The sequence below is a fragment of the Cyprinus carpio genome, chromosome A20, assembly GCF_018340385.1.
Source record: "Cyprinus carpio isolate SPL01 chromosome A20, ASM1834038v1, whole genome shotgun sequence".
Taxonomy (NCBI): Eukaryota; Metazoa; Chordata; class Actinopteri; order Cypriniformes; family Cyprinidae; genus Cyprinus; species Cyprinus carpio.
Genome location: NC_056591.1, coordinates 21,816,539 through 21,888,627, shown reverse-complemented (window position 1 = coordinate 21,888,627; position 72,089 = coordinate 21,816,539). Strand labels below are relative to the sequence as shown.

Below are 72,089 nucleotides of genomic sequence, written 5' to 3'. Positions count from 1 at the left end.
AACGTGTTTTATTAAACATTTTTTTTAACAGTTTTTCTAAAAATTGTCCAAAGTTTTAAACATCTATTAAAAAAATAAAAAAAATCAATAAATTTTTCTAAAAATTGTCCAAAGTTTTAAACATTTTTGTTTCCAAGAAAAAAGGTCAATATTTTAGCACTATTAAAAATATATTTTTAATTTAGAAAAAAAAGTACAATTTGGTAAAAAAATATTGACAGAAGTGTATTACTGTTAGTATTGGAATTAAAAATTGATTGCTGGACTATCTTATATGTCTAACACAACCCGAAAATAATGGTTTTCAAAGTTTCTTTTTTAAATCAATTTGTGTGTTTAAAAAAAATGCTTTTTTTAAACCAATTTTATTTTTTCAAATAAAAAAACATTTTTTATTTTGGGTAAAAATTTCTTAATATTTATTATTAATTTACAATAAAGTTACAAAAATTTAAAACATTTTTTTACTTGTGTATTTATTAGTAAGTTACAATAAGGTTGTATATTTTTAAACCCTTTTTATGTTGAAGTTGAATCAATATTAAGATTATTTAAATATATATCACAAAAACACAAACAAGATGTTTACATTTACTGTATTAGTCATATTTTCAGGAAAATAATATCGTAACTCAAAAAAAGATTAAAAAAGGTGCTAAAAACAACCTTCAATTTATTGTGTGTCCTAAAAACACACAATAATTAAATGCATTTAAAAATAAATAAATATGTGAAATAAATGAAAGAATTAAATCATCCTTCAGTCTTAAAGTGAAATGTATTTCTTGTTTTCTGGATACAGAGAGTGTTTCTGATAGAGCAAGCTTTATTTCAGGATCCCGTCATGTTAATAATACAACTATAAATCCAAAACTTAACAATAAACAATAAAAACAAAACAACAAAAAAAAAAAAACTGGAAAGAATACAAAAACAAAATGAAAGCAATACAAAAAGGGAATGTGGCATGGCGAGAGGTTTCCGGAAGCTTTACAGACCGGCCTGGAATGAACAGGAACTGCGACGTGGTCGAAGAATCAAGAAATCTTTTTACAGAGCTACAAACATGACCCGCTCAGTCGACCTCCTCCATGCGAGACGCGTCCTCGTCTCCCTCCAGCGGGGGCATGTCCTCGATGGGGGCCGAGCTGGGCTCTTCTGTGGACACGTCGTCCTCGTCGATGCCTGAAACGGTCACAGATCTGGTTAAAATGCTTGTTTGTGAAATCGTAAGCGCATGCGGTCTCTTGCATGTCAGTTCTCTGACCCACCTAGCCCCAGTTTGATCATCCTGTAGATGCGGTTGGAGTGCGTCTGCGGGTCGTCCAGCGTGAAGCCCGAGGAGAGCAGCGCCGTCTCGAACAGCAGGATCACCAGATCCTTCACTGATTTGTCATTCTTGTCGGCTTCTGCTTTCTGGCGGAGCGTCTCGACGATGGGATGATCAGAGTTGATCTCCAGGTGCTTCTTGGCTGCCATGTAGCCCATGGTGGAGTTGTCCCTCAAGGCCTGGGCCTTCATGATCCTCTCCATGTTGGCTCCCGCGTAGGTGCTTGTGACGATGCAGCAGGGCGAAGACACCAGACGGTTTGAGACCGTGACCTGACGCAGGGAGAAACAGAGCGGTTAGCAAGTGATTTGATCAGGGGTGTAAAAGATTAAGCTATTTACTTTCTGAATAATATTTTACATGCATTTACAATATTCATTTCTCACAGTGTAAATAAAATATATAGCTGCCATTTAAATTTTAGGGATACATGATTTAAATATAAAATCAGATTAAAATACTGACAAGTTACGTTGAATAAATATAAGTAAGATTAAAATTAATACATAAAAATAGATAAAAACCTTTTACATTCTATTAAAATATAGCAACAAAAATAAAAAAAAAAAAAAATTAAAATAAACAAAAAAAAAAATAAAAACAAATAAAATAATATGAAACAAAAAAAAAAAATAAAAAAAAATAAAAAAAAAAAAAAATAATTAACAAAATATAAGATTAAACTAAATAGATAAATTTGATGCAATTAAATAAAATAAACAAAAAAAAAATCAAACCCTTTGTAATAAAATAAAGATAAATAAAGAATATAAAATAAAAAAAAAAAAAAAAAAAAATAATTTAAAATTAATTGATGCAATTTTTTTTAAAATAATACAACAAATAAAATAAAATAGATTAAAATTAATTAAAAAACAAAAATAAAACACTTTTTTTACATTTTAGGACTAAAAAAAAAAAAATAAAATAAAAGAATAAAATAAAAATAAAAATTATAAAAAAAAAAAATACAAATACAAAAACAAAAATAATAATAAAGAAAAATAGATCAAAACATTTTACATTTTAGGAACATAGTGCATTTTTTTTTTATAAATAATTACCAAAATATAAGATTAAACTAAATAGATACATTTGCTTAAAAAAAAAAAAAAATTATGAAAATATATACAAAATAAATAAAATACAGATTAAAATGAATTAATAAATAGATAAAAACCATAAAAAAAAAATTTAAATAAATAATTAACAAAATATAAGATTAAACTTAATAGACAAATTTGATTTAAAAAAATTGATAAAAAATAAAAATAAAATAGAGATTAAAATTAATAAATAAAAATAGATAAAAAAAACTTTTCCTTTATAGGAACATAGAGCAAAAGATTTAATAAATAATTAAAATATAAGATTAAACTAAATAGATAAATTTGATTTTAAAACATTAGACAAAAATACATCAAATAAATAAAACAGGTAAATAACACACCAGTACAGTACTATAGAGAGTAGAAATAAAATGAAATCAAATGTAAATGTAATAGAAACTAAATATTTTCAAAATAACATAAATGATTGAAATAAAAATGATAAAAAATACAGCCAACAGTACAGTACTATAAAGAGTAGAAAAAGAGCAAATGTAATCGAATGTAAATATAGCATCAAGTAAATACTCTCCGAATAATGTTGTATGTTTCTAATATGAACTGTGTGTAAGTGTAAGTCGTGTGAAAACTACACATAGCCACCTTTTATATTTCAGTAAGTTAGGAGTCTGACTGGTTTACCTTCTCCACTTTCTTCTCCAGGATGTCTTTCATGATCTTGCACAGGTTCTCAAACTTGGCCTTCTTCTCCTCCTGCTTCTTCTTCTCCTCCTCGTCCTCGGGCAGCTCCAGACCCTCTTTGGTCACCGACACCAGGTTCTTGCCCTCGAACTCCTTCAGCTGCTGGACGCAGTACTCATCGATGGGCTCGATCATGTAGATCACCTCCAGACCGGCTTTACGCAGGCGCTCCACGAAAGCAGAGTTGGCCACCTGATCTTTGGTCTCACCCAGAGAAGAATGAGTTTGTATGAGTTCTTGCATGTGTAGGTTAACATAATATTTCCATTCATTAACCAGCTGCTAACCAGTGATGTAGTAGATGTGCTTCTGGCTGTCCTTCATGCGAGACACGTAGTCTTTGAGGGACACCATCTCGTCTCCAGAAGCTGATGTGTAATAGCGGAGCAGCTCGGAGAGTTTCTTCCTGTTCTGAGAGTCTTCGTGGATGCCCAGCTGTGTGACGGAAAATAATCCTCCATTTATGTTCACTGACTCTTCATTTAAAAGACCATTAATATTCAATAATGTTATCAGTTTGACTGCACTCACACTATCGGATGAGAACAAAACTAAAAATGAATTCAGCTGAATTATCATACTGTTGTGTTTCAGACACATTTGTGTTTATACAAAGATTCTGATGTTTTTGCTTTTTTGTAGCAATTTGTAATAAGGTTGTATTTTTATTTTCTTTAGAAATAAATAAAAATAGCTCAAATACAGCTCACAGAAGTGATTTAATACAAACTAAATATTTTCAAAATAATGATTTTTCACAGTATTGGGACTTTAAACATAAAAATTAAAAATTAAAGGGGACACAGTGTAAAAAAAATAAAAAATAATAATTAAAAAAAATTCTAAGATTAAACTTAATAGATAGCAAATTAGATATAACTGAAAAATAGATTAAAATAATAAAATAATAAAAATATAAAATATAACTAACAAAATTGGTATTTGAGCTGATTGATACTATTGTGTTTTAAACATTTGTTTATAAATGTTTCGAAACCTTTAACGTTTCTCTTTTTAGTTTCTATTCCCAATAAAATTGTTAACTTTTGAAACATTTATGTTTTAACTTAATGAGTGGATCAATATTTCAGGACTATTAAAAATCTACGTTTGTGAAATACAGTGCAATATTTAATCACCTTTATGCTTTATTAAGTTTATCATTTATAATGACTCTGTAGCTGAAATAGAATTAGTTTAATACGGTATAAGTGATGGATTTTGTGACATTAAAGCTGTTATGTTCCTGTTTATCTCTGTGAATCCATCTATCGTAGAAACAGCTCTGAGCGCTGCAAGCGTCTGTCGGTTCACCTTGATGTTCTTGGAGAACTGCTCGTAGTATTTCTTGTAGTTGTCTTTGTCCTCGGAGAGCTCGGTGAAGAGATCCAGACACTTCTTGACCAGGTTCTTGCGGATGACTTTCAGGATCTTGCTCTGTTGAAGCATCTCTCTGGAGATGTTGAGCGGCAGATCCTCAGAGTCCACCACACCCTTAATGAAGTCTGGGAGGAAAGAGAGATCGTGTTCAGCTCTGAGGCTGAGGTTACGGGGAATAAATCACCCTGGATGCGCTTGTGCTGGATTCGGAGACTTACTGAGGTACTCTGGGATGAGCTCGTCACAGTTGTCCATGATGAACACCCCTGCGCCACATTACAGCTTGATGTTATTCTTCTTCTTCTAGTTCTCGAACAGATCGAACGGAGCTCTGCGGGGCACGAAGAGCAGCGCGCGGAACTCCAGCTGACCCTCCACAGAGAAGTGCTGCGAGGAGAGAACACACACACACACACACACAGTTCAGGAGAACAATACACTGTATGGGTCACAATTATACATTTCTCTTTTATGCCAAAAATCATTAGGATATTAAGTAAAGATCATGTTCCGTGAAGATATTTAATAAATTTCCTACCGTAAATATATCAAAACTTAATTTTTGATTAGTAATATACATTGCTAAGAACTTCATTTGAACAACTTTAACCCTTTAACTGTCACCCCCCATTTTTTAAAATAGGCATTAAAGTGCAAACTTAAATTGTTGTAATTTATGAACACTTTGGAATATAGACCTAAGGTTGGTCTCTTTTTAAAGAATTAAAGTATCAAAAAGTTACAGAAGTTTAAATGTACTGTAAATAAAATGCACTATATTAATTTTATTTTACTTATTATAAATATTTTACATAACCGGTTTTACTCTAAAATTGGTATAAAATTAAAGCCTTGTGTCTAAATAAGTTATGTTCCAAATTTGAAGTTGATATGAAAAAAAAAAAAAACGAGGTTTTCAGGTTCCTGTGAGATTTTATTTAGGGCGTCATACCACAAACAGCCACTGGGAGCCATCAAAACTCCTTTGAATTTTAAATTATTTTTTCTCTTGATTTCTCTGTCAATCTCAAAATAAACACCAAATATGGAATCCTGAGACTCAGAGCTTTCCAATGATATGTTTGTTGCCAAGATTCTAAAAAGTTTTGATTCTAAAATTCCGTTTTGCATTTTGTAATATGACACTTGACTCCGCCCACTAAGGGGGAGGAGACCGCCATAAGATTTTAAAGTACCATTTCCATGGTAACACAATGTCTGATTTGAAAATGGTTTGAATCCTGGGCTTCTACGCTTTCATATGAAATATAATTTATGATGATTACTAAAAGATTTTATAGAGAAAAAGGACAAAAAAAAGAGCGTTAAGCGTCCCGCAGATGGGACAGTGACAGTTAAAGGGTTAAAGGTGATTTTCTCAATATTTAGATTTTTTTGCTCCCTCAGATTCCAGATTTTTTTATATAGTTGTATCTCAGACAAATATTGTCCTCCTCACAGACCACACATCAGTGGAAAGCTATTCACTGTGTAAATCTCGACTGGTCACCTTGACGGCCAGGTGATCCTCCCAGTCGTTGGTCAGGCTCTTGTAGAACTCGCCGTACTCCTCGTTAGTGATGTCATCAGGGTTACGGGTCCACAGGGGCTTGGTCTTGTTGAGCTCCTCCTGGTCGATGTACTTCTCCTTGATCTTCTTCTTCTTCTTCTTCTTGTCGGAGCTCTTGTCGTCGTGGTCCTCGTCGTCAGAGCCCACGTCTTCGATCTCGGGCTTGTCCTCGTCCTTCTCCTCTTTCTCCTTCTCCTCCTCTGCCTCCGCCTCGTCGTCGCTCACCTCCTTGTCGCGCTCCTTCTCCACCTGAAACCAACAAGATGGTTTGATCATTACAACGAAAGGATAAAGCACTGCTTGAATTACTGTACATTAAGTTTTTAGATTTGTAATGAGTTTATCTGCACAGAACTTCAGATTTTCTTCTAGATAAATGTCTTTAAGCATCGTGCCATCGAGAGCTAAATGTTGGGATATAATTCTACATTTAGAAACTACATTCAGGATGCTTAGTGAATATTTGCTGCTGATGTTTTCATGTATTTTTGAGGACAATATTTAAAAAATAAATATTTAATTATTTTATAATCAACATTTAAGAAGCATAAACATTGGAATGTGTTAATAAATCACTGAAATATTACCTTTGATTTAACTATGTTTTTTTAATTTATACAAATTTTTTATTGAATACTTTTTTAAATTTAAAAAACAAAACATTATAAATTTAATAAATATTTTAAAAATTAAAAAAGGATATTGCAAATATTTAATTAGCATATTTAAAATAAAAAAATAAAAATATTTAGATCATGTAACCTTTTACCGGCATCAAAAGAAACCATAAACGTGAATGTGTTGCTAAATTATTCAAATGTTAATTAAATTAATGAAGTTAATATAACAATTCAACTATAATTGTTTTTAATATATACATTTGAATTTTATATAAAAAAAATTAAATATAAAAAACTAATCTATAAGTATATTTAAGAAATATAAAAAATATTTAATTTGTCAGATGCATGTCATGTGACCACAAGCAAATGTGTTGTGAAATTACTTAAATATTACATTAGAAGTTAATTTATTAGCTACTTAATTTTTAATTATACAAACTTTACTTTTAAAATATTTAATGTTTTAAAAATTAAAAAAGGATATATTACAAATATTTATTTAGTATGTCTAAGAAATATTTTAAAAATAAATATTTAATTTGTTTATCTGCATGTCATTAATTAACATTAAAGAAGCATAAACAGGGGAATGTGTTATTAAATTATTGAAATATCACCTTTAAAGTTCATTTAACTTTGTTAATTAACTACAATTTTTTTATTTATATACATATTCAACTTATTTTTTTTTAATGTAAAAAATATAAAAACATTAGAAATTTAAAAAAATATTTAAAAATATACATATTACAAATATTTAAATAGTATCCTTTCGAAATATTAAAAAATGAATGTAATTTGTTTAGAAGCGTGTCATTTATCAACAACAAAGAAACATAAACACATGAATGTGTTGCTAAATTACTGAAACATCACATTTAAAGTTAATTTAACTGTTAATTAACTATTTTTTTTATTTATACAAATTTTGAATAAATACTTATTTTTTTAAATGTAAAAAAAAAACATTTTAAAAATTAAAAAAAAAAATGATTTATTACAAATATTTAATTAGTATCATTAAGAAATATTTAAAAAATAAATGTAATCTGTTTAGATGCGTGTCATTTATCAACAACAAAGAAACAAACACATGAATGTGTTGCTAAATTACTGAAACATCACCTTTAAAGTTAATTTAACTTAATTATTTTATTTATTTATACAAATTCTGAATAAATACTTAATTTTTTTAAATGTAAAAAAAAAAATTTAAATAAAAAAATTATATATTTCAAATATTAAATTAGTATCCTTAAGAAATATAAAAAAAAATAAATGTAATTTGTTTAGATGCGTGTCATTTATAAACAACAGAGTAGCATAAACACGCGAATGTGTTGCTAAATTATTGAAATATTATCTCCAGGGAGACTTCAAGTGATTATTTTTTGACTGACCAAAAAAAAAAAAAGTTTGTGAAAGCCTTATTTTCACATGACCGATCTGTAGAATGACCCAAAAGCCGCTTACAAAGAGTGTGATGGGGTAGCCGATGAACTGCGAGTGCTTCTTGACGATCTCTTTGATCCGGCGCTCTTCGATGTACTCCGTCTGATCCTCCTTCAGATGCAGGATCACTTTTGTTCCTCGACCGATCGGCTCGGCTGGACAGAGAGAAACATCTCCGTTAACCTTCAGCTCAGTCTGTCAGATCATTCACAAGATCAAACTCTGCTTACAGTTGTCCACTTTGACGGTGAAGGATCCTCCTGCGGACGACTCCCAGGCGTACTGCTCGTCGTCGTTGTGTTTGGTGATGACCGTGACTTTCTCGGCCACTAGGTAGGCGGAGTAGAAGCCCACTCCGAACTGACCGATCACGGAGATGTCCGCTCCGGCATGCAGAGCCTCCATGAAGGCCTTGGTGCCGGATTTGGCGATGGTGCCCAGGTTGTTGATGAGGTCAGCTTTGGTCATGCATGCCGATGACGTGGTGTCGATGAGGGTCAGCGTGCGCTCCTGTTTGTTGGGAATGATTTCGATTTTGAGGTCTTTCCCTGAGTCCAGCTTGCTCGGGTCTGTGAGACTCTCATAGCGGATTTTGTCCAGAGCCTGATGGAAAGAAAGAACATTATTTAGTTCCACTGTTCCTTTAGATCATTTAAGCAGCTTTAATAAGACAGAGAATGTAATGTGCATCTTTGTATTTTTTTTATTCTATTAAAGACTGTTTACATGAAAAAGTTGAAAGCTACATGCTATTTTTTTTTTAATATATGATTTAATTATTATTATTATTTTGCATTAAAATTTTAAAAACCACTGTTATATTTCTTGTAATGTGGTTCAGATTTTTTATTTTATTACTGATTAATTAGTCAGTAATAAAAATAACAATAATCAGTATTTTTCATTAAGTGAATCTGATTAAATGAAGACATGTTTACTTCATAAAAAAAAGTTGAAGGCTGCATGCTATTTTTTTTAAATATATGATTTAATTATAATTATTATTTTGCATTTATTTTTTAAAAAGCACTGTTATATTTCTTGTAATGTGCTTCTTTGTTTTTATTTTATTACTGATTAATTAGTCAGTAATAAATATATCAATAATCAATTTAAGTATTTTTCATTAAGTAAAACTGATTAAATGAAGACACATTTACTGAAACAATGTTTACTTCATAAAAAAAGTTGAAGGCTGCATGCTATTTTTTGTAAATATATGATTTAATTATAATTATTATTTTGCATTTATTTTTTAAAAATCACATTTCATATAACTTGCAACGTGCTTCTTAATTCTAAATTCTATCACTGACTGTTTACGTGAAAAAGCTGAAGGCTACATGTTATTTTTTTAAATATGATTTAATTATCATTATTTTCTGCATTCAAATTCTTATATTATATTTTATTTTATATTATATTTCTTGCAATGTTCTTCTTAATTTTTATTTTTTTTACTGATTAATCAGTCAGTAATAAAAACAACTATCAATTAAAAATAAAAGTATTTTTCAGCAAGTAAAATTCTTTGTTTTTATAATTTTATTACCATCTGTTTACACGTCTTTACTGAAGTAATGTTTACTGAAAAACAAGGCTATGTGCTATTTTTTATACAGAATTAATTATAATTATTCATTTCTATTACTAGTTTAAAACACTGTTATATTGCTTCTAAACAATCAGTAATTGTAATAAACACTTTGAAAAATGCCACGTAGCCTTCGATTATTTTTATGTAAATGTTTCTTCTGATTTTCTAAAATTGTTGAAACCTACATGTCATTTTTTTTTAAATATTCTGTTTTATAAATATTTATTTGTAGTATTATTTTTAAAAACACCTTCTGTTAAATTGCTTGTAATGTGCTTTTTTTATTACTGATTAATTAGTAAGTAATAAAAATGACAATAATCAATTAAAAAAAGTTTACTGAAGCAATGTTATTTTTTATTAATTTATTAGACTAAACAATCATTAATAACAATAATAATCACAATGTAGCTTTGAAGTAAAAATTGTTTCAGAAAAAAAAAAAAACGTTTTTACTTTTAATTTTGTTGTGATTTTGTTTTATTTAACCTTAATTCATTAGCTATAATTTTTTTAATAATTATTACAAATGTTTTAAAAATAAAGAGGATATATTACAAATATTTAATTTATTTATCTGCATGTCATAAATCAACATTAAAGAAGCATAAACATGCGAATTACTGAAATATTACCTTAAATATTATAACTTTTTATTCACTTATTTTTTATTAATTTATTACTGACTAAACCTAGTCTAGTTTCCGAAAAAAAATATGCATTAAAAAAATAATTGTTACGATTTATGTATAATTATTAATAAACATACAATATAAATAGTTAAAAGATGTTTAATTTGATTTTTTTGTAGTGTTACAATAAATACTAGTATGCACATTTTGAACGTTGTTATGGTTATTACTACGTTACTCACGAGTCACTATACTATTACTCAGTCTTTCAGAGCACACATGCGTACATCTGAAGAGTTGGAGATGAGCTCCCTGAGGAAGATCTCTTTGTTGGAGTAGAAGGTGTTGATGATGAGAGACATCAGCTGAGCGATCTCAGCCTGGAAGGCGAAGGTCTCCGCTTCCTCCTCCATCATCGGCTGATCGTGTGCCTCTGGCATCTGCAACACAAACACCGTTTCTGACGAGGATGCAGGACACGTCGCTGTTATTATGCTTTTGTGTTCCAGGGTCGATAACTCTCACGCTTCTGGCCTGCTTGTGATGTGAGCCTCAGCTTCGTTTTAACACGAATAAATATAGTTTCGGTGCACTTAATAAACATTTTATAAGCTTGTTTGTTTTTGTATCTCACCGCTTTAATGTCAAGGTGTTTTTTAATTAAGAATAACAATGAATGCAACTTTTGTTTTTGTCTTAAAAAGTGATAGGTGTGTAGATGTATGTCAGCAAAACAGACAATTATCTTTTCTTATAAAACGTGACAAGAAGATCGCGAATGTTTACTTCGTAAAAATGCATGAAAGATCAATGCAATTGTTTAAAAAATATGATTTAATTATACTAATTAATTTGCATTCATTTATAAAGCATTGTTGTGTTGCTTCTTACATGCCTTTTTAAAATTAATTAATTAAATAAACTAACAGTAATAATATTTATTTAATATTTCGAGGAGATCATTTGGTGCTAAATACTATTTGTGCAATAATTAAAGTGCATTAATGACCACTTAAAATATTTTTTTTTTCTAAATTAATCGATCAGTAATAAATAAAATAATCAGTGTTAAAAAGATGTTCTCAGTTTTAGTTCAATAATGTTTATCTACTATTTTAAGAAGATCGTTTGGTGCTAAATACTATTTTGTAATAATTGTGCTCTATTAATGGACACTTAAAATATTAAAACACCTATACTATACTGTATAATCTTCCTTAGCCATTTAAGGAAACATAACATGATTTAATTCAAATTCAAAAGAGTATTGCATTAACTCTATTGATATATCGTTCGCGGGAGCGCGCCCCCTATCGGTCAGAGCCGCTCATTACAAGCTTCTAGAAGCTACTAAACTCTTAACATGCGGCACAAATATGAGAATAAGACACAATTCAGTCATAAAGCTTTAATAACAGCAACATCGTCTATAAAATCGCATATGATGCAGTCCGTGCATGTGTAATAGTTCCTCGGATGCGTTCATGAGCGCGTTTATCTTAAAGTTACAGGAGCCTGGTTTATTCTAACGTTACTAGAAATCCTCTGAGGCAACTTAACAACTCCAGATGGTCTGAGGACTCCGATAAGCCGATTTAAACACGCTGACTGATGTTAAAACACTTTTGAAATTGAGATTGGGAATTAAAAATAGCGCGGCAGCTGTTTAAAAGAGTGTTGACGAAGGGATGAAGCGCAAATAAACGTCGAATACGCAGCGAAAAGAGTCAGGTGATGGCGAGTTGAGATGCTATTCAGATTCTTACCTTCAGTGGTTTATTAGGATGAGTTAGATTCAGCGGTTCTTCTTCTTAAAGCTTGTAGAGTTTTCTCCTCAGCTGTCACTGACTGAGCTCCGGGAGATCCGCTTATATACGTGAAGACGGGAGCGCGGACGCTCCAGAAATCTCTCGAATCTTCTCAACGCTTTCTAACAGACGCAGGGGGCGGGGCTTGACTGTCAATCACCCCCGCGCGCCTCCGTTTACAACAGTTAAAGGGGCGGGGCCAAAACTGATGAAAATTCTAGATCGCTTGTAGCGAAATAAAAAGTGACTCCGAGATCAAATCCATCAGTCATTTATTAAAAACTTTCAACTTCGGTTTACAAAAAAAAAAAAAAAAAAAAAAAACCCGCTTATATTAGAAAAAGTCAGAAAATTCAATTTTCTGGTACAGTAGCTACACAAAAAAGCATTACAATGAATTAAATTGGCTTGTTAATGTTCTACATTGGATTGTTACAAAACAATACATTAACAATTTAATGCTATTTACACTAAAACTCTTCAGTCAACTTCCTCCATTCTAGAACTGTCTTCATCACCTTCTAGAACTGGCATGTCTTCTTCAGCGGGTTGAGCAATGTCTTCTACAGCAGAGTCATCGTCATCAATGCCTGAAAGAGAAGAGATTAAATAGAATTAAGTCTTTTTTTTTCAATGAACTCTCATTTATGACTACACCCTTAAAAATAAAGGCTATAGGAGAACTGTTTTTGGTTCTCCAAAGAACCTTCCATTGGACAGTTCTTAAAACAACCATTTTTTATTAGTGTGAAGAACATTTTAATGTTCGAAACAACCTATTTTTCCATTAAGAAGAAGATTTAGTGCGATGGAAAGGTTTCATGGATGTAAAAGGTTCTTTAATGAACCATCAAAGCCAATAAAGAACCTTTATTTTTAAGAGTCTAATGGTGGAACGATATGTTTTAGTGGATAATTCTTAAAAGTACCATTTTTACTAGTGTGAAGAACATTTTAATCATCTTAAGAAACTTTTTTCCCACTATGCATTGGAAAGATTCCATTGATGTTAAAGGTTCTTTAATGAACCATCAAAGCTAATAAAGAAACTTTATTTTTAAGAGTCTAATGGTGGACCGATATGTTTTAGTGGATAATTCTTAAAGGAACCATTGTTTGTTTTTTCCCACTATGCATTGGGAAGGTTCCATTGAGGTTAAAGGTTCTAGATGCCAATTATTGAGAGTGTAGTGGTGGACTGACTTTTTACCAATAACTATTAATGCATTAATAATGATGATAAACTCTAGGCTGGTGTGTTTAAATGTTTGATTTTTGTAGTCATGCATCTTACCAAGACCAAGTTTGATCATCCTGTAGATGCGGTTGGCGTGTGTTTGTGGGTCTTCCAGAGTGAATCCAGAGGAAAGCAGGGCGGTTTCGAACAGCAGGATCACCAAGTCTTTCACGGCCTTGTCGTTCTTGTCAGCTTCTGCTTTCTCTCGGAGCGTCTCGACGATGGGATGGACGGGGTTGATCTCTAGGTGCTTTTTAGCGGTCATGTAGCCCATGGTGGAGTTGTCCCTCAAGGCCTGAGACTTCATGATCCTCTCCATGTTGGCCGTCCATCCGTAGGTGCTTGTGACGATGCAGCAGGGCGAAGCCACCAGGACGGTTTGAGACCGTGACCTGTTTGGACACACTACCATTTAATGGCTCTGAAGAGTGTGCACTTCAAAATCAAAGTCTAGTATGCTAACGACTCATACCTTCTCAATCTTTTTGTCCAGAATGTCTTTCATGATCTTGCATAAGTTCTCATATTTGGCCTTCAGATCTTCCAGCTTCTTCTTCTCCTCCTCGTCCTCGGGCAGCTCCAGACCCTCTTTGGTCACCGACACCAGGTTCTTGCCATCGTATTCCTTCAGCTGCTGGACGCAGTACTCATCGATGGGCTCGATCATGTAGATCACCTCCAGACCGGCTTTACGCAGCCGCTCCACGAAAGCAGAGTTGGCCACCTGATCTTTGGTCTCACCCGGAGAAGAATGAGTTTGTATGAGTTCTTGCATGTGTAGGTTAACATAATATTTCCATTCATTAACCAGCTGCTAACCTGTGATGTAGTAGATGTGCTTCTGGCTGTCCTTCATGCGAGACACGTAGTCTTTGAGGGACACCATCTCGTCTCCAGAAGATGATGTGTAATAGCGGAGCAGCTCGGAGAGTTTCTTCCTGTTCTGAGAGTCTTCGTGGATGCCCAGCTGTGTGACGGAAAATATCCTTCATTTATGTTCACTGACTCTTCATTTAAAAGACCATTAATATTCAATAATGTTATCAGTTTGACTGCACTCACACTATCGGATGAGAACAAAACTAAAAATGAACTAAAAAGAAAAGATTCTGATGTTTTTGCTTTTTTGTAGCAATTTGTAATAAGGTTGTATTTTTTTATTTTCTTTAGAAATAAATAAAAATAGCTCAAATACAGCTCACAGAAGTGATTTAATACAAACTAAATCTTTTCCAAATAATGATTTTTCACAGTATAAATTGGCACTTTAAACATGACACTGTAAAAATAAATAAATAAATAATTAAATCTAAGATTAAATTAATTATTTAAGCTAAAGTTAAATAATAAAAAGATAAATATAACTAAAAAAATTGGTATTTGAGATGATTGATACTATTGTGTTATAAACATTTTATAAATATGTTTCATAACATTTAACATTTTTCTTTTTAGTTTCTATTCACAATAAAATTGTCAACTTTTGAAACATTTATGTTTTTAAGTGAATGAGTGGATCAATATTTCAGGACTATTAAAAATCTACGTTTGTGAAATACAGTGCAGTATTTAATCACCTTTATGCTTTATTAAGTTTATCATTTATAATGACTCTGTAGCTGAAATAGAATTAGTTTAATACGGTATAAGTGATGGATTTTGTGACATTAAAGCTGTTATGTTCCTGTTTATCTCTGTGAATCCATCTATCGTAGAAACAGCTCTGAGCGCTGCAAGCGTCTGTCGGTTCACCTTGATGTTCTTGGAGAACTGCTCGTAGTATTTCTTGTAGTTGTCTTTGTCCTCGGAGAGCTCGGTGAAGAGATCCAGACACTTCTTGACCAGGTTCTTGCGGATGACTTTCAGGATCTTGCTCTGTTGAAGCATCTCTCTGGAGATGTTGAGCGGCAGATCCTCCGAGTCCACCACACCCTTGATGAAGTCTGGGAGGAAAGTTGAACTTGTTAACATTTAAACTCTCTGATATATCATTTCTAGGAATGAACTCTTGAGAGACTTACTGAGGTATTCGGGGATGAGCTCCTCGCAGTTGTCCATGATGAACACCCGGCGTACGTATAATTTAATGTTGTTTCTCTTCTTCTTGTTCTCGAAAAGGTCAAAAGAGGCTCTTCTGGGTACGAACAATAGAGCGCGGAACTCCAGTTGGCCCTCGACTGAGAAGTGCTGCAACAAGAAGAACATCAGTGGTTTTATCATCCATTCTTCATCAAGTCCGGCCATTTCTGACTGGATATTCCTACCAACCTTAACAGCCAGGTGATCCTCCCAGTCGTTGGTCAGACTCTTGTAGAACTCGCCGTACTCCTCGTTAGTGATGTCATCAGGGTTACGCGTCCACAGGGGCTTGGTCTTGTTCAGTTCTTGAGCGTCGATGTACTTTTCCTTGACCTTCTTCTTCCTCTTGTTCTGACCATCTTTGGTGTCTTCATCTTCATCGGCGCCCAAGTCCTCAATCTTGGGTTTGTCTTTCTCATCGCCGGCCGCCACCTCCTCCTCCTTTTCTCCTTCTTCAAGGTCAACCTCTTTCTCTCTCTGTTTCTCAACCTGCGAGATGAAAATCAATGCTTTATTTGTTCAAGTTGAAAGGAAGCAAGGTTTGCAGTTCTTGTACCAAAGTACAAGCACTTACGAAGAGCGTAATGGGGTAACCGATGAACTGAGAGTGTTTCTTCACAACTTCCTTGATGCGCTTCTCCTCAACATATTCGGATTGATCCTCTTTAAGGTGGAGAATGACTTTGGTGCCACGTCCAATGGATGGACCTGTAATTCCAAAGCAAATGCATATGTCAAGTTCCAGTCCTTTTATAGACCAATAAAACACTTATGAGAGCTCATACCGTTGTCTGGCTTCACTGTGAAGGAGCCACCAGCTGCAGATTCCCAGATGTACTGCTCATCATCGTTGTGTTTGGTGATGACCGTGACTTTCTCGGCAACTAGGTAGGCGGAGTAGAAGCCCACTCCGAACTGACCGATCATGGAGATGTCCGCTCCGGCCTGCAGAGCCTCCATGAAGGCCTTGGTGCCGGATTTGGCGATGGTGCCCAGGTTGTTGATGAGGTCAGCTTTGGTCATGCCGATGCCGGTGTCGATGACTGTAAGCGTGCGCTCTTTCTGATCCGGTATGAGTTCGATCTTCAGGTCCTTGCATGAGTCGAGTTTGCTTGGGTCTGTCAAGCTCTCGTATCTGATCTTGTCCAGTGCCTGTTTTGAAGATATGCATTGTATTTTTGGAACGAACATTGGTACACAAACGGAGAACGCACTGATTGACTCACGTCTGAAGAGTTGGAGATGAGCTCCCTGAGGAAGATCTCTTTGTTGGAGTAGAAGGTGTTGATGATGAGAGACATCAGCTGAGCGATCTCAGCCTGGAAGGCGAAGGTCTCCGCTTCCTCCTCCATCATCGGCTGTGTGGCGTTCTCAGGCATCTGCGTAAAAGATATATAATCAGGATTATAAATAAGGATTCTGGAATAACAAGTCTTCATATAATTGGAAAATAACAAACAGATGTATTCCATTTAAACCGATTTCTGAGCATTGTGTGTCCTGTAATCATTTAGTGCTGGAATGAATCCTGTTCATTTAAGAATGAACTTATTCTTATTCTAAAACAAACTAAATAATTTTTATACTAAAATGTTTTGTGATACAATACTCTATTAATGTTTTCTGTACTTTCATCACTTAAATTCTTATTAATTAAAAACACAGATTATTCATAACTGAAATGTTGAATTAGATTTTATTTTTATGTTTTCTGCTGTCATGTTAATTTAACTTAAAGGTTTAGTTATTTTGTTGTGTTTATATATATATATATATAATATATATATAATATATTATATAATATATATATTTATATATATATATATATATATTATATATATATATATATATATAATATATACTAAATGAAAATTAAAAAATGAAATGTTGCTTCGGAAAACTAGCTGAAATAAAATAAGTTATTTATTTTTTTTATTTAATTTAGTAACAAAATTATTTAATTTTATTTTATTGATTTAGTTTAAATTTTAGTTAACCATAATAACCCTCCCCAAAATACAGATATTATATTATTTATTCTTACTAAACATAAATGTTGTTATATATATATATATATATATATATATATATATATATATATATATATAAAATTATTAAAATATATATATATCTTAATTTATTTTATTTTGTCTGTAATATTTCTCTGAAAGTTTACAAATATCTCATACTATAAATATTCTGTGGCACAATGCTTTTGTTACTTTCATAACTACATCCTAAAATTCCTACGAATTAAAACAGGAGATTATTAAACTCAAAAGGTTAAAAATAAAAAAGATTATTAATTATCGTCAATTTTTCAAAATACAAGTATATTGCTTTTATCTCTGGCCAACAGCCTTTAAACTTTAAATGAATGCTAATGAAGCAACAGCTGATCCAAGTGCTCTATAGCCGTCGAATCCACAGCATGTTCAACACCTGTCTCTGTGAATCTCAAAGGAGTGTCACGTGTCACAGAAGCAGCAGGCAAATGTTGCAAATGTGTCCTGAAGTATCTTTTTACCCCATTTTGGGGGGTTTTACTAATGCAATACGACCTATTCTCATTTTAGGATAATGTTTTGAGTTACTCTGGTTTAACAAATTGTCTGAAAAGCCACAGCTGTCACGAGGCTTCTCCCAGAGCCGGCATGCTTGCAGACATGTGCTCTTAGCTTCTGAATGCAACCCATTAAAGTTGCTCATGTTTTTTAGCTTTAATTCTTAATGTGAGGGACATGTTGTAAAAATGAGAAAAGGCAAATAAATACAGTTATGATCATTCAGATGATCCTACGTTCTGGTCAAACTGTAACATTAAACATTTAATTCTAAAAATGTAGCATATTGAATTACCTTGATGATTGTCTTCTGTATAAAACGTCTGTGTAAAAATCCTCTTGGCGTATGGAGATCTGCTCCACTTGTTGAGCTGTGCTCTCTGGCGTTGACTTCTCGTCGCTGCTTTCGCTGTATCTGCCGAGCATCAGGCCTTCTTCACTCTTTATATACTTGTGAGCAAAGTTTCTCGAACCCCCCATTGAGAAAGTTCCAGAAGGCATGTCCAGTAGAGTAAGGAGGGGTGATAGAGAGCTAAAGTAAGAGCAGGCCAGGCGGGAGCGGGGCGTACACTTATACCCCTTTTGTCCTTTTTGGGGCAGCGAGTCACAAGAGGTGTCTGTCAATCAAGGCCAGAACGCTCCGGGGGCCACATGGACCTTCAGCGAGGTGCAAGCAAAGTCTCGAATGCTCATTGGCTGTGTCAGTTAAACACTGCAAAATATCACAGGGCTTTGCCGGAATTCACTATAAAGACACAAATCACTTGTGAGATAAAGCTTCCCATCCGGCTGCATTCTAAATGATGCTCTGAATGATGCAGGTCTTTCTTAAACTGCTGCCGCTTGTGTTGCGGGTCAGTGTCCCCCAATGGTTTCCATGCAACTTGGCAAAAAATAACCTTAATCCAAAAAAATGAAAGTGGTTCTAAACTTGTATGAGTTTTTTCCTCTGTTGAACACAAAAGAATGTATTCTGCAATATGTTGGTAAGTTCCTTCCTGTTATGGGTCAGTATGACCTGTTTAGCTTCATTCTAGCTTCACTCGAAAAAAATGCTGTTGCAACTTTGGGTCTAATATGGACTAACTCAACTCCAATTCAATTTAAAAATGTAACTTAATGCTTGGGTTAATCCATTTTTTGACCCAAAGTTGGGTTGAAATAACCCAGCATCTATTAGAGTGTACACAGACCCAAAATAAAGAGATTTCTGGATGTTTATTTATTTATTTTATTTTTGGTTAATGACAATTATTTAGTGACTATTCACATACTGATTTCCCAATTAGGGGGGTCATGATCAGGACCGATGTTAATTAAAAATGCATGTTAGTGAAAGCAGGAAAATGTATTCAAATATAATATTTTCATGACGAAATAAAAATGAAGCTGGTTCTGAGAAAAACTCAGAGATGTGATCTAATGCATGGGACTTGAGTGTATATTTCGTAGTTTGTTTGTTTGGGGCCCAGTATTTTGTTCTGGATCACGCTGCACTGTTTTCCAGCACTTTCTCTTACATAAGACAAGTTCAGTATGTTTGACAGGCTTTTCCAGAAGCACACACACACAGAGAAACTCTTGTATTACTAATGAAATTAGAGAAGTATCATTTAAGATCTGATTTATCTTGTAAAACAAGTGATTGCAGAGTACATTTGGTAAAGACATGGAGGAAAATGAAAGTATTGTTCATTTATTTTATGACTGTATTTATACTAAACTATTTTGGTGTGAATTGCGAGTTTTCTTTTTCTTGTTAAAAAAGTGCTAAGATTGAATTGCAACTATTTTGTTTTATGAGTAGCATATACTGTTGACTTCAAGATTTTGTATATTGTGAATTTACTCATTATATATGGAAAATTCTTTATCCATAGTGAATTCTTTATTTTATTCATTTTAAAATAGGTCACTTCCTGCACACATTAAAAGAAACAATAACAAAGCGAAAATATTTTAAAGTCTTAAATCTATTCTTTGAATAATTTGTAACTATTTGTAATTGTTTATGGACGTGATTATCTTATAGATTTTTTTTTTTTTTAGTATTGCTTTTGTTTATTATTGCCCTTGTATGTTCATTGTTCTCAAGATTGCAATAAAACAGACACCTATAAACTCGGGCATTTTACAACCACGATTTGACTCTCACCTGACTCGCGTGAACGCGCAGCGCTGTCGGTCTCGCGCAGAGGAGCAGGAGGGCGCGCGCATGCTCGTGCACGAGGCGGAATGAACGCTAATGTGGAAGATGGCGGCGGAGGGAGGTGGGAAGGAGTCGAACGAAATTAAAACTCAGTTCAGCACACGGGAGGGCGTCTATAAACTCCTGCCGAACTCCGAGTACAGCCGGCCGAACCGCGTGCCCTTCAACTCGCAGGGCTCGAGCCCGGTGAAAGTCTCGTTCGTGAACGTGAACGACCAATCCGGTAACGGCGAGAGAATCTGTTTCAGTGTGGGCCGGGAGCTTTACTTTTACATTTATAAAGGCGTCAGGAAGGTAACGGCATGATGACAGCTGCTGGGACGCTTTCGTCCGCTTTAAATTAGTTTATGCCAATAAAACCGAGACATGCATGTGCCAAAATCAATGTGCATTGGCCAAGAAAAGGGTTAGACTGTGCAGTCTGTGTAAGGAATGTTTACAACCGAAGTTCCATGTAAATGCAATCCAAAACAGTCCGTGGATTCGCTGATTCCGAGCAGATCGAGACTTGTGCGCGCGGTTAAAGTGGAAACCTGTTGCATGATGTTATAACTTAGTGTTTGCAATACAGAACATAGTTTGTAGTCATTGTTTTGGAGCAGATCTAGAGTCATGTGTGCTGTTTGAGGCTTGCATTGTGTTGCAAAGGCTGATAGTTATTGTGCTTACAATTAAAATCCAACTAAATTCCTGTTCGTTCACTGATTTCGGTCAGATCTAGGGTTATGCATGTGGCAATTTGCTGATGCATCTTAGAAATTTTGCTGATTTTTGCACAGATCCAGAGTGAAGCATGAAGTTTTGGGTGGGTAACCTGTTGCATCATGTTGCAAAGGATAGGCTATAATTCAATCACTTATGTAAATGCAACCCAAGATATACTGTGCATTATAGCAGGTCACGGTTTATGCGTAATGGCTAGGTGGGTAACATTTGCATTATGTTGTAACCTTATATAAATACTGCTTAAAGCACAGTTTATATGCTAATGCATCCTAGAATGTAACGTATTTTCAGATTTTATTAAGTTATGCATGAGGTTTCGGATGTGTAACCTGTTGCATTATGTTAAAAAAGGCTGTTGAGTGTAAACTTTTGTGCTGACATGTATGTGCATCCGAAGTATCCTATGCATTCAGTAATTTTAGGCAAATCTTGATGTATGCATGAAGTTTGGGGTGGTAACCTGTTGCATTATAAATGACATAATTCAATAAATTATGTTTACAGCATCGTTTACATATAATTTCTGTAAATGCAACTTAAAATGCATTAACTGCATTGGGCCCGGTCTAGGTTTATGCGTAAAGTTTAGGTGGTTTACATGCATACATTGCATTATATGTTATCTTTATGTAAACACGTTTCAAAGCTCAGTTTATATGCTAATGCATGTTAGAATATAGTATTCACTGATTTTTGAACAGATTTACATTTACTGGGGTTCCTCAGGGCTCAGTGCTTGGACCGCTTCTCTTCTCCATGTCCACCAGCAGCGAGCCCACATGAGTACTTTGTGTTAATAATTGACAGAACCTCTCATATATCGTTTTCATTTAATGGAACACAAAATGCATTAATATTTCAAACATTGATTGACATTGAAGTGGTGTTCATTTGCCAAAACTGATACAAATATTTATATATACATGGGTGTATTAATTGGTCAATCAGATTGCACAGCATGCTCTCTTTAGCCTAAGATCATGTATATGAATATGATGTTAAATTGCTGCTTATTTCTTATTTCACCAGGCCGCTGACTTGAGCAAACCCGTAGACAAGAGGATATATAAGGGAATCCTTCCCACGTGTCACGACTCCAACGTGCTGACCGCCACAGCGGAGAGCGTCTCACTGCTGGTGGGCTTTTCTGCAGGGCAAGTACAGCTCATTGACCCCATCAAAAAGGAAACCAGCAAACTTTTTAATGAAGATGTGAGTCCTGATCTCTATTCCAGGAACTTCTTTGTTTGTTTATGATTCCTAAACAGATTTAACCTAGTTGTGAAGTCAGTGATCTGGACTTGGTGTAGTCTTTAGGTTTCTGACTGAAAAATTTCATAAAATTTAAATTAAGTGATTTAAGGTTTTTATGTTAAAGAAGATAAGCTTTATTGTCTTTCTAATTAAATTAACTAAAAAAAAATGTTTTAAATAAATAAATAAATAAATTATATTTACATTAAGAAAATGAAATCAGTATTTAGGACCATAAAAAAAACCCCATATATATTTATATATAGGCTATATTGATCTGAACTATACATAAGAGTGTTAAAAAAGAAAGCTTTTATCTTAATTTGCTAAACTGTAATATTTTTGCATACATTTTAATAATATATTGTAAAAAAAAAAATTGAAATTAAATAAAAATAAAATATATTATATACATAACGGTAAAAAAAACTAATTATGTGATTTAGGGCTTTTATTTTAAAGATGCTAAATTTCATTGCCTTTGTTATATATATATATATATATATATATATATATATATATATATATATAAATTTTCAAAATTAAACAAAAACGAATAAATAATATTTTATATTATGAAAATGAAACCCATTTTAGGACCATTAAGATTTATTTGTATTTTTTTATATAGTTTGCAACAACATTTAAATGTATTTTTGGACCGTTGTTGTGTATTTTGCATCTTTTGTAATTCCGTCTCTCTCTTTTTTGTTTCTGTTCTAACAGAGAGTAATTGATAAGTCCCCGGTGACGTGTTTAAAGTGGGTGCCGGGTTCAGAGCACCTGTTCCTGGTGGCTCACAGCAGCGGATGTTTGTACCTGTACAATGTGGAGCACACCTGTGGAACGACTCCGCCGCATTACCAGCTCCTGAAGCAGGGCGAGAGCTACGCCGTTCACACCAACAAGAGCAAATCGGCCCGCAATCCTTTCCTCCGCTGGACGGTGGGCGAAGGCGCGGTCAACGAGTTTGCGTTCTCGCCCGACGGGAAGTTTCTGGCCTGCGCCGGTCAGGACGGCTTCCTGCGGGTCTTTTGCTTCGACTCGGCAGAACTGCAAGGCAGCATGAAGAGCTACTTCGGCGGGCTCCTGTGCGTTTGCTGGAGCCCCGACGGACGGTACGTAGTGACCGGCGGGGAAGACGACCTCGTCACGGTCTGGTCGTTTTCGGACTCCCGGGTTATCGCTCGCGGACGAGGGCACAAGTCGTGGGTGAGCGTCGTGGCGTTCGATCATTGCATCACTAGCGTTCAAGACTGCGAAGCGCCGGCGGAGTTCAGCGCGAGCGACGAAGACTTCCAAGACCAAGTGCAATTCAATGGAAGTCGCGAACGCGCAAATAGCGCGCAATCTAGACTATCAAATAGGAACTCTACGGATGGACGCGGCGTTAGCGTGACGTACCGGTTTGGCTCGGTCGGTCAGGACACCCAGTTATGCTTATGGGACCTTACAGAAGACATCCTGTTTCCATTATCCAGAACCAGGACTCATACGAACGCAATGAGTGCAGAAACCAGTTCTAACGGAAACAATAGCACGAATTCTCCACTACCGCGCTCGAATAGTTTGCCACACTCGTCAGGCAGCAGCCCGAACAGCCAGAAACCCGCCAGCAGCATCGTAGACAGCGTCAGCAAGTTCGCCACGCTAGCTTTGCACGAAGCGCGTAAGGAGCCGCCTCAGGAAAAGGAGCACAAACGCAATCACAGCATGAGCTACATCAGCAACAAGAGCAGCGACAAGCTCAACCAGATCATCGGTGCGCGAGCGGCTAAATCGCACGCCGCTAAGACGCTGGGAACGAGCTCGTGTCCGCGCATGGAGGAAATCCCGCTGCTGGAGCCGCTGGTTTGTAAGAAAATCGCCCACGAGAGACTCACCGTGCTGATCTTCCTTGAGGACTGTCTGGTCACTGCCTGTCAGGAGGGCTTCGTTTGCACGTGGGCACGGCCCGGAAAAGTGGTGAGTAAAGATGTGCTCACCCTCAGGCCATCCGAGATGTGGATGAGTTTGTTTCTTCATCAGATTTGGAGAAATCTAGCATTGCATCACTTGCTCACCAATGGAAGAGAAATAGATCCGTCAGAATGAGAGACCAAACACCATAAAATAACATCACAATAATACACAAGAAAAAACACACACTCCAGTCCATCAGTGAACATCTGGAGAAGACAGAAGATGAAACACATCCAGCATTAAGATGATTTTAACTCAAATACATAGAGTCTATAATCCATAATAACACTTCCTCCAGTGAAAAAGTGTTCTGGTGTGAATCAGGAGAGAAATCTGCACAGATCAAGCAGCGTTTAAACAGCTCTTAACAAATATGTGTCTGGATTTTGATGTGAGAGACAACAGGAGATGCACTTTTTCACTGGAGGAAGTGTTATTATGGATTATAAACTCTATGTATTTGAGTTAAAAACGTCTTAATGCTGGATTTGTTTCATCTTTTGTCTTCTCCAGATGTGAACTGATGGACTGGAGTGCTGTGGATTACTTGTGGATTATTGTGATATTTTTATCAGCTGTTTGGACTCTCATTCTGACGGCACCCATTCACTTCCATTGGTGAGCAAGTGATGCAATTTCTCCAAATCTGATGAAGAAACAAACTCCTCTACATCTCGGATGAACTGAGGATTAGCACATTTGCAGTCCATCAGTGCCAAAGACTGATGCTTTTTGTCATATGCTTCAGTTTACAGCAAAATCACTTGGTAGAAAATCACTTTTTAGTGTGCATTTGTGTTATATTAGAGTTATGAAAATTGTGGTCATGATGCCAAGTTTTGTGCTTGCCAAATGAACATGTGATCACTGAACCGAAGTGTTTGGGACTGATTAACAGTTATGAAAGACAATTATTTTATTGCTAGTGCTGATGCTCTTGTACGAAGTTGACAGTCTCTTCTGCTCCTCAGGGCTGCATTTATTTGATCAAAAATACAGTAAAAATTGTGAAATAGTTTTTTAACGTAAAATATCTGTTTTCTATGTGAATATCTGTTAAACTGTAATTTATTTCTGTGATGCGCAGCTGTATTTTCAGCATCATTACTCCAGTCTTCAGTGTCACATGATCTTCAGAAATCATTCTAATATGATGATCTGCTGCTCAAGAAACATTTCTGATTATCATCAGTGTTGAAAACATTAATATTTTTGTAGAAAGTGTGATGCATTTTATTTTTCAGGATTCACAGATGAATAGAAAATTCAAAAGAACAGCATTTATTTGAAATAGAAATCTTTTGCATCATTATAAATGTCTTTACTGTCACTTTTGATCAATTTAATGCATCCTTGACTCATTTTTCCTTTTTTTTTCTCTTTAGGGTCTGTTGTTGTCCCAAAACCCAGCCAACTCTCCCAGCGGGACGGTCGTATAACCGGACCTTCAGACGCATTATATCTTTACTGTTCACACTGAAGCCTGTCGAGATCATATTTCACTTTAAAATCAACAAAGAAAATATATTTTGCATAAACAAAATGAAGCCATTTAAATTGTATGCATTATTTTCATGACAATTAAACACGTCTTCAGCCAAACTCTAATTACTGTGTGAAGTACAACCGAGTTTAATTAAAAGCAAAATAATTGGATGGTTTTCACTACTGTATTATGATTCTTTTTTTCACGTTACAATAAGCTACTGTGTGCAATTGTCTTGAATACAATAAAAACGAATGTTCATTTGGGGGGAAATATGATTTATGAAATATGGCAGGTTTTGAGAGTCAATGGAGTGAAAAATCATTTGCACTAAATAATTAGAAGAAAATGGCTTAACAAATGTTTGGAGTCGTAAAGGACTCCCTGGAAATGCTGTAAACGTATAAAGAGAACTTGTGAGCATTTATTTTAATATTGTTTCAAATGAAACGGGTTATTGTACAACGTGTAAATATTGTTAATTACGGATTTATGATGGAATGAAATAATTACACGAAATAGAAAACAGCTGTATTTCTAATGCAAAGGTGTTTATATATATATATATATACAATTAAAATGATCTTAAATAAACCTATGTTTGGCTCGTGTTTCATTATCAGAGGGTTTGAAAATAACGACTTTGTGCTGTGCCCAAAATTCATCCTTTATCTAATTTTGGTGTTAAAGATCGCTTGTTAATGTCTCAAAACTTGGATACAATCCTTGCTTTCTTTTAATCAGCACAGGTTTTGTGGAAGTTGATTGTAGGTCTCAGTGATTATTGTCAAAATTGTCAATTTTTCACTCAAAAACAGGTGCGTGAGCTCAGATCAGTGAGGCCTACGATCAAACAGCTCCAAAAAGAAATGCAAAACCTGCACTAATTGACTAAAAACAAGCTGATTAAAAGATCGAATCCAAGATTTGGTGAAAATACAGTTCTCCTGATTTTTGTATTTTTTTTTAACAAAATGAGATTTAAGACAAATTATAAAAGAAAATGTGTCCTTTATTATTTTTCATGCAAATTGCTGCAATTGCACATTTCTTTGTGATGTGTCAAATAAATTGAAAACAAACCCCAAATAACACAAATTAAACAAATCTCTATATTATACACACAAACTGTCTTGGCCCTGTGCTCTTTCCATTTATGCTGCATTTTAAAGAAGCAGGTTTTTATTTAAATTAGATTGTATAATTTCAGATTTTTAAGCAAAAACAGAACGGTCCGACTTTAACTTTGTGAAATTATGCCACAAAAGAAAAAAAAAATTAATATGCATGATGCAAAATTAAAAGAAAATACCATCTAAACTTCAGTTCCCTTCAGAGATGCGTTCATATAAACTCTCAACTCTAATTATATTGCACTTAGCATCTCAACCGACTTGAATCCTTACATATTTTTATTTTATTTCTAACGGGACAATCTACATAAATCAACATTCATAAATGTACATGTACCCAAATTAGTCCAAAGGCTAGTTTTCATTGCTTTGCCAGATGGCCTAAAAACTAGAGAAAATAAAATAGAAATACAATAACAACAAAATATAGCCAAAAACTCTATAAAATACAATTAACACATTATATGAAGAAAAAAAATGTATATATATTATGGGTAAAAAATACTAAAAATTAATAAAAAAATTTAATAGTAATAATGGATAAAGCAACATTAATGTTTATTATGAAGAAGCCATTTCTTAAAAATAAACTTAAATGAATTAAACGATATGCATTCTTTAATCAATCGACGCTCTGTTTTCAATAGATTTAAATTGAATAAAATCCGCCAGATAATTTTTTTTCCGACGGTGTTACATCCCAAGGTTACAAAGTTATAGCATTATTTAAATCTACAGCTTTTTGAGTTTCTGGGCCAACATTTAACCACACATCCGTTTTATCCTCCGTTTGAGTTTGCGATCTTCATTCATCTGATGTGCCAGACTCTGGTTCTTATAATTGGGGAATTAACTCAGAGAGACGGGCCGGTCTTGGCATGAACACCAGAAATACTCTCAGGACTGATGGACATAGTTTGGTGCACATTTATGTTTTGTGCAATTCAAGACCAACCTCATAATTAGGTTTTGAACATTTCGTTCCAGTAAAAATGCACTGCACATTTTTCATTCATCTCTGCAGCACAAGTTGTAATAATAATACTGATGTTTGCATTCACATCTTCATATCTGGTCCCGCCTGTCATATGCATTCTGATTAAATACTGATTATACTAAATGGCATTTCTATACATTAGCATTTTGATAAGCATTTTGCACAAGTTTATAAAAATGATTAAATACGATATTTAGTGATCATATAAAAGGCCAGTCATTTTTGACCAGAAAACCCAAATTAGGTAAAGGATTTCAGCACAACACAGCAGGCCTAAATAAAAAACAACCAGATGAGTCAATGGTCGTCATGAATTGAGAGTATTGGGAGAATTATAGAGTATTGACCATTAAAATCAATGATGATTTGATCCTGAGAGAATTTGATGAGAATGTTTGAGATCTCTGACTTCTTATACACACATATTCAGTTTCATCTGGCTATTAGTTGAGTTAGAAGCAGAAAAGATTTAAGTAAGAACCCAAGGATGTGCTTTAAGAGACTTCAAATAACGTGCTGATTGGACATGTTCACCTGAGGGATGATTTAATGGTTGATAAACACGATGAAGGAGTAACCGAGTCTTATCTACAGACCAGAAGATCACAGAGACCCGAGGATGCAGGACACTTTTCCACATGAATCTGCATAGCAATGCAAGTATCTTCAATGCACTGAAGTATCTTTAACTACTGGAAAACATCCCAAATACAACATTTTACCAGTCTGTGAGTTTTCTTTTAACGAATTAAGACATTCAGGGGTGTGTTTCCCAAAAGCATCGTTATTTCTATTGAACTTTATTGGAAACAACAGAACTTGCGACCATGCATTTTGCTTTTGGAAAATGCACTCCTAGCAGATATATTTCCCTCTGAAAGTGCTTGAAATACTCTTGTGGAAGCCTATAATCAGGATCAGAGGGAACCTATTGAGTGTTATTGCATTTTCTGAACTGAAAATCTGCGGAACTGATTCAAACGTGGTAAAAGTGTTAAATGGAGCTGTTCAAATTATTAAATTAAATCAAAATATTTAAAACAAAACATGCGAAAGGGAGGAGGTGTAAAACATGGACACCGTTTCACTCTTTAGTTAAAGGGATAGTACACAAAATAAGATATTTTGAAGAATGTTTCAGCCGTTTTTGTCCGTTCAGTTACAGCCAATGGGGTCCAAATCTACCGGCACCCATTGACTTTTACTGTATAGAAGAAGAAAAAATCACTAAGGCAAATTTATTAATTTTTTTTCACTTAAGAAAGAAATGTTTTTAGACGGTGGTTCTCATGGTGCATGGACGCAAAACACACTGAGAATAAATTTTTTTAAGTATCATTGATATACTATTTTGAATTAGATTTTATAATTTAGTTTTGTCGTCATTTTTATTAGTTTTTTAATACTTAAAAAAACCCTTCAAATTAAAATAAAATGATATATATAAACTTAAAAAAATAATATATTAATGATTTTAAATTTACAATAAAATAAGGTTTTCAATAATAACCCTGATTACATTCACTATTTTATTGTTGTCACAAACTACAGCTCCAAAGGCTTTATTTTCTCACTTTCTTAAATCTATGAAAATCGGAGCCAGAGATCTGAATGCTTGTGTAATTAGGACAACGCGTCTATAAGGGGCTAACGAGGACTGCGAGATAGTCAATGCAATTTTAATGTCTTGCAAAAGCTTCAAAACCATTCTAATACTGTAACACGTTCGATATGAAGCACAACCTTACACCTCGAAACCGGTCAGTTACATTCAAGCAAATAGAAAACAGTTCATCTGCATATCAAAAATAGCTCATCGTTTTAGCATAACCGTAAACAGAAGGTGGAATTATGATCAAAAGTACATTGTTTGAAGAGCTGTATACACACACACACACACACACACACACACACACACATACATAATTATAAGAAAGTTCATGCTTTCGCAGATCATTAAAATCATACATACAAACGTCGTCTTCGAAGTGGCACAAAAATGCTATTTAATAATAGATATATGACAACAATAACACTTTTTTTCAGGGATAATACTTCAATGATGCTCATAATCACCAAATTCAAACGTCACATACTTTTTTATTTGGGATATCTCAATAAAACAGGCAATAGCAAGAAATAGTCCGTATAGAACTCTTAAAGGCTTTCATTAGAGGATGCAAAAACAATACAAAGTCACTGCAATCGAAGGTAGCTCTTGCAGAGTTCGTGGTCCCTGATGTCTCCCCAACCTCCGTTTTTGACGTGCGGAGCCACTCCTTTGGCTCCAGAAGCTGGGAGTCTCTTTGTAATGAGCAGCTGTTTGGGGAATAACTGGTTCCTGCTGCTCTGGAGAATGTTCTCGATCTTCGTCTTCTGGCTGGATGGCATGCACGACGACTTCTTGTGGTGCATGCCGCAGTCTCCGGCGTGGAAGATGCGCGGCGACTCGCTGACCATGACCTTCAGGAACGTGGGCAGACAGGTCACGGTAAGGTGCTGCAGCGACCAATCCCAGTTATAGTCGCCTTGTAGGTGCAGAAGGCATCGGTGCACCTGAGGAGTTTCTGGTAGGTGTCTCTGCTCAGCGCCATTCCCATGTTGTGCTCGGTGGACTTCCATGCTTTCACCTCCACTTTATTGGCTTTGCTGGAGTAGCTGACGTGTCCGTAGCTTCCCAGAGACAAGATGTCGCAGTCGGGACACTGCTCTTTCTTGAGGGACACCATGTGTTTGAGTAGATGGTAGAAGTCTGGGACGAGGTAGTGGTCCTCCTCGATGAGCAATAAGAGTCCTCGGTGCTCTTTCAAGACTTGGACTCGATCCCAAACGAAGTGGAGCTTCCACCACCAATGGTGTTTTGGTCTGCGAGAAACTTGGCTTCCCGATAGTGTCCGAAGGAGTCCGGGTACTCTGCGTTTAAGCAGCCTAGGGTTAAGGCATCTTTCTTGGGAATGTCTCGAGGGCAGTCTCTGGGGTCGTTCCCGGGGAACTCTTGAGGATAGAGCTGGATGCTGAAGGGGAAGAATATCTGGAGGACCAAGCAGAAGTCGACGGACGCGACTATCCGGTTGATTTCCGGCGACCAGAAGTCGTGGCTGAATATCAGCAAGACGTTCTCGATTCCTTCCGCTTTCCTTAAGCTGTCCACCAAGAGGCGTAGGTATTCGGGACGGTTGTGAACTTGGACGACGACGACTAGGTCGTCCTTCTGGCGCACGGAACGAAACTTCTCCTCGTTTCTAAGCGTCTGGTCGAAGTTGAGTTGAAAGACGATCCCTCTGTACACCAGAGTTGTGTTGTCCGCTTCAGATTTGGGAACTGCCTGTTGTTGTAATTGTTGTTTTTCCGGAAGAGTTTCGTTGATAGTTTTACGTGTTACTGGGATCGTGACATGTATTTGTTCTTGACCACCAACGCTACTCCGTTTACCCGTTTCCGCCTCTTTGGGAAACACGGCGGCGCTCGCCTTCTTCGGTTTCCCGTTATTCCAGACGGCGAAGCCGCAGATGACCACCACTAGAGTCAGTATTACCACCTTTCGCTTGTAAATTCGGAATCTCATGATAGACAGGCGCCTCGCGGGACGGTCGGAGACACGATTCGGGAGACGAGGACGGCAGGTTTGCGATGCAAATAAGGTCTGCGCCAGCAGATTGGGTACAAAACGTTATCATAGAAAATGCAGCTTATTCTTGGTCCTCTAATTCTGGAATGTAATCGAATGACGGTGTTTCCCATAAGAGTCGCCTGTTAAAACCTAAAGAAAAAAAGTTGATAGAATGATTTTAATTAGCATGCTTTTTTTTGCAAACTACATTTTAGAAATTCTCTTTAATATCTCTAAATGCACCTTACAAAGCACATTAATATTCACTGTAAGCAATGGAATTTTAGTAACTACACCCAAAAAAATATTTAGGCCTACATTTGGATTACACAGTTTTAAACAAATAAACTTAACGTCATGCATATTTGTCAATCAATTTTTAACATTTTGCATCTGTTTGATTGTATTTTTTAAAATGTGTTTAATTCAAATTGCTTAGAATCAGCATAAATTTGTTCACTGTAAAAACTATGACATTTATTTAGTTAAAATATATGAACATTGTTGAAATATGGTTAGCTGTGGAACAAACAATATTCGGTTTTTTGATTATATTCAGATTTACTGATTGTAATATATACATAACTATATAATATATACTGTACAAATCTGGTTATTGTGTATTTAAAACACATAGTTACATAAATCTGACCTGTTTCATTTATGTATGACTAACAAATATGCATCGCATTAAGTTTATTAGTTTGTTTATGGTAAAACTGTGTAATCCAAATGGATGGAAATTATATATGCATCTTAAATTTAAGCCTAAATATATATATGTGCATATATATATTAAATGCATATATAAGTGCATTTAAAAGGAATCCATATCATTTACATAAAATGACAAAGTACAGAAAAATAAATACAACTCTGCACTTGAAACTTTCAAGAAAGGATTATTTGCTGAAAAGGCAAGTCCTCTTAATGTGGCCTATTGTTAGAAGCTGCTATTTTTATGGCTGACCAAACACAAAATGCATGGATGATTGTATTTCTAATGCACAACACACTCTGTGATCTACTGCACTGTGCACATTAAATCTTTCTTTACCAAGTGCCCTAAGAAACATGAGATTAATAGCACAGTATTAATATAAAAATGTGGCCCTGGATTCAACTAAAGTATAAACTCACAGGAGTCCAGACCTAATTACTAGTCTCAGTGGATTTAACCTGAAGAGCCACTAATTAGAAGACAGTGACATTGCAGCACAGATAATAAAATACAAAAATAATGTTCCCAGTACAAAGAAACTGTTCACAAAATTTTGTTAATGTAAAAAGCTTCAACACAATTTTTTTTTTAAAGTTTAAAATATTTTTAACTTGACGAACAAATAGAACACTCATGGCGTGAGATGCTAAAGAAACAGCGCGATGCAACAGTGGCCAGGGATCTAATGCATGCATCTCAAAGCTGGTGTGTTTGTTTACATTGTTTACATATTTAAAAATATGCCAAGGATGCTTCTAAAAGCAGCATCTAAAAACTGGCCTCTACTCAATAACTAGATATTTGTAAATGATAAATTGCATGGCGCATGCAAGGTACTTCTGAATCCGGTTGTGAAAGTAATAATAATAATACATTTTATTTATAATGCTAAAAAAAAAAAAAAAAACACAGAAAAAAGTAATCAAATTTAATGGCGAGTACTCTTCCAATAAACTGATTATTTAATATCTGTACCTATTTCAATCAGATCATATATAAAAAAATACATTATTTTAAACATCTCAAATGGGAAAATCAAACATTCATGCTTTAATGAAAGTACAAATATGTGCAATCTAATGGAAAGTTGATTTATTGAGGCATATCATGAATGCTGCTTGCAACATAACAGTCTTCTGATTAAATAAATGCATTACTGTACAGATTATCTCATCATCTAATAATACTAAAGTAGTACTGCATTTATACCGCAATCTGCAGTGAATCGCCAGTACAAACAACCCCCAATTCCTACAGGTCTGTCGTGATCTGTGTGCTTTTAGCAGGTCAATGCATTGGTATTTTTAGGACCAAAGCAGGGCTATGAATACACCTGCGGGAAATACATGCACGCGCATAAACACAATATGGGGGAAACGCGACCATGTTTACACCATATTTGCATGTCTGTCGACTAATGCAACTCTAGAGCTTCATAGAAGTGAGAAAGAGTTCGACTGCACAAATATGCACAGGCTAAAGTTTAAAAAATAAGGAAGCATGAAGCCAGCACGCAAGCGTTTATTGCAGCTGCATGCTAAAGCGAGCAGCGGCGCGAGCCAGAAAAAGCATTAAAGCCAAAAACATGCCATTGCATTCGTCACAAACTGTATTGTTTTTTTGATATTACTCGTTTTGGATGATAATTAATCGATGCATGCGTATGCACACCGATGTGTGTATTTTGGTGATGCACTGGTCACTGGTTAGCTTTGCTGCTACCGATTCTTATTAAAGCGGAATATCGAAGAGCTGCCGCAGTCGGATCCATACGAAACACAGAATCGCAAAGAGAATCAAAGCCTCACCGCAGATGCAGGCATGTATGGCGGCTGTCATGTCCACATAAAAGCGCACTTTATCTGAAAGCGCGTGTCATGCTGCTCGATCGGGCTCCGCGCGGAACCAAAGGCTCCCACAGTTTCATCAGATCTCTGGGGGCTTCGGCGGTGAACACACGCGTGATGTCACGTATCCCACACCATTCGCGTTTTAGGGTTAAAGAAAGACTGGAAAAGTCAAAGTAATGCATGAAACAAAGCTCATTTTGAGATCATAATGATTGTTCCCAGATAGCACACACACGTCTGCCAGATGTCTGTTAAAGATCTGGAAAGCGTCTGATAGCACATCACGGAGAACTTGACGTCTGCATTTACATCTGCAAGACATATTTTTTTTGAGTGTTTGCTCTACGTTTCCTATCAGAAGTCAAATAGATGTTTAGAAGGTGTCTTTAAAAAGATACGCCACCCCAAAATGAAAATTTAGTCATTAATCACTTACCCCCGTGTCGTTCCAAACCCGTAAAAGCTTTGTTCGTCTTCAAAACACAATTTATATATTCTGGATGAAAACCGGGAGGCTTGTGAATAATGACAACATTTTCATTTCAGGTTGAGTATCCCTTTAAGATGTTTATGATTTAGAATGTATGTAAAACTGACATCTTAAAGACGTCTATCAGATGTTTGTACACAGCTGATGCTCTCCAGATGAAGCGATCTTTAACAGACATACGTGTGCTATCTGGGCACAAACATCTGATAGATGTCTTTAAGATGTCAGTTTTACATCATAAACATCTGTCTGTTTGGCTGAATAAACTGTTTTTTTTTACGCCAAATCAATTAAATTGTTACGAAAACGTGACGCCTTTTTGCGCAGTTCACCATCTCAACCTATAGGTTTGGTTTTGATTGGGTTATGTTTAAAATACTAGCTTAAAATAAATATTAACAGAATGTTATAGTGAACCTAAAGGGAATGACCTATTTCCATAAGGCAAAAAAAAAAAAAAAATATAATATATATATATATATATATATATATATATATATATATATATATACTTATGTTATAAACAATGAAGCCCAATGAAATATATTTTTTGAAATTGAAAATATATAAAGTTTCAACCCTCCTATACCAAAATGTATTTCAGCGACAAGAAAATACATTTTCAGTTTTACAGTAAAGCCTACATTTAGGCTTTATTCATGATTTATTTTTATTAAAATCTGCTATATGTCTATACCTACATGTTATAAGACAACAAATAAACTTTTCTTTAAATGTGACCAGTGTAAATGTGTTTTCTTGGATGTATTTTTAAATGCTTTAAATATACTTTTTCAAAATATATGTTTTTAGGAAATATTTTTTGAAAGAAAAAATATTTTTTTTTTTTAATAATTAAAAAAAAAATTGTAAAAAAAAAAAAAAAAAAGTTTAATATATTTTTGGCCATATGGGTTTTCATGAAAAAAAAAATCTGTACCCTATTAAAGATAAAAAAGGGGAACAAAAACACTTTGTCTAATAATTATGAATGAACTTAAAATAAAAGAATAGACTAAATAAATAAGAAAAAAAGTCACCTTCAAAATACATTCAGAAGGGAAACCATAATTTTCTTCAGCAATAAAGTGGTTTAAATTGCCTTCTTGTTAAATTATAAGCATAAAAATACTAAACAAATCCCTAAATTTGTGTTTTAATTCAGCAACTTTACATGTGTGTAGAAGAAACTGACCACAGAGTGTTTTATCATATCATTAATCCCGTCTAACCCTCACAGCGAAACGTATTTTCAGTCATTTATCCATAAGAATATTTCTAACTATTCATTTAAAATAATTTATTACAATGTTTTTATCTTTATGTAAGCTACGCACCACTCCACCGCTAAAGGGCGCGTCGTCCGTGGTGACGCAGGAAGCGCCGCGTTCCGTAGAAGGAGAGCGTCTTTTTTGCGCCTGCGCACAAACCCGACTTCCTTTTCGACATCCCGATCGAGAGAGACGAGATGGGCCATCAGCAGCTCTACTGGAGTCACCCGAGAAAATACGGCCAGGGATCCCGATCCTGGTCAGTTCTGCTTCTGTCGCGGGGTTGATGTGAAGGGGGTATGAATGCGCGCGCGTGCGGCGTCGCGTGTCTGTTAAATGCGTCTGAATGTGAAGCACATGGAGCGCGGAAACATGGCGGCGGCGCGCAGCTCTCAGCTCTCGCTGTTGTTCTGCGCTCGCGAGCATATTTAACTCTTCTAGTTACAATCGGACGACTTTTATGACAATGTTCGACTTTAACGAATGCAGAATATCGTCTACTAATGACTTCCGTGTGTTTAAAGGAGTAGTTCACTCCCAGAATAGAAATGTAGTGATAATTTACTCACCACGGTGTCTTTCATGTCTTCAGTCGCGAAGGAAAAAAGTTTTTTTTTTTTTTTTTTGAGGAAAAGATTCCGGGATTTTTCACCATATAATGGTCTTAATTGCAGCTTTAAAAAACAACTTCACGATCCCAAGCGGGGAATAAGGCTCTTATCAAGCGAAACGATCGCTTAGAGAATAAAAAAGTATGTGGTTATTAACCGCAAATGCTCATCTTGCGCTAGATGGACTTCACGCATGACGTAATGACGTTGGAAGTGTCACGCGCGACGTAGAGCGAACGCGCAAAGAAAAAGTACAAAACAAAGGTAAACAGCGAGTTGGAGGAGAACATGAGATCGGCTTCTGGGAGATGACGTCATGCGTGCAGTCCAGCGAGCGCAAGATGAGCATTTGCAGTTAAAAACTACATTATTTTTTTTTTAAATTATTTTAAGCCAATGAGTGATGGTTTCTCTAGATGAGACTCTTATTCCTCGGCTGGGATCCTGTAGAGCTGTTTGAAGCTGCACTGAAACTGATTTAAACCTTCACCCAGTCACTGAAGTCCATTATACAGAGAAACATCCTGGAATCCTCAAAAACCTTCATTTCTTTGTGACTGAATACAGAAGCACTCGAACACCTTTGATGACCTGCAGGTGAGTGAATTACCCGGAGATTTGTGTTCTGGAAGAGAACTGATTGAAAGTCGTTGTTTTTGCCTTTCTTCCATTGAACATAAAAAGATATTTTGAAGAAGTCGCTGGTCTCCATTCACCTTCATAATGTGAGGAAAAAATACTCTGGGGACTAGAAAGTAAAGTAAATGTTAACAGAATTTTCATTTTTGGGTGAACTATCCCTTTAAATATTATTTTTAATAATATAATCGTGACAACTTCTCCAAACATCTTAAATTACAGTTTGAAGTTGAGTTGCATATAAACAATTGATAAAGTAATTTCACAAAATTGGCATTCGTTAATGCATTTCAGTATTAACCGCAAGACTTATAAGAGGTGCAAATTAAAGAAGTTAATCAGATCATCATTTTTATGTTTTGGCTGTTTTGTGTCATCTTTGAAAGTCTTTAAGTGCTTTTAATCTCACTTGGATTAGCGTGCGTCTCTAACCTGTTCTCTGGTTTTGTTCAGCCGGGTTTGCTCAAACAGACACGGTCTGATCCGCAAGTACGGACTGAACATGTGCCGTCAGTGCTTCAGACAGTACGCTAAAGACATCGGCTTTGTCAAGGCAAGTGTGCATGCATTTTAAGTGTGTTTGAGTCGCAGTAAATTTAGATGCATCCTAAAATTTAACTCTTCTTTCACTTTATTTTCCAGCTGGACTAAACTCAGCTGAACTTCCGTGATGAGGAGTTGTAGACAAGCACCAACCTGACGTCATGAAGTTACTCTGGAACATTCAATAAACACGTTTTTGTTTCTGTTCAGAGGTTGCACTGTGTCTTTCTTCATCATCGGAAGGGTTGAGAGACGTTTGAGCTCAATAAACTGATGGATTATAGATGCTCGTCTGTTGTTGAAATAAAGATGAGTGATCTTTTTGGCTGTAATCATTTTAATAAATTGAAATCCTAAACCTGGTAAAGTTATGTGAACCAATTATATCTACAGTTAAAAACTCAACTTAAGCAAAGCTTGAGATGTGGAACAAGACAAGCGTAAAAATTAGTGCTTTTGGTTTGCACCTGTAATTACATCAGAACAGTAGTAAAGAAGAAGATAATAACTCAACTAATGAGTTATAATACAGACGTACATCAGCAAGACTCCAGTACTGAGACAATAACATGTTTGCTTAATTTATGTGCCGTATAGGTGGTTTTAATATGTGATAGTAATGTCAATGTGTGTTAATAGTATATTACAGTGTACTATGCAGTGTTTTTTTTATATATATATATTTTTTTTTTTTTTGATACACTGCTGTTCAAAAGTTTTTTTTAAAGAAGTCTCTTATGCTCATCAAGGTTACATTTATTTGATCAGAAATACAGAAAAAAACTAATATTAATACAATTTAAAATACTAGTTTTCTATTTTAATATACTTTAAAATATAATTTATTTCTGTTATGCAAAACCGATTTTTTTCAGCATCATTACTTCAGTCTTCAGTGTCACATGATCTTCAGAAATCAGTATAATATGCTGATTTATTACAGTTTTGCTGCTTAATATATATTTTTTGGAACCTGTGATACTTTTTTTTCCAGGATTCTTTGAAGAATAAAACTTTAAAAAGCACAGCATTTTGTTCAAAAGTTTGGGGTCAGAAATTTTTCTTACTTTTTATTTTTTTAAAGAAAAAATTCTATTAATCAACAATGATTAAAAAAAATAAAAAAAAATAAAAAAAAAAAACATACATAAAAAAAAAAGATTTCTATTTTAAATTAATGCTGTTATTTTCTATAGCATTTATTTAGAATAGCATTTATAAAATAATTGTTAAGCAGTACAACACGACACTGAAAACTGGAGTAATGAAAACTGTTTTTTTTTTTTTTACTGTATTTCTGATTAAATAAATGCAGTCTTGATGAGCAGAAGTACGGAAGAGGATTAGGGCCAAGCAATAATAAAAAAATAAAACCATCTCGAGATTAAAGTCATTATATTGCGAGATTAAACTCGTTAAATTTCGAGAAAAAAAAGTCGAAATACAATCTTGAGAATAAACTCATTAAATATCGAGAATAAAGTCGTTGTGTTTCGAGATTAAACTCATTAAATTTCGAGAAAAAAAGTCTAAATACAATCTTGAGAATAAACTCATGAAATATCGAGAATAAAGTCGTTGTGTTTCGAGAAAAAACTCGTTAAATTTCGAGAAAAATAGTCGAAATAATCGTGAGAATAAACTAATTTAATTTCGAGAATAAAGTCGAAATGAAATGTAGAGAATAACGCATTCGATCAGTGTTCATTGCATAGCCTATATCTTTCAGTAACAAAGAAATACTATCAACTTTAGCTAATTATGACACAATAATAATTAGCACACGAACTTTAAAGTGAATTTGCAAGCGGCTAGGTCTTTTTAGAAGAAAAAATCAGTCCAATTTGCTACTCGCTTTTGTCCAACATGAAATGACAACCAGAGGACAAATGCAAGGTTATCGCTGGCTTCACCCAAATGCACTCTGGCACTTGGACAGCTGTGATAAATTAAAACCGTACGGCATTGCCATTAATGGCGTGTAATGTAATGAGTTTATTCTCAAGTTTATATTTCGACTTTTTTTCTCGAAATTTAACGATTTTTTTTTCTCGAAACACAACGACTTTATTCTCGATATTTAATGAGTTTATTCTCAAGATTGTTTTTCGACTTTTTTTTCTCGAAATTTAACGAGTTTAATCTCGCAATATAATGACTTTAATCTCGAGATGGTTTTATTTTTTTATTATTGCTTGGCCCTAATCCTCTTCCGTACTGAAGAGACTTCTTTAAAACACACTGAAAACTTACTGATCCCAAACTTCTGAACAGCAGTTACTGAAAGTGTGACGCTGATTGGAGGAGCTGCTCATAAATATGTAAGAGTTTCATATCACTGCTACATCTGTCGGCTTTCTTTGAAGCGGCGCTTGATTGTTCTCTCACCGGGACGCGAACACACAGTAACCATAGCAACAGTGACTATTTACACCTAAAAGTATTCGACGAGGATGGGATTCGAACCCACGCGTGCAGAGCACAATGGATTAGCAGTCCATCGCCTTAACCACTCGGCCACCTCGTCCTGGTGCCGCGATCTATTTATAGATGTCACAAAGAGGCATTTGATTGGACGCTACGCCCTCAGCTGATTAATATTCATGAGGAAGGCCTCCACTTAGGCGGAGTTTAATGATTTTGTTTCTAAATTCCAATCATGTTGACTACACATCCTTCATGTTTAAATAATTAAAAGCAACCGCTTCAAAACTTTAGCAAAACATATTACTTTCTAATATGTGTATTCTATCAACAGGTCAGAAATGAACAGGGTAGTCCTTCTGTAAAATTTACACTCGTGTCATAAATATCATAACACAAATGTTTCTTAAATGGGAATTTATCAAAAAAACATTTTGTTTAAATTGAACAATGTAAAAATCATCATCACAATATTTTTGTATTACAAATTGTCCACAAAACACATATTAATTTTAAAATATTAATACATAATTAATTTATTTAATAATTAATATGTAAAAATGAGATACTATGTATAGCGAAAAACACCAATTTTTTACAACATTAAAAAAAATAAATAAAATAAATAAATAAAAAATACAAATGTATACGAAGTATACTGCTACTACTAAATAAATAGATTGATTATAGAATTAAGCAAATGATACAAACTCAAGAGCAGTTTGTGGCTCTGCTGTCAGACACTAGATGGCAGAAGCGTAAAGCATTTGAAGAGTGGACAACTTTCTCATTATAACTGTAAAAATAGAGTCGGTAGTCTTTATAAAACCAATCTAAGACGAATGAGTTACAAACGGGTTTATATAGACAATAAAAGCGGGTTAAGGTTAAAAGCAGTGGTTTTCACCTTTAGGTTTATAGCTGCCATCAGCTCATACAGTTTTATCTGTCTTCACTATGACCTACAGGAGGATGATCTGATCAGTGACATCATGGATATACAGTGAGGGATATTTATGGATGTCTGCTGGCTTTTAATGGTCGTAAAATGTAGGCAGAGTTAAATGTGTAGCTGGAAGCCTCATGATTTACTCTTCCAGCCGTGTATCCTTTGGCTTGCCATCTATTTCCAAGATAACAGGATATTTCAGATGTTGCTTCCGAGGCTGGTTGGCATGGAAACATCACACATGGGCTGCATCCGCTGCCTCTGGATGCACATGAAGATACGCTTGTTCCTCGCAGCCTTTGCGACTGGGTTTGACCTTTGAGCTTATCTTTCTTTCCACACCAGCTTCACATGATTTCATCGTGATGTGATAACAATAAGTCTGGATAAAACACTTTCCTTAGTTGCACATGGATTCAGGAAATAATAGAAAGACTATATATATATATATATATATATATATATATATATATATATATTGCATAAATAAAAGTAAGATTTGCACATGAAATACTCCAATGTGACATTATTTCCCAAAATTATAAATGCTCTAATGCATCCAGACATTTAACTTTAACTTTTTATTATTTATTTATTTATTCATTCACTCATTCTTTCATGCATTCATTAATTTTTTTTGGGGTAACTCTGAATAGTGATTGTTATTGTAATACGACATTTTCTGTCTCTGTTTCAGTACAAAAAAAGTACTGTAATACATTTCTTCCATTTTAATAGGTATAAATTAATGGCAGTATAACAAATTACTGTTGTGAATTAATATGTAACAGTTATAAGTAATATCTGTAAACATATATATATATATATATATATATATATATATATACATATATATATATATATATATATATATATATATATAATATATTATATATATATATATATAATAACAAATAGTTCCATTAACATTGCAATTGTAATTTATTTAGCAGCAAAAAATAAATCTGAACACATTTTTTTTCTTAAATATGAAATATTTGCATATGAGTGCAATTGATAAATGAGTATAATTAAAGGCAGTATGACAAATTACTAGCATTTAGCATTTTAACAGTGATAAATAATATCGGTATATATTCTATATAAATATATTTTTACAGAAATACATCTATTTATATATTTAATATATAAAATATGTTTTTTTTTCTCTCTTTTCTATATATGTATATATATATACCATCACAATGCAAAAACATTTTTTTATATATATAAATTTAAATAATTGTAATTCTTTATCTTTTGATTTTGGGGTGAATTATGAGGTTCGGTGAGATTCACTCTTCAATTATGACTGTGTCCCGGGTTATAATGTTTTTTTTTTTTTATAGAAACAGTGATCATTGGCAGTTCCTGTGCTGTTTTAGGTTGCTATGGTATTATGGGTGTTGCTAGGTTGTTAGTAAATAGTGTCTTCCTGTCTGTGATCTTCTGTCCTATATATATATGGCTTGGGTTCCTCCTCTACTGTGCATCTGTGGGTTTTTCAGCCGTGTCAGTCCCAGCCGTGTCCTGAGGAGGCGCTGGTGCACCACACACAGCTCACTATACATCTACATCTCCAGTATTCAGAGCCATGCTAATAGAGCCGTGGGTGGAGCTGGAGATGTGGACAGGGTGAGCTGAAGGTGCCTGGATGTTTTTAAACCCTCAAGGGCGCTTCAGAAGCCCTCTGTTAAAAGAAACATGCAAATAGGATAAGTTAAGAGCCAGCCATGATAAGACGATCAAATGAGGTGGAGCTAATTAAGTATTCCACGCCATTTGAAGTGCACGGCACGGTTCGCAAACAGCGAATCAAGGCGATAACTCAAGGCCAGTATGAACAGGCTCTGTGTGTGTGTGTGTGTGTATGTGTGTGTGTGAGCTGCATGTTCTTATGCATATTTCAGGAACAGTGTTCAGGGTTAACAGGCCTGTGCAAAAACACACACTGGTCAGATCTGAGGTCTTTAAACACAGAAGCTCCAGCCGTAGCAGACGGTGATGGATTCATCATGCATGTAGTGTGGCCTCAAGCTCAGGTGTTACGCACAGCATTCTGGGCCTGCAGCAGTGACGTCAGCTGTATTTAATTCACTCACGGAGCCACGTTGAGATCCCCATATCTCTGAGTCTGAACCATATAGGGACTTCAAAATGAAGATAACAAATGAAAAGTTTGTTGAGAAACAACATCCAAAAGGATATTAAGATATCTTTACTATTTCTTGAGTTATAGGCATGCGAACTTTGGGAAAATAATTTTTGGCACTCAATATGTTATGTTCTATGCAACTCTTTTTAAAAGAAGGAAACAAGACACAGTTCTAATTTCAACGTTATTTGTTCTTTAGATGTTTTTCTTTAAAAGAAAAAAGTGTATATCAGCTGTATGCGAAGTGATTCACATTTAGTTTTTGACCACTGAAAATAAGAAAAATATAACTATTTGCACATGAGATCTCGATATCTCTGGTAATGATCATTCATATAGGGTCTTAAAAATTTAATTAACAGAAGAAAAGTCTGTTAAGAACCAGAATCTAAACAGAAATGGAGATATTTTTAATATTTCTTGAGTTACAGGCACGCAAAACTTTTAATGCAATTAATATCAGCTGTATGCACAGTGACCCACGGTTGTTTTTTACTTCTGATTTGCACATGAAGCCGTATTGAGATCCCCATATCTGTGGAACTGAATCATAAAGGGCTTGAAAAATTAACACACGAAAGAAAAAGAATGTTAAGAACCAAAATCAAAAAGGATATTGATATATAATTAATAATTCTTGAGTTACAGGAATGTAACTTTGGGGGAAAATGCTAAATAAAGTGCTTTTTCCCATAGTTGAACTGTCACTGTTGTCATATAATGCAACAAATATTGCTAAAGTCAACAGATTTCATTAATCGAACTACCAATCTCTGTGTAAAAATAACATAACGATGCTGCCAGCTTTCTAAAGTCATTTTTGCCCTCCTGTAATTTGGCTCTGAATGATCATTTTCACTCCCTTCTACAAAATAGTGGATTACTCAGTAAATATTCATCCATGACATTTAATATTTCGGCTTTCTTCTACATTCTACTTTCTTCAACAATCTATATTTTTAGCTGGAGACTACTGGTTAAGTTATTCGTTGTTAATTCACTATTATACTCACAGCTGAATTAACCAAACCATCTTGTATGAAGTCAGGTGAGATGCTTGTGACGATAACACCATCAGACACCAGAGCCAACGCCGTGAAAGTGTCTTTTGTGAGCTGTGTAGCTCATTACTCTCAGGAAGTTGAATTACTCTCGAGTGCAGAAAGATCAAGGAGTGACATTTAACACCATGCAAAGAGTCAATCACACCTGACCCTCTTTAGGGATACTTCAAGTCCGGTCCGGTCTTTTCAGCTCAGTTGCTTCCTTTTGCATCTGCACTGTAAGTGAGCAATATGACGCAACACTGGAAAAAAATTGGCACCAAATTGACTGATGAATTTGTATTTATACCTTTCTATTGAAAACATTTATTTTCTCAAATATGAAGTATGCATGCATTGTTATTTCTTGTTAATAGTTGCATGGTAACCCCGATGTAAACATTTATTTTTATATATTTATATGCATTCCCTCAAACTCATGACCTTGGCGTTTTTAATGCCATGCTAAACTGTTTGGGTATAACCAGTTTTATTAATGCATTTGTGCATTTTACAGGTTTAGGTCGTAAAAAAACTGGAAAACTAATATTTGGAGCAGTCAACAAACTGAGCTTGTTGTAATCATAAAACTGAAAAATCAGTTAAATTAAATAAAAAATTAAATAAATAAATAATATTTAAGATATTTGCATATGAGGTGAAATTGATAAAAGTTTTACATTGTTAGTTCTAGTTAACAATTGCATGTTAACCTTATTGTGAACATTAATATTAAAGCATTTGGCAGCTTTTATTCAAGGCGACTTGCATTGCACTTAAAGTGTACGTCATGTTAAAGTTTGCTTTATGCATTTCCTTTTCATGCATTTTTTTGTAATCATAAAACTGGAAATAAAAACACCTTTTTTACTTAAATATGATGTGAGATATTTGCATATGAGGTGCATATGATATATGCTTTAAGTTCTGCTCATTGTTAGTTATAGTTAACCTTATTGTAAACATATTATTTTCATGCATTCTGCTTTTATGTAAGCTTTTATTCAAGGTAACATGCACTGCACTTAAGGTTTATGTCATGTTAAGATTTGGTTCATGCATTCCCTGGGAATCAAACTCATGACTTTGCCATTTTTAGTACCATGCTCAACTGTTTAAATTACATTTTGACCAGTTTTATTAATGTATTTGTGCATTTACAGTTACTACACTGTGAAAAACTCACATTAGAAGCATGCAAAAGATTGTCTGATAACATAGTAGATATGGCAGATCTTTATATTTAGTCTATCCTGAGTTTACATATTCCCATAACTACTGTAATTCCTCTTCAGAATAAACAGTACGGTGCAAGCACTGAGTAAGATCTTTCTTTGGTGAACATAAATCTGAGTTGATAGCAATGGCAGACACACTATCACTTTAAATAAACAATATTTCTCAGAATCTTGCCCGTAGGGCACTCAAACAGAGCTGCTTCTGGGGGGGAAGGCATAGTTTCGTGCAGCAAGCTTCGAGACGAGCGTATGATAGACAAGTAAGCTGACTTATATTCAGCTGGCTGAAATGAAAAGTCCAGATCGCCACAGCTGCCCTTTTCTCTCTGTCAGACTGAATCAAGTTCAGCGGGAGTTGTTTAATTTGAACTGCGCTCACTTACTCTATCTGTCGCTCCTCGTTTTCCAACAGACAAACTGAGCTGGGCAAATTGAAAAGGTCTTCATTCATGCGAAGACCCAGACGTTTAGTTTGAATACGAATCCACAGGTGCAATAAGGAGCGACAGGTGAGCGTCAACCACTCGTTCGTTTCGAGAAGTTTGACCATTAATATGTTCTAGAAATGTGTGTGCAAGATATTTGAGCAAACAAATCTCATCAAGATGTAGATGAGTTTGTTTCTTCATCAGATCTGGAGAAATTGCATCACTTGCTCACTGCAAGTGAATGGGTGCCGTCAGAATGAGAGTCCGAACAGCTGATAAAAACATCACAATAATCCACAAGTAATCCACAGCACTCCAGTCCATCAGTTAACATCTGGAGAAGACAAAAGATTAAACAAATCCAGCATTTAGACGTTTTAAACTCAAATACATAGAGTCCATAATCCATAATAACATAATAAAGTATATTAGTTAAAAACATCTTAATGCTGGATTTGTTTCATCTTTTGTCTTCTCCAGATGTTAACTGATGGACTGGAGTGCTGTGGATTACTTGTGGATTATTGCTATGTTTTTATCAGCTGTTTGGACTCTCATTCTGACGGCACCCATTCACTTGCAGTGAACAAGTGATGCAATTCTACATTTCTACAAACCTGATGAAGAAACACACTCATCTGCATCTCGGATGCTCTGAGGGTGAGCACATTTACAGCATATTGTCATTTTTGTGTGAAGTAATCCTTTAATGCATTTGTGCATTTTACAAGTCCACAATTGCTACGTTCAGGAAAACGTACATTAGGTAAGATTTGTCTGATAAGATTTAATGCAGTTCTCATTTTCGTATCAGATTGATACTACATGACGCACAAAAGCCAATAGTCAAAGGTTTAGTTATGCAAGGTGATTGTTTAATGGGAATGTTGTTCCGAAGCAAAGAAAAACGTGGATCAAGGAATGTGTTCTGCTCGGCATCGGATGTTCATCACACTAAACCAGACACACATTTGTATGAGTCTACAAACCACTCAGCTGCTGTTTCATGAAGCGCAGGGTGATTAGCCCATCGAGAAGCTCTCCAGTCTTCAGCACAAAGAGCTAATCTGCCCTGTGCCCGTGATGGCATGAGCAGTGTCATCGAGGGCCATCAGCGTCGCCTGTGCCCCTGCATCTCCTGCGACGATAATAACGCTGAAGGACCAGAGATGTGTGGATGTCTCGCCTGCTCCGAGCGAACGAGTGGGTGAAGCAGGATCTGGAGTGCGCTGGACGTGGGTGTTTAACTTTGACAACTAACATATGTTTTAATCTGGCCTGGATCTCTCTCTCTTTCCCTTGACGAGTGGTTAAACTGTCGGTGAGTCATAATTTCTAACCTCGGCTCAATAAACGAGCGGATGAGCTGTCGTTCCTCATGCAATAAAATTGCTAATGGGCTGGCGTTGAGAATCTGCATATGAGCCAACACTGAGAGTACAACTAACTCAAAGCAGCAACACTGCAAACTTGTTACATTTTAATTTTTTGTGAGTAGCATGACAGTTAAATAGTATCACTTTTGCTGTAACAAGATATTTTTACAAGCACGATTAATCAAAATAAATAAATAAATAAATATCAATCCCTGTGGATTCCTCTTACTAAAACTAAAATTAAAACCATAAAGAACAATTTTGTTACTTGGAAAAAATATATAAATAAATAAACTGGAGTAAACTATAAAATACTTTTTATTTCAGCTGCCAAAGCAATATTTCTCATTTTCATTTAGTTTAAAATGATGCACTAAAATAAAAAATAAAACTGAAAAAAAAAAAAAACATTTACAAAAACTATACACACATTTAACAAAAAATAACACAAATGACAAAAACACAGCAAAATTACTAAAACATTAACTAAAAAGAAAATTTAAATGTAAAATATAAAACTAAAAACTGATTCAAAATATTAATAAAAGCTATAATAATATGCTTAAATTACACTGCTTTTAAAAATGAGGACACTGAGACAAAAATAAATATTATTTTTTGTACTCTACACTACAGTTGTACTGTAAAATAAAGTTATTATATTATTAAATACTTGTAATGTTTTTTATTTGGTGAATAGTTTTATCAATTATAATAATACTAATTAAGTCAAATTATATACAGATAAAATCACAAAATTGTGCAGCCTTGAGTTTCTTTTTAATAAATAAAATTAAATAAAATTAAAAAATTTAAATGTGTGTATTGCTATTAAGTTTAATCTATTTTAATTGCTAGATTAAAATAGATTAAGTTTGTTTTTCTATTAAAATAATCAGTGATTGCTTTTTGTTCTTTGTTAATTGCAGGAGGTTGCATTAAGGTTGTACTTCAGTGCTGCTTTTGGCCAGACATCAATCACAGTGTAAAACTGCAGCGCTCACAGTTTTGGTGAAACAGAGGAAGCGTCAGGAGATTTTGGACATTGAATATAAGTGCACGTGATAGAGGTCAGTCTACAAGAGCAGGCTGATCTGATCTGGACTGAAATTACTGCAAACGCAAAAGAAAAATTAATCAGTGAGAGAAACACAAACACCTGTGCGATATGACCCACATCTCGTCAATGTCATGTGACTGATGTATAGCTGGAAATATAATGAAAATATTGTAGAATATACACCATATTTGCATAATCTTTTGGGGGGTGGGGGGAGATTATACATTGTGCTTCATCTTATTTGGTTATTTACTCATTTATTTATTTATTTATACTTTTTACTTAATGTTAACTGAAATAAAATAAATATATAAATATCTTTTTAATTAGATTTTTCATTCATAATTTGAAGTACTAAAATGACTAAAGCTAAGAGTGAAATAATAATAAAACTATAGATAAAATAAATAAAACAAATAAATACTATTTAGACAAAAAACTGCTAAAAATGGCAAAAACAAAAAAATGACTAAAACTTCAACTAAAATAAAAATATGTTAAAAAGTACATAAATGATGTACAGTCGTAGCCAAAAGTTTTGAGAATTACATAAATATTGGAAATTGGAAAAGTTGCTGCTTAAGTTTTTATAATAGCAATTTGCATATACTCCAGAATGTTATGAAGAGTGATCAGATGAATTGCATAGTCCTTCTTTGCCATGAAAAATTAACTTAATCCCAAAAAAAACCTTTCCACTGCATTTTATTGCTGTCATTAAAGGACCTGCTGAGATCATTTCAGTAATCATCTTGTTAACTCAGGTGAGAATGTTGAGGAGCACAAGGCTGTAGATCATTATGTCATGCTGATTGGGTTAGAATGGCAGACTTGACATGTTAAAAGGAGGGTGATGCTTGGAATCATTGTTCTTCCATTGTTAACCATGGTGACCTGCAAAGAAACGCGTGCAGCCATCATTGCGTTGCATAAAAATGGCTTCACAGGCAAGGATATTGTGGCTACTAAGATTGCACCTACATCAACAATTTATAGGTTCATCAAGAACTTCAAGGAAAGAGGTTCAATTCTTGTAAAGAAGGCTTCAGGGCCGTCCAAGAAAGTCCAGCAAGCGCCAGGATCGTCTCCTAAAGAGGATTCAGCTGCGGGATCGGAGTGCCACCAGTGCAGAGCTTGCTCAGGAATGGCAGCAGGCAGGTGTGAGCGCATCTGCACGCACAGGGAGGCCAAGACTTTTGGAAGATGGCCTGGTGTCAAGAAGGGCAGCAAAGAAGCCACTTCTCTCCAAAAAAAACATCAGGGACAGATTGATCTTCTGCAGAAAGTATAGTGAATGGACTGCTGAGGACTGGGGCAAAGTCATATTCTCCGATGAAGCCCCTTTCCGATTGTTTGGGGCATCTGGAAAAAGGCTTGAAATTTTGGGTCCATGGCCTGGAAACTCCCCAGATCTTAATCCCATTGAGAACTTGTGGCCAATCCTCAAGAGGCGGGTGGACAAACAAAAACCCACTAATTCTGACAAACTCCAAGAAGTTATTATGAAAGAATGGGTTGCTATCAGTCAGGATGTGGCACAGAAGTTGATTGAGAGCATGCCCAGTTGAATTGCAGAGGTCCTGAAAAAGAAGGGCCAACACTGCAAAACTGACTCTTTGCATATATGTCATGTAATTGTCGATAAAAGCCTTTGAAACATATAAAGTGCTTGCAATTATATTTCAGTACATCACAGAAAACAACTGAAACAAAGATCTAAAAGCAGTTTAGCAGCAAACTTTTTGAAAACTAATATTTATGTAATTCTCAAAACTTTTGGCCACGACTGTATAGCTGGAAATGTAATGAAAATATGGTTTATATTGTAGAATATACACTATATTTTCATAATAAAAAAATTATTTTGTGCTTCATCTTATTTGATTATTTACCTTTTTTTTTTTCTTATTTATAACTTATTTTTATTACTTTAAATGTTAAATAAAATAAATTAATAAATGTAGCACATTGCCAAGGCAAGATTTCTTATTTTATTTACTCTACTAAAACAACTAAAACTGAAATAATAATTAATAAAAACTATATTGATATTAAAAAATCTACAATAAATGTCAAAACATAATATTACTTAAAATTCAACTAAAATTAAAATGAATAAAAAATAAAATTAAAATGAATAAAAAATAAAATGAAAATAATAAAAAATAAACTTATAGATGTCATATGAATGATGTATAGCTGGAAATGTAATGAAAATATGGTTTATATTGTAGAATATACACTATATTTTCATAATCTTTTAAAAAAATATTGGTGCATCTTATTTGATTATTTCCTTTTTTCTTATTTATAACTTATTTTTATTACTTTAAATGTTAAATAAATAAAGTAGCACATTGCCAAGGCAAGATTTCTTATTTGATTTAGTTTAATTGAAATAATAATTAATAAAAACTATATAGATATTAAAAAACTACAATAAATGTCAAAACATAATATTACTTAAAATTCAACTAAAATTAAAATGAATAAAAAATAAAAAGAAAAGAATAAAAATAAAACTTATAGATGTCATGAATGATGTATAGCTGAAAATGTAATGAAAATATGGTTTATATACATGATATTTTCAGAATCTTTTTTTTTTTGTTCATTTCTTTAGAAATGCATTGTGATTCATCTTATTTGGTTATTTGGTTTTTATTTTTAACTTATTATTATTATTATTATTTAGCACACACAGAAAAAGGTCAGATTATTGATAACGAATGAATGAGTCTTGACATTTGTGTAAAACAACAACAATATAAATCACTTGGATTTGAGAGAGATTCAGAGTTTTATTTAAAAAATGTGTTATTTATTGCCAAAAATAGCTCTTCGTTGTCTAATATGTTTAAGCTTCTGCATTTAAAAATTACCATGAGACAACACACTCCCAAGGGTCGTCTTTATCATAACATTTAAATTTATTAGCTATCTATCAAAAGAGCCACAGCGTTTGTGCCCCACAGTTTTACTGACATTAGAAGCATTGAGAATACACACATCGTCTAGTTTTTTGTCCAGGTTTCAGGTTTTCAGGACTTTGTTAGCTCATCAGGTAGAGCATGACACTAGAAATGCCAGGATCATCGCAGACTCAATGCAAATTGAACACTTAATGGAAACTGCACAGCTGGAACACACTGTAAGTCACTTTGGATAAAGCATCTTCCAAATGCATAAATGTAAAACTGCAAATCCGATTAAGAGCGAAAACGAGAGCCAAATTCCCACAAGCAGTGACGTTCCCACTGAAGTGAACCGATGTGTGCTTGTTGCTCACGACCTCTGCAGCCAGTATTATAGAGGAATTTATAAAAAACCTTGGTTTTACATTTTCTGTTCTGATTTTCTCATCCAGGAGATGATCTGGTGGCTCTTTTCCATGCAATGAACAGGAACTGAAGCTTTCATGCTTCAAAAAGGACAGAAAAGCAACATGAATTCTTAATATTCCATAACATCCCATAACATTCATCACGCAGTAGCTGAAAGTTGTTATGAGTTCCAAAATTTCACTTAAATTTCAGTCTGTTCCTCAAACAAAGCAGCATATTTCAGAGATGGAATATAGGCCTATATATGTACAGTATATAGGCCTATGTATAAAGCAGCTCGGCTCTGAAGTCTCTATAGTGGTTAAACAGGAGACACAATTCGTTTTGGGTAATTTTAATGGGTAGTCTTTGCTCTCATCGATCTATTAATTGTTCCAGAGCAAATAGTTTTGGCTGAGAGCAAAATATCTTCACTTTATATTTTATGTAACTTTAATGCTGTATATCAAAGCGCTGCCTTTGTACTTTTGACTGAATTGCACAGACACTTTTATGATGGCTTTAGTTGTTGTTTATTAAATATTATTATTCAATAACTAATATTTATATACGTAATAGTAGTATTTAGTATTAGGAAACAGTGTGTGTGTGTGTTCGTGATTGTGATTTTTTACATTGTTCTGCCATTAGATGGCGACAAGAGTTTTTACAAGTCAGCGGTAAATACTTTTATATTGAAAGAGACTGAAATGTAAGTTATTTTTACTTTTAATAGCAGCTTGTAAGATGCAGTTAACAAATGCACTGAGCACCTGTCATTAGACATCACCCTTAACAGATGAAAGAACAGTATGACAAAGATATCGCTTTCCTCGGCAGACATTCAGACTAATGTTTTATTGTGAATATGAGATTGAGCTGAAGAATGAATGCTGTATCAGATGCAAGTAATCAGACTCGCTCACTCCATCTCTCTCTCATCAACACTGCTTTTAATACAGTGATACAATAAGCCTTAATGAAACGACTCAACGTTCCTTTGTTACTAAAGTTCTAAAGTGACATTTTTGAATTAGTAACGGATCTATATTTAATAAGTAACTACATTATTTATTTGTTTAATAAGCAGCTAAATAATATATTTTAACAAGTAATTAATTAGTTAGCTTATTTATTTTGTAACTAAATTATTTATTTATTTCATAAAGAACTCAATTATATATTAAGTTTAATAAGTAACTCAATTGTTTATTTAATAAGTAACTTATTTATTTCATAAGTAACTAAATTATTTCATGCATAGATAAATTAATTATTTATTTAATAATTAAATATTTAATTATTTAACTATTTTAAGTAAATAGTTAATTATATAAGTAACTAAATTAATTATTTAATAACTAAATTATTTATTTATATCATAAGTAAATAAATTAGTTGTTTCAACAAGTTACTAAATTATTTATTTATTTGATAAGTAACAAACTTTCTAAGTTTATTTAGTTAGTTATTGAGTTAATTATTTATAGAGTTATTAATTCTTTATTTAAGATCCAGAATTCTATAATTTAATCTTCTCATTTTGGAGCTTAACAGCTTCAGGCCCCTTTGCTTTCATCATATGGAAAAGAGCAGCTGTGTGAATACTAAAGAGATGCCAGTTTGAAAGGTGTTTTTACACAAACAAACTCTGATGCAAACTACAGCTGAAGCTCTACAGTGAAAGCATCTTAAATGCACAACGAGCGTCAGGTAAAGATGCCTACCAGGTTTCTTAAGGGATGCCGCTAAATGATTTAGACAGACTAATCGTTCACATTATTCATGTATGGAAACATTGGAATTCATTTACTTTCCAATTAATGAAGCATGAATTATTCAGGGGAAATGAAGCTGGAGGTGCTTCACTGAATCGTGCCAGAGCTCAGCGACCAACATACACGACGTCGGAAAGCTGCTCGCTAACGCCATAATGATCCAGAGACCTTCTAATGTCGTGACCCGAACAACTGGTGTTATTATTCCGGCTGAAGCTCAATGTGTTTCCTCCCTGATGTTGTAGTTCATTATAACATGAAAAATGAGTTAACAGCACCTCCTGTTTTTCTCACTTCATTTGTCAGGCCGCCAATCATCTGCGTTTCATGTAAAGCCGCGATCCGGGGCATCAATCACATCGCACGCTGGGGGCCTGACAAAAAAGTAAAATTAATTGGTTATATTGTGAGCTTAAGTGTTTTAAGGATCACAAAGCGAGTGAGGACATTATTATTATTGGCAGGTAAAAGCAGCGGTTTATCCATATGCTGTATGTGAGGATTCACAGTGTAATAGCCTCGCAAATGAGTTTCATTTGCATCTTAGTGGATATACATTAAATTACGGATATACATTTTAACTACAAGATGTTTTTTTTAATGGAAATAAGTATTTTTTAAAAGGAATAGTTCCTCAAAAAATTTAAATGTGCTGAAAATGTGCTCACTCTCAGGCCATCTGAGATTAGGATGAGTTTGTTTCTTCATCAGATTTGGAGAAATTGCATCACTTGCTCACTGCAAGTGAATGGGTGCCGTCAGAATGAGAGTCCAAACAGCTGATAAAAACATCACAAGTAATCCACAGCACTCCAGTCCATCAGTTAACATCTGGAGAAGACAAAAGATGAAAAACATCCAGCATTAAGATGTTTTTAACTCAAATACATAGAGTCTATAATCCATAATAACACTTCCTCCAGTGAAAAAGTGTTCTGGTGTGAATCAGGAGAGAAATCTGCACAGATCAAGCAGCGTTTAAACAGCTCTAAACAAATATGGTGTCTGGATTTTGATGTGAGAGACAACAGCAGATGTACTTTTTCACTGGAGGAAGTGTTATTATGGATTATAGACTCTATGTATTTTAGTTAAAAACATCTTAATGCTGGATGTGTTTCATCTTTTGTCTTCTCCAGATGTTAACTGATGGACTGGAGTGCTGTGGATTACTTGTGTATTATTGTGATGTTTTTATCAGCTGTTTGGACTCTCATTCTGACGGCACCCATTCACTTGCAGAGCATCCATTTGTTTTGAGATCATTAGTCAACTAATCTTAAGTCATGGTTGCAGGCATTGGAATGCAAACCATTTTAAATAATTTCAAGTTGATTTCCTGAAAGCGGGCGAGTTGTTTACTCTGTTATACATTTGTAGATTGTAGAAATAAAGCATTTATGCATGCGCAGCACGGACGCTTGAACTGTATAATTGATAAATAACGACATAGTTAATGCTTTGAGTGCAGCTCTTATGGGACGCAATATTTCATTGATTCTGAATGTTTTTGATAGCGGATGCGAGGCAGTTTACCGATTTTGATCTCCAATATAGAAATGATTCATACAGAATTGTAATTATCTTTTCTCTTGTGGGAGTTATGATGTAATGCAGGACATCAAAGAGTGAATCAGATGCTGGTTTTCCAATAAGAAATATCTCATGAAAGTGTGTTAAAAAAAGATATGTATGTTTGTATTTGAGTTTTAATTAAAAGGTAACATTTATGAGTACACTAGCTCATATATTGCAGAAATAATAAGAGTAGTATGCTCAAGAATTCAACAATGGTTTGTCAAAGTCTGATGTGATATACATCTGAGGAACCAGTGTGTATTCATTTGATTGACAGTGATTCATGTTTCTATTATTAATTGCTTTGGTGTTTGTTGCAGGAAGATACAATGCTGATTTCACTTGACAAAACGTCAATCGCTGTATAAACTGCAGCGCTCACATTCTGAGTGAAAAAATATAGTGTCAGGAAAATTTGGATGTTGAACATAATTGCAAATGATATAGAGGTCAGTCAACAAGAGCAGGCTGAAATCACTGCAGACGAAAACAAAAAAAATCATTCAGCGCGAGCAGCATTAAGAGGCAGAGCGTTCCTGCGTGTGTTTAATGAGCCAAGAAACCTGTGTGTACAATTTACAGCCGTACGACCCAAACATTCACAAACTTTCCAGATGCTGAACTATTATGGGACGGTCAGCTAGTTTCACTGGACTGAACGCTGGACTCGCTGGAGAACAAAACTGTGTAACACCCAGAGGTCATTAGCAAGAGGCAAGCTGTGCCAATATTGTTTAGTACGACGTGCCATTGCTCTTACCAAATAAGCAATTTAGAGGTGTAGTTCAGCCAAAAATTTAAATATGCTGAACATGTTCTCACCCTCAGGCCACCTGAGATGTAGATGAGTTTGTTTCTTCATCAGATTTGGAGAAATTGCATCAGCTGCTCACCAATTGATGTGAATGGGTGCCGTCAGAATGAGAGTCCAAACAGCTGATAAAAACATCACAATAATCCACAAGTAATCCACAGCACTCCAGTCCATCAGTTAACATCTGGAGAAGACAAAAGATGAAACAAATCCAGCATTAAGATGTTTTTAACTTAAATACATAGAGTCTATAATCCATAATAACACTTCCTCCAGTGAAAAAGTGCATCTCCTGTTGTCTCTCACATCAAAATCCAGACACATATTTAGAGCTGTTTAAACGCTGCTTGATCTGTGCAGATTTCTCTCCTGATTCACACCAGAACACTTTTTCACTGGAGGAAGTGTTTATTATGGATTATAGAACTCTATTTATTTTAGTTAAAAACATCTTAATGCTGGATTTGTTTCATCTTTTTTCTTCTCCAGATGTTCACTGATGGACTGGAGTGCTGTGGATTACTTGTGGATTATTGTGATGTTTTTATCAGCTGTTTGGACTCTCATTCTGACGGCACCCATTCACTTGCAGTGAGCAAGTGATGCAATTTCTCCAAATCTGATCAAGAAAGAAACTCATCCTAATCTCGGATGACCATTTTCGAGTGAACTGCTAGTTTAAAGTTTAGATTTATAGCAGTAATAGTGAAGAAAAAAGAAGAAAAAGACCGTCCTTCATCAACAGCTCCACACATCCCTCGCTCCACACGTGTTTATTTATTAAATATGTTTACAGTTTTGACCAATTTGCTTCTTCATGTTTCTTTATTTGACACGCCTCCAAATAGGAAAGCGTTTGTGTGCGTTCATCCCACAAACATGATCATTAAGCCTTGACTGAAGGCTGGAAAAGTGCAAGTCTGCACCGTTGGGAGAAATCCAAAGCCTTTAATTAGACCGTACACTTGCTAAGATACAAGCCGGCGCTCAGATACATACATTATCTCAGAAGTGGATTGATTTGGAAGCTGCATCTTGTCTTAATTTATTTATTTTTTCAATGACTTGATGCATTTTCTGGCACCCGCTGAAATACCTGCTCTTAGATTGTCTCTCTGTGGCTTCATCAGCCTCGATGGCTTCTCTTGGCAGTGTTTGATTTCAGCTGTGCGTTTTACATGTTGTTATCGCGCCTTTCAGAGTAACACAAGAGTCCATCACCATCTGTAGTGGCAAGAAACATTTGCACTCACAGTCCATTTTCCACACTGGAAATGCCACAGCTGAGCGTATTCAGGAGCAGCTTGTCAACATGCCATCATTTACTGAGAGTTTACTGTCATCATTTGCAGTTTTTTTCTGAAAATGTGGCTTGTTTTGAATTAGTCCTGTTAAGATGTGATTTTTGACTGAAATAAGCATCGCCATGTTTATTGTGTAGAGTTTAAATCAGTGTTATTGTAGTATCAAGATACTGTTATAGTTTTTATACATATGAATTTGCTTTTATTTTTTATATTTTCTGTTTTCATTTGCAATTTTAGTCATTTTGTTTTATTATGTTTTAATATTTTTTTATTATTTTTAATTTTGTATTTGTTAATAAATGTTTTAATTTCAGTTTAGCTTTAGTTATTTTAGTACATCAAATTTAACTAAATGAAAATAAAAAATGTCTGTGACCCAAATTTTACTCTTTTTTTTTAATTGAATGTATTCATTAATAATTAGCATTCTCCTAGTAACAAAACGTCAATATTTACTTATTTGAAAATTTTTATTATTATTTATTTTTTTGTTGTTGCATAATGTGCACTTTTTCAACACATAATAATAATTTAGAAAATAGTCAACGGCAAACCAGGTTTATTATTAACTAAAACTAAAACATTTAATGAAAAACTTCAGTTAAATGAAAATTAGAAATGTAGAAACTAGATAAAATGGAAAAAAATAAACTAAAAAAAGTAAAACTGCAATAAAAAAAATAATTAAACCTAAAGTGAAAAATGTACTTAATAAAATTATATTAAAGTTATAATAAAATGAAAATCGAAAATATAAAATAATATATATATATATATATATATATATATTATATCTAATATATATATATGGATATATTATATAATGATGGACATTAATTTATATATTAAAAAATAATCAATATTTATTATTGATTTTTTTTATATTCAAAGTATTGATATTAATACTACTATAATAGTATATGAGTTGTACTAAAATAATACTGCAGCACACTGTAGTTCACTAGGCCATGCCTTTCTTAACTCATTATTTGATCCGGCTGCTAATGATGTCTTAAATTGGGTAAAAAATGCTTTTCTTTCTTTTTTTAAATATGAATATTATGCATTTGGTGGATGTTTTTATTCAATGCAACTTGCATATCTGGTAAAACGGTATATACAGTACATTGTATTAATGCATGCATCCTCTGAAAATATTTCTGTTGTTTGTTTGCACTTCAGGAATGTGTGTGTGTGTGTGTGTGTGTGTGTGTGTGTGTGTGTGTGTGTGTGTGTGTGTGTGTGTGTGTGTGTGTGAACACTGGCTGTGATCAGGTCAGTATAGATGTGCTGGTTTGGGCTGTGTTTACTACTTTAAGGGATTGTTCTGTTCCTAACCAGCTAATTAATTCACAGCATGTGCGGCTGTGGATGGGACGCTTTAATCTCCCTGAGATGTCATTGTGTTTGTGTAACTAACAATACTAAATCTTCATTCGCCACACATAAATAAATGTATTAACTTGAGGGGGGGAAGTAAATTGTCTCCAGAGCTTCTAAAAACCTTACAGAAATACCAATCAGATCCCTGAGCGTCACGGGTTTGTGCCACCGCTGTGAGAAAAATACAGATAATTAAGATGCACAGAGCGGCAGAAATTCAAGGCAAACAGATGCGACTGAAGAACAAGACCCTGCACAACCGTCACTGCTTCATTTTAAGGGCAACAGACTGATATATAAGCCAGAATAATAGTCGATATGGAGAGCTGTGAGTTTCCATTAATGAGTGGTCTGAATGCAAAATGTATATACATTAAACTCAATGTTTGACAAATGTGTAAGTGCACTGTTTTTTTTTTTTTGTTTTTTTTTTTTGGAAGTTGTTAATAAAGATTACTGGAATACATTTTACAAGAAAATACTCATTTCAGTTTTTCTACTTAAAACTTTCACATTTAATTCAACGCCATTTCTTTGTGATTACTTGTGAAATTTACTAGCAATTTCTGGGAGAAAACTGTATCTACACCACATTTTATTCAGTGTATTAATGCACTGTAAAAATTATTTTTTCAAAGTTGTATATAAAAGTATTATTTGTATGTTTTGCAAGAAAATACAACATCAGTCTTTCTAATTAAAAATGTTATGTTTAATTCATTGTTACTTGAATTGTTTCTACACCAGTTTATTTGTGTACTTATGCACTGTAAAATACATTTTTGTAATTATTTTGAAAAATATATAAATTGTAAATAAAACAGATTATTGGCATACATTTTACAAGAATATACTTCAGTTTTTATACATAAATTCACATAAATTCACATTGAATTCAATGTGTTACTTGCAGTTTCTTTTTGTAATTATTTGTAAAACTTTCTAGGATTTTCTATGTGAAAATTGTAGACTAAAAGTTTTTTTTTTTTCTCAGTGTAGGATTTACTTAGTTTTCACTTGCTAAACAATTTTTTGTAAAATTTACAAATAATTACAAAGAAATTGCAAGTGCATTGAATTAAACATTAAAAAGAAATAAATAAATAAACTGAAATATTTTCTTGCAAAATGTTCTCCAATAATCTTTAAGTATAACGTTGAAAACTGTTTACAGTGTGTAAACGTAACTGTGGCAACTGCTGTTTTTAAAAAAGAAATAAAAAAAAATAATCTCCAAAAAAAGCTGGTTTGTGGTTAGCAGTATCAAGCTGTATTCCACCATAGCTGAAATATACAGAGATCAGTCAAATATAAAATTAATGTAGTGCAGCTACAGAGACGCCGGCCTCCAACAGCAGACAGCGAGGTGAAGTAATCTTGTCTAATAAAGTCATTCAGCTATTGTTCACACGCATTCAGTTTCTTATAAAAAAGCCACAAGGCAAAATAGTGTGTGTCAACATTATCCTGTCGATAATAAAGAAAAGCTTTTGAAAAATGCAGGATTTGTGATCGCTTTGAGGGGTGGGAATATTTATTCACTTTAATGACGAGGCCCTCTATTGACTTTTCTAGAAATCTAATATTCAGCCGGCGAGCCTGTGAGAATCTCATAATGCAATTTGAGATGGATCCAGGGGACTAGAACCATTTATAACTTTCCACACAGTGTCTGTTTGCTGCAAACTTTCTTCATATGATCTGCTTGGTTAGTTTTTGTTTAGAAAGTAAACACTCGTTTTTTCCACCTGTGGAACACAAAAGTAGTAGTTTTAAAAAAATGTTTTAGTGTTTTCAATACTGTTTTTGGCCCTTTCCATTCAATTATGCATGGGCAGGACACTTTTATCCAAAGCAACTTACAGTGCATTCCGGCTATACATATATAGTATATATATTTATATATTATATATATCTATGTATATATATTTATTTTTCATTTTTTTTTACCATGTGTGTTCCCTGGGAACCGTTTACATTTTTTTATCGCTCCTTTCCAGTAAACACACGAGTCCATCACCATCTGTAGTGGCAAGAAACATTTGCACTCACAGTCCCATTTTCCATCACTGGGAAATGCCACAGCTGAGTCGTATTCAGGAGCAGGGCTTGCAAAATGCCATCATTTTAACTGAGGAGTTTTGACTGTTTCCCATCATTTGCAGTTTTTTTCTGAAAATGTGGCTTGTTTTTTGAATTAGTACTGTTTTAAGATGTGATTTTGGACCTGAAATAAGCATCGCCATGTTTATTGTGTAGAGTTTCAATCAGTGTTATGTAGTATCAAGATACTGTTATAGTTTTTATACATATGAATTTGCTTTTATTTTTTTATTTTTCTGTTTTCATTTGCAATTTTAGTCATTTTGTTTTATTATGTTTTAATATTTTTTATTATTTTTAATTTTGTAATTTGTTATATAAATGTTTTAATAGTTTTCAGTTTTAGCTTTAGTTATATTTAGTACATCAAACTTTAACCTAAATGACAAAATAAAAAAAATGTCCTGTTGACCCAAATTTTACTCTGTTTTTTTGTAATATGACGCGTATTCATTAATAATTAGCATTCTCCTAGTAACACATAACGTCAATATTAACTTATTTGAAAACTTTAGCCTATTATTATGTTTATTTTTTTGTTGTTGCATAATGTGCACTTTTTCACCACATAACTAATAATTACGGAAAATAGTCAACCGGCAAAACCAGGTTTATTATTAACTAAAACTAAACATTAATGAAAACTTGCAGTTAAATGAAAATTAGAATGTAGAAACTAGATAAAATGGAAAAAAATAAACTTAAAAAAAGTAAAAACTGCAATAAAAAAAATAATTAAACCTAAAGTGAAAAATGTACTTTAATAAAATTATATTAAAGTTATAAGTAAATGAAAAGCGAAAAATATCGAATAATATAGCTATATGATATATATATATATATATATATATAGATATTAGTATATAGTATAATATATATATATATATATATTATTGAACATTAATTTATATATTAAAAAATAATCAATATTTATTATTGATTTTTTTTATATTCAAAGTATTGATATTAATACTACTATAATAGTATATGAGTTGTACTAAACCTAATACTGCAGCACACCGTGTTCACTAGGCCATGCCTTTCTTAACTCTCAATATTTGATCCGGCTGCTAATGAGTCTTAAATTGGGGTAAAAAAGATGCTTTTCTTTTTCTTTGTTAAATATGAATATTATGCATTTGGTGGATGTTTTTTATTCATGCAACCTTGCATATCTGGTAAAACGGTATATACCGTACGATTGTATTAATGCAATGCATCCTCTGAAAATATTTCTGTTGTTTGTTTGCACTTCACGGAACAGAGCGGTGCGGGTGTATGTGTGTGTTGTGTGGCGCAAGAGCTCGTGTGGTGTGTGTGGGTGTGTGTGTGTGTGTGTGTGTGTGTGTGTGTGTGAACACTGGCTGTGATCAGGTCAGTATAGATGTGCTGGTTTGGGCTGTGGTTTACTACTACTTTAAGGGATTGTTTTCTGGTTCCTCAACCAGGTATAATTACTTCCAGCATGTTGCGGCTGTGGATGGGACGCTTTAATCTCCCTGAGATGGTCATTGTGTTGTGTAACTAACCAATATAAATCTTTCATTCGCCACACATAAATAAATGTATTAACGCTTGAGGGGGGGAAGTAAAAATTGTCTCCAGAGCTTCTAAAAACCTTACAGAAATACCAATCAGATCCCTGAGCGTCACGGGGTTGTGCCCACCGCTGTGAAAAAATACAGATAATTAAGATGCACAGAGCGGCAGAAATCAAGGCAAACAGATGCGACTGAAGAACAAGACCCTGCACAACCGTCACTGCTTCATTTTAAGGGCAAACCGACTGATATATAAGCCAGAATAATAGTCGATATGGAGAGCTGTGAGTTTCCATTAATGAGTGGTCTGAATGCAAAATGTATATACATTAAACTCAATGTTTGACAAATGTGTAAGTGCACTGTTTTTTTTTTTTTGTTTTTTTTTTTGGAAGTTGTTAATAAAGATGTACTGGAATACGAACCCATTTTACAAGAAAATACTCATTTCAGTTTTTCTACTTAAAACTTTCACATTTAATTCAACGCCAGTTCTTGTGAGATTACTTGTGAAATTTACTAGCAATTTCTGGGAGGAAAAACGGTATCTACACCACATTTTATTCAGTGTATTAATGCACTGTAAAAAATTATTTTTTTCAAGTTGTATATAAAAGTATTATTTTGTATGTTTTGCAAGAAAAATACACATCAGTCTCTTCTAATAAAAATGTTATGTTTAAGTCATTGTTACTTGAATTGTTTCTACACCAGTTTATTTGTGTACTTATGCACTGTAAAATACATTTTGTAATTATTTTTGAAAAACTATATAAATTGTAAATAAAACAGATTTATGGGCATACATTTTACAAGAATATACTTCATTTTTTATACATAACATAACAAAATTCACATTGAATCAATGTGTACTTGCAGTTTTTCTTTTTGTAAATTAGATATGTTGTAAAACTTTCTAGGATTTTGCTATGTGAAAATGTAGACTAAAAAGTTTTTTTTTTTTTCTCAGTGTAGGAATTTACTTAGTTTTTCACTTGCTAAACAATTTTTCTGTAAAATTACCAAAATTACAAAGAAATTGCAAGTGCATTGAATTAAACATTTAAAAAAAGAAATAAATAAATAAAACTGAAATATTTTCTTAAAAATGTTCTCCAATAATCTTTAAGTATAACGTTGAAAACTGTTTACAGTGTGTAAACGTAACTGTGGCAACTGCTGTTTTTAAAAAAGAAATAAAAAAAAATAAATCTCCAAAAAAAGCTGGTTTGTGGTTAGCAGTATCAAGCTGTATTCCACCATAGCTGAAATATACAGAGATCAGTCAAATATAAAATTAATGTAGTGCAGCAATACAGAGACGCCGGCCGCCACATGCAGACAGCGCGGTGAAGTAATCTTGTCTAATAAAGTCATTCAGCTATTGTTCACACGCATTCAGTTTCTTATAAAAAAGCCACAAGGCAAAATAGTGTGTGTCAACATTATCCTGTCGATAATAAAGAAAAGCTTTTGAAAAATGCAGGATTTGTGATCGCTTTGAGGGGTGGGAATATTTATTCACTTTAATGAGAGGCCCTCTATTGACTTTTCTAGAAATCTAATATTCCAGCCGGGCGAGCCTGTGAGAATCTCATAATGCAAATTTGAGATGGATCCAGGGGACTAGAACCATTCAAAACATTCCACACATTGCCTCAAACCTTCAAAATTTCTTCATATTATCTTATTTTTTATTTATAAATTAAAAACTAAACACTCCCACCTGTCCAACACTGGAACACAAAAGTAGTAGTTTTAAAAAAATGTTTTAGTGTTTTCAATACTGTTTTGAGCCATTTACATTACATTTATGCATTTGGCAGACACTTTTATCCAAAGCAACTTACAGTGCATTCAGGCTATACATATATAGCTATATATATATATATATATATATATATATATATATATATATTTATTTTTATTTTTTTTTACCATGTGTGTTCCCTGGGAACCGAACCCAGAACCTTTTGCACTACTAACACAATGCTCTACCAATGAGCCACAGGAACATTAAGACCTCAAAGGAGCCCTCAAAATATCTTCTGATTCAGTAGCACTTAAATACACCAAAACTTACAGTTTTATTCCTGTCTATATTTTTAATGTTTTTACTGAGGGGTTTGTTCATATAACATTCACACTCATTTATATAACAGTTTATTCCTAAAAATAGCTTAGATTTTTTTTTTCCATCTATTGGCAGTATTTTCTGATTTATGGAGAGATAAAAATAGAAATCTAAATCTAAATCAAGGGGTGAGGTTTCTAAGTCACAAACTTCTTGCTACTGGGGTTCCTCAAGGCTCAGTGCTTGGACCACTTCTCTTCTCTATCTACGTGTCATCATTAGGATCTGTCATTCAGAAACATGGGTTTTTCTATCACTGCTACGCTGATGACACTCAACTCACCTTTCATTCCAACCAGATGATCCAGCAGTAGCTGTTTGCATTGCAGCCTGTCTATTTCTGGATGAAGGTCCATCACCTTCAGCTCAACGTTGCGAAGACAGAACTGCTTGCGGTCTCAGCCAACCCAGTACTTCATCACAACTTCTTTATACAGCTAGGTTAATCAACCATAACTCCTTCCAGGACAGCCAGGAACCTTGGAGTTGTGATTGATGATCAGTTAAGTTTCACAGACCATACTTCTACAACAGCCCGATCCTGAACATTTGCCTTATACAACATTAGGAAGATTAGACCCTTCCTATCATAGCAGGCCACACAACTCCTTGTCCAAGCTTTTGTTATTTCCAGACTGGACTATTGTAATGCTCTCTTGGCAGGTCTTCCGGCATGTACTAACAAATCTGCTACACCTAAACTCACTAGTTCAGACGTATACGCCCTACAGAAGCTTGTGTTGTGCAAGTGAACAATTGAACTACTCCTCTACACACAAAATCAAAACTCCATACATAAACCCCTACAGAACAATTTAACGACCAAGTGAACGACACATTAAATTACCATATTAAATCTATTCTATTCTATTCTATTCTATTCTATTCTATTCTATTCTATTCTATTCATTTTTTCTAAACTTTCACACTGATTTATACAACATTTTATCTGTAAAAATTGCTGAAAATGTATTTTCTGATTTATGGAGTGATAAAAGGAGAAATCCAAAAATCCCCTCTGAAAACAACAACAACAAAAAAAAAAACCTTTAACTCCAGTATGTCAACAAAATCAAACAAGAATTTTGAACCAGTGTTCAGACAGAATAAAACATTAAAAAAATACACATTTAAGTGTTTGTTTTATTGCACTTTGTCTATTTTCATCTGTAGATTTTTTTTTTTCCTGCATTCAGCAGCACTTGCATACAGCAAAACTTCTATATCCTGAAGGGTTTTACTGAGGGGTTTGTTAATATAACATTCACACTGATTTATACAACATTTTATCTGTAAAAATAGTTGAAAATGTATTTTCTGAATTATGGAGTGATAAAAGGAGAAATCCAAAATCTCTTCTGGAAAAGCTTTAGCTCTAACATGTCAACAAAATCAAACAAGAATTTTGAACCAATGATCAGACCAATGGAAAAAAAACATACAAAAATACACATTTAATCAATATATATATATATATCAATTTAATTATATTCACCTGCATTGTATCGCACTTAATTTATTTTTATATTAAAAGTAAATGAATCAAGTAATCTCTTTGAGATCTGGTTTACTGGGTCAGTGAACATGCAACGCCTAAGAGTCTAATGTGATAAAACACAATACTCCAGTTGTCTTTGATTCATTTGTGATTTATTTTTTATGCTCTGAACAAAATAAAGGCGGGAAGAAGGTCTCTATCTGAAGATATGGAGAAGAATTACAAGAGAGCTGGAGTTGCTCTATCTTTTGTTCAAGATCCCGCTGAATGGCTGCATACTATATCAGAGAGTAATAACACAGGCAAAAGCGTCTCAGTGACGGAGTAATGATGACAGAGACGGGAGAAGCCTTTCATGTGTGGCTGTTGTCAGTTTCACGGCAGGAGGCTCAAATTAATACGTCCCTTTCAATTCTTTTGTCTCTGTTTCTTGTGAGAAGAAGGAGTGTGGAAAGCTCGTGAAACGAAATGAAGTTTGCATTCAGTCTAGTTTATTATCGCATGCACCCACGTTGTGTGTGGATTGGTTTTATTCCCGTATGTAGCACACATGGCCGCTCGCCAACACCACGGGGAGTCTCTCATTGTAAAGACTCTGGCTTAATAGGCGCTGCGTACTAACTGATATTGGAAAAGAGGTTGAAAGCGTAGGAACAAATCAATAATAGTAAATGAGTGCAGAGAAAGACAAACACATCAGCATAATGAGCCCAGCAGGGACCAAAATAAGTATGACACTGATTCATTAACACGTGTTCCTGCGTTTGCACTGGGACTTTAAAGTTTAGGCCGTGTAAGATTTAAGCTTAAGTGGTTATTGCAGGTCATTCACTTGATATTGTTTGCTTTGCATTGAGAATGAGAATATGAATAAAAACTATATGTTGTTCACTCATACTGAATGATGGAATTTTACAAATTACTGTGTGTATATACACATATATAGAGAGAGTTTTTGCTACACTAACCAGTTTAAAAAAAAAAAAAAAAAAAAAAAAAAAAAAACCTTAGTTACTACACTTTTACTATAATAAAACAATGGTTAATTTTTTTTAAAGGGATTTGTATTTGTGCATTCTTTTTTTCCTTTCTTTTTTTTTCTTTATAACTGTACTGCCTTATGGTTTGATGTTTTTTAATGTTTAATAAAATAAAAGTGCACTATTTCTTTTTGGAGTTCTTTTGGAATGCACTACTCACACTGTTTATACTAAAAAACATCATAGAATAGTGCATAAGTGCACTTTATGAGATATTTCTGAATATCGTCCAGCCCTGGTTACTGTATAGCATTGCTCTTCTGTTGCTAGGGTGCACACAGTAGCATTGCTAAGCTGTTGCTACATGGTTGCTACAGTTAGTAGAGTTACATGGTAACAGTTGCTTTAACTTCTGGAAAAGCACAGTAGTTCATATCGAATCTCCTTCAAACAGTATAAGAAGCTTTTAGATTATTTTTATAATTTTTCTGAACTCAACAAGACGCTTGATTTGAGGACAAGCGCTGCAGGACGTGTGGGGTTTGTTGAGTGATAGCGGTAGTAATGCTTGACTTGGCTTTCGCTCCAGCAGGAGTGATGTGCTCTCAGCTTTGTGTTCATCAACAGACGCATCCCCATCTGTGATCCAGATCCGGATTGTTTTTCTGCTGTGGTTAAAAAAAAAAAAAAAAAATCATAGGAAGAAAAACATTCCCTGAGGAAAAACTCCACTCCTGATATAACCCGGAGTGACTCGATCTGTCAGACTCTCACGTCGCTGGTGAGAAAAACATCATTAAAAGCCTCGAGCTTGATTCTCTGGGGTCCTGAAGTACATAAATACATGTCCAGTTTCTTTGTACGTTCAGCTGAACAGTGTAAATATCCATATCACAGCCCAAGCATCAGTGTAAATGAGTGTAAATTGAAGGCTTACAGGGTTTATTCCTGCGATCTCAGAAAAAATCTACACAAGCTGTCACTGGGGCATCGTCGTTTCAAAAGGAACACTTTTGTCTCTTATTAACCCCTAAAGGGTGCATATTAGAAAACAATTTGATTTTTACCCAAATTCTGTTTTAATTTTTTCTTTCAAATTCCTTTTTTTTTTCTTCTGGATTCTGTTCATTTCTGTTCTAATTTTTAGTAATCAAAATGCATGTATTGTGATCATGAAACTTAAAATTATATATATTATATTATATATATATATATATATATATATATATATATATATATATATATATATATATATATATATATATATATATATTAAGACCCTATGAAATGCATATTTTTTTTCTGAAATTCCATTTTATTTATTTTATTTATTTATTTATTCATTTTTTTTTTTTTTTTTACCAAATTTATGTTTTATTTTATATTTTTTATTTTCCATTTTATTTTATTTTTCTTGAATCCATCTTAATGGTTTAATAAAATTTTTAAAGAAAAAAATTAAATAAATAATCATCTGTCAAATCATCTGAATTTATAAAAATATGTATCATTATTATTACATTTACAATTATTATTATCACAGTACAGTTATTTTTTATTAACAGGGTGCTTTGTTTTTCAGAAATCCTGTTTTTTTTGGCAATCAAATGAAGGCATATATTTTTTTCTCAAATTAAATAATAAAATGTCCTGATATATTGAGATGCAGAAGTTTAAAAAAACATTGTGTTGATGAAAAAATGTCAGAACGTGCAGACTTATTAGTCTTGTTTATTTCTGCAAAAAAAAAAAAAAATCTCTCACACAAAAAAGAGATTATATTTTATAATACAACACTCCATATATAAAAAATAAAAATTAATTCAATATATAGGCAGCATAAGGTGCAGTATGCATGAAGCAGTGCACTAGTCTGAACATCCACACACTAGAATCCCACCTTTATTAAGAATCTGTTTATACTGATTATGACGACTGACAGGAGGCGACAGCTGCTTTCAATCAAATGCAATTACATTCGCTGTCAATCATGCGCAGCAATAACAAAAGCAGTGACAACTGTTTGTCATTTCAAGGCGAATGCCGTCACCCAGATCTCCTCATTAACGAGCCGTGGCTCTGATTTTAGATTAACACATTAGCTGCAGCCAACTAATGCTTTAGTTTTCCTTTGAAAAGGAGGCTGTTGCTAATGCTGCTCATGTTCTGCGGGGACACAAGTATTATGATCTGATGAGTGATTTTGGTCAGACTAAAATGGATGCATTGGATGATTTCATGTTTCTTTCTTCTTTCTCCCCTCTGTATTGATTAGCTACCACCATGATTCTTTACAGCAGAGTTCAGCTCCAACCCTAATCAAACACACCTGAACCAGCTAATTAAGCTTTTCAGGATCACTTGGAAATACACAGGCAGGTGTGCTGAAGCAGACTGGAAATCAACTTTGCAGGAAAGGGTTAAAGATCTCTGCTTTAAAGCAATAGTTCAGCCATAAATTAAAACTTTCTGAAAATTTCCTCACCCCCAGGCCATTCCAGATGTAGATGAATTTGTTTCTTCATCAGGTTTGTAGAAATGTAGCATTGCATCACTTGCTCACTGCAAGTGAATGGGTGCCGTCAGAATGAGAGTCTAAACAGCTGATAAAAACATCACAATAATCCACAGCACTCCAGTCCATCAGTTAACATCTGGAGAAGACAAAAGATGAAACAAATCCAACATTAAGATGTTTTTAACTCAAATACATAGAGTCCATAATCCATAATAACACTTCCTCCAGTGAAAAAGTGTTCTGGTGTGAATCAGGAGAGAAATCTGCACAGATCAAGCAGCGTTTAAACAGCTCTAAACTAATATGTGTCTGGATTTTGATGTGAGAGACAACAGGAGATGCAATATTTCACTGGAGGAAGTGTTATTATGGATTATAGACTCTATGTATTTGAGTTAAAAACATCTTAATGCTGGATTGTTTCAGCTTTTGCCTTCTCCAGATGTTCACTGATGAACTGGAGTGCTGTGGATTGCTTGTGGATTATTGTGATGTTTTTATCAGCTGTTTGGACTCTCATTCTGACGGCACCCATTCACTTGCAGTGAGCAAGTGATGCAATTTCTCCAAATCTGATGAAGAAACAAACTCATCCTAATCTCTGATGGCCTGAGGGTGTGCACATGTTCAGAAAATGTTAATTTTTGTGGAACTATTCGTTTATATAACGTGCAGCTTCCCACTAGTAATTACAACATTGTGGCTTCGTTCATGTACGTAAACACAATCATTCCAGCATGACTTGAAGGCAGAATAAGTTTCTACAAACAACAGCAGCTCATTTTCCACAGGATTTCTCAAACAGTGTAACATTTTCATCATGTCCTCAAAACAAAATGCATACACATTTAAACATGAAGCTCTCAGATGGATGGCTCTGTAGTTAGCTCTGAATCTGCAGGAAAGTTTAATCATGACCTGGTCATGAATGTGTCTTAATTAGAAAATCCCACTGATATCTCACTGTAACACTGCATACCACTGCAGCGGCACCCACTGCTTCGTATGCATTTCATTAACGAGTGCCTGTGCATTTGAATACCTTCTGGTTTAATGGGTGAAAATGTAGAATTAGTGTCACAGCTTTGGTGGCAATAGAACATCACGTCACTGCGGAGGTCTGACAAACAAATGGAGATTAGTTAGCATTACAGTAGCAGCAGACAAAAGCTAAAACGCTTAGTTCAGATGGGATTATGGGGAATATATTTCACCATAGACCATGAAGAACATTTACCATGAAAAGGTGATTTATAACATGGTTTATATTGTTTATCCAAGAGAGAAACTATAATAATAACCAAAGTGGTTTTCACTTTTTAGAAAGTGGCATTTATGGTAGTTACCTGGCAGCAACAGCAACAGCAACATGGTAAAATGTTTAATAAATAGGTTAATAAAAATAATAATATTTATTAAACTATTTATAAATAGGTTTTAATATTTTGTCCTTTTTAACTTCAATCATTATTATTATTACTATTATAAGTATTTCAACATTGTGTGTGTGTGTGTGTGTGTGTATATATATATATCTATATATTATATATATAATATATATATATATATAGAATATATATAATAAAAATGTTAGAAAATTGTTAAATTCTGAATATTCTAAAAATAAAAATATATAATTAATATAATTTCTAATATTAAAATAATGCAATATTATGAATACATATATTAAAATATAATGTAGTACTGTATATATATATAAACCTTCAAAATTCTAAATATTATAACCACATAATATTAAAATAATATATTATGAATATAAATATAAATAATAATAAAAATATAATTATACTATATTATATATATATATATTATAATATAATATATAATAAAATAATAAAAATAAATATAGTACTATATATATATTAATAACAAAATGTTATAAAAATCCAAAATTCTAAATATAAAAAAATAAAATATACAAATATTCTAAATATTACAATTTATAATGTTAAAATAATAAAATAACTAAAATTGAACGTAAACACACACACACACACACACACACACACATATATATATATATATAAATATATATATATATATATATATATCCCATCATGCCCTCAGTGTCTCTCAGACGCACATGATGCTTTGCTTGATGGTCCAGGTGTAATGAAGGTGCAGTATGAGGTCATGCTGACATTCGGGAGTGTGTGGCACGCTGGAGGTTTGATTAAACACAGAGCCGTCCTGAATCCTGCGCAGGTTCATTCCAGGCTCAGCTCTAAAGAGCAAAATCCATTAATTTCCAGACGCTAATGAGATATTTTTCATCTCTGCATAGCTTCACCATCTGCTTCAGGGAACGCGGTCTCTCTGGATCAGGAGAAGAGTAAATGTGACCTGAGAGTGAAACCTGGACAGAGTGAAGCACAGAGTCTGTGGATGTGTTTGAATCAAGTACTAGTGCACTCGCATTTCTCTCAATTTGATCTTCAATTTCAAGAGAGACAAATTTATAAATGGGATAGTAGCTTAATTAACTGCACACTATGTAGTGTATGCACTGCAAATTTTATCTGATAGATGATATAACAGTGTGTCATTTTTAGTCACCTAGCATGAAAGTTTATTTGCATATGCAAGTGCATATAAATGCATTTATATTTATATTGATTAACAGTGTACACTGGAAAATTTAAATGAAATATACATATATGCAGCAGTTAACATTTCAATCGGCAGTATGCTAAAATGCATATATAAATAAAACAACAAATATATATATATATATGTTTTCTAGCTCTCTGAGAGTTGCCTATCTAAAATAGTCCCAAATATAGACTTTTGATGTTCATTTAATGCATTATATTCATGAAATTTAATTGAAAGCAAAAATAGTAATGAAAAATA

At 34.0% G+C, this 72,089-nt stretch overlaps 4 protein-coding genes, 1 non-coding gene and 1 pseudogene across 5 annotated transcripts; 2 read left to right on the top strand and 4 right to left on the bottom strand.

Annotated features, from left to right (window-relative positions):
• Window positions 1-934: 934 nt before the first annotated feature.
• Window positions 935-12,346, bottom strand: LOC122149025 (heat shock protein HSP 90-alpha-like). The gene is given in 11 exon segments (XM_042778141.1): window positions 935-1,185; window positions 1,272-1,602; window positions 3,082-3,350; window positions 3,429-3,576; window positions 4,456-4,646; window positions 4,740-4,908; window positions 6,032-6,340; window positions 8,188-8,321; window positions 8,397-8,769; window positions 10,683-10,835; window positions 12,162-12,346. Coding segments are annotated over 10 exon segments (2,187 nt in total). The 5' UTR covers window positions 12,162-12,346; the 3' UTR covers window positions 935-1,075.
• A 157-nt stretch (window positions 12,347-12,503) lies between these two features.
• LOC109076910 (heat shock protein HSP 90-alpha 1-like) lies at window positions 12,504-18,580 on the bottom strand. Its single transcript, XM_042778143.1, is given in 12 exon segments — window positions 12,504-12,793; window positions 13,498-13,813; window positions 13,815-13,832; window positions 13,913-14,181; window positions 14,260-14,407; window positions 15,193-15,383; window positions 15,462-15,627; window positions 15,709-16,008; window positions 16,094-16,227; window positions 16,305-16,671; window positions 16,746-16,898; window positions 18,379-18,580. Coding segments are annotated over 11 exon segments (2,172 nt in total). The 5' UTR covers window positions 18,379-18,580; the 3' UTR covers window positions 12,504-12,683.
• Window positions 18,581-20,263: 1,683 nt separating this feature from the next.
• LOC109053678 (WD repeat-containing protein 20-like) lies at window positions 20,264-25,995 on the top strand. Its single transcript, XM_042778144.1, has 4 exons — window positions 20,264-20,586; window positions 22,048-22,230; window positions 22,999-24,237; window positions 25,620-25,995. The coding sequence occupies exons 1-4, from the start codon at window positions 20,329-20,331 to the stop codon at window positions 25,671-25,673; spliced, it is 1,734 nt and encodes a 577-aa protein (XP_042634078.1). The 5' UTR covers window positions 20,264-20,328; the 3' UTR covers window positions 25,674-25,995.
• A 3,935-nt stretch (window positions 25,996-29,930) lies between these two features.
• Window positions 29,931-34,319, bottom strand: LOC109082551 (annotated as a pseudogene).
• A 1,574-nt stretch (window positions 34,320-35,893) lies between these two features.
• Window positions 35,894-37,794, top strand: LOC122149024 (40S ribosomal protein S29). Its single transcript, XM_042778140.1, has 3 exons — window positions 35,894-36,051; window positions 37,496-37,595; window positions 37,685-37,794. Exons 1-3 carry the CDS (start codon window positions 35,990-35,992, stop codon window positions 37,691-37,693), a joined length of 171 nt encoding a protein of 56 aa, XP_042634074.1. The 5' UTR covers window positions 35,894-35,989; the 3' UTR covers window positions 37,694-37,794.
• A 2,236-nt stretch (window positions 37,795-40,030) lies between these two features.
• Window positions 40,031-40,112, bottom strand: trnas-gcu. The gene has a single exon. It is a non-coding gene; the product is annotated as a tRNA-Ser (tRNA).
• Between the last annotated feature and the right edge of the window lie 31,977 nt (window positions 40,113-72,089).

What these genes read in the sequence shown, in the direction of transcription:
- LOC109053678 (XM_042778144.1), top strand. Translation starts at nt 20,329, where the DNA reads ATGTGGAAGATGGCGGCGGAGGGAGGTGGGAAGGAGTCGAACGAAATT. An exon ending in TTTATAAAGGCGTCAGGAAG is followed by an intron (nt 20,587 to 22,047) that starts GTAACGGCATGA and finishes TTATTTCACCAG; the next exon opens with GCCGCTGACTTGAGCAAACC. An exon ending in GCAAACTTTTTAATGAAGAT is followed by an intron (nt 22,231 to 22,998) that starts GTGAGTCCTGAT and finishes CTGTTCTAACAG; the next exon opens with AGAGTAATTGATAAGTCCCC.
- LOC122149024 (XM_042778140.1), top strand. Translation starts at nt 35,990, where the DNA reads ATGGGCCATCAGCAGCTCTACTGGAGTCACCCGAGAAAATACGGCCAG. An exon ending in GGCCAGGGATCCCGATCCTG is followed by an intron (nt 36,052 to 37,495) that starts GTCAGTTCTGCT and finishes GGTTTTGTTCAG; the next exon opens with CCGGGTTTGCTCAAACAGAC.